Source organism: Coffea eugenioides, chromosome 5, assembly GCF_003713205.1.
Source record: "Coffea eugenioides isolate CCC68of chromosome 5, Ceug_1.0, whole genome shotgun sequence".
Lineage (NCBI taxonomy): Eukaryota > Viridiplantae > Streptophyta > Magnoliopsida > Gentianales > Rubiaceae > Coffea > Coffea eugenioides.
This window is the reverse complement of record NC_040039.1, coordinates 48,685,899-48,755,297: the sequence shown is the minus strand read 5'-3', so window position 1 is coordinate 48,755,297 and position 69,399 is coordinate 48,685,899. Positions and strand designations below refer to the sequence as shown.

At 35.9% G+C, this 69,399-nt stretch overlaps 7 protein-coding genes and 1 pseudogene across 17 annotated transcripts in view; 4 read left to right on the top strand and 4 right to left on the bottom strand.

The window, feature by feature from the left end:
• The window catches only part of LOC113772480 (plant intracellular Ras-group-related LRR protein 6), a 7,379-nt gene extending 6,134 nt beyond the window's left edge, over window positions 1-1,245 (bottom strand). Inside the window, exons 1-5 of one of the 3 annotated variants that reach the window (XR_003468550.1) lie at window positions 1,007-1,245; window positions 647-710; window positions 409-545; window positions 217-303; window positions 1-28 (exon numbers count right to left, since the gene is read on the bottom strand). The exon at window positions 1-28 is cut by the window's left edge and continues 48 nt beyond it. Coding sequence is in view for 2 of the 3 variants with exons in the window: in XM_027317079.1 (XP_027172880.1) it covers window positions 1-28; window positions 217-303; window positions 409-545; window positions 647-710; window positions 1,007-1,071 (381 nt within the window). In the remaining variant the exon portion in view is untranslated. The remainder of the gene's footprint in view (window positions 29-216; window positions 304-408; window positions 546-646; window positions 711-1,006) is intronic. The other 2 variants (XM_027317079.1, XM_027317080.1) reach the window with 2 other exon arrangements.
• Window positions 1,246-2,662: 1,417 nt separating this feature from the next.
• Window positions 2,663-7,557, top strand: LOC113770296 (nuclear/nucleolar GTPase 2). The gene is made up of 11 exons (XM_027314715.1): window positions 2,663-3,073; window positions 3,175-3,308; window positions 3,844-3,973; window positions 4,092-4,249; window positions 4,588-4,689; window positions 4,793-4,897; window positions 5,424-5,552; window positions 5,894-6,034; window positions 6,354-6,454; window positions 6,928-6,985; window positions 7,116-7,557. Exons 1-11 carry the CDS (start codon window positions 2,836-2,838, stop codon window positions 7,413-7,415), a joined length of 1,596 nt encoding a protein of 531 aa, XP_027170516.1. The 5' UTR covers window positions 2,663-2,835; the 3' UTR covers window positions 7,416-7,557.
• A 4,312-nt stretch (window positions 7,558-11,869) lies between these two features.
• LOC113769943 (MLO-like protein 11) lies at window positions 11,870-20,182 on the top strand. 4 transcript variants are annotated; one of them, XR_003468357.1, is made up of 16 exons: window positions 11,870-12,835; window positions 13,311-13,368; window positions 13,482-13,717; window positions 14,063-14,179; window positions 14,519-14,579; window positions 15,061-15,155; window positions 15,540-15,614; window positions 16,503-16,588; window positions 17,101-17,150; window positions 17,375-17,415; window positions 17,754-17,924; window positions 18,084-18,119; window positions 18,767-18,834; window positions 18,936-18,996; window positions 19,397-19,845; window positions 19,957-20,182. XR_003468357.1 is itself a non-coding variant. In XM_027314277.1 (16 exons), the coding sequence occupies exons 2-16, from the start codon at window positions 12,757-12,759 to the stop codon at window positions 19,790-19,792; spliced, it is 1,593 nt and encodes a 530-aa protein (XP_027170078.1). In that variant the 5' UTR covers window positions 11,870-12,544; window positions 12,717-12,756; the 3' UTR covers window positions 19,793-20,182. The 4 variants fall into 4 exon arrangements, 3 of the variants coding, with proteins under 3 accessions (XP_027170078.1, XP_027170076.1, XP_027170077.1); XM_027314277.1 differs by having other exon boundaries at window positions 11,870-12,544; window positions 12,717-12,835; window positions 13,348-13,368; window positions 19,397-20,182; XM_027314275.1 differs by having other exon boundaries at window positions 11,870-12,544; window positions 12,642-12,835; window positions 19,397-20,182.
• Window positions 20,183-24,111: 3,929 nt separating this feature from the next.
• On the top strand, window positions 24,112-30,855 carry LOC113772234 (putative nuclear RNA export factor SDE5). Its single transcript, XM_027316828.1, has 12 exons — window positions 24,112-24,265; window positions 25,403-25,965; window positions 26,462-26,487; window positions 27,407-27,484; window positions 27,779-27,849; window positions 27,964-28,214; window positions 28,330-28,415; window positions 28,554-28,610; window positions 29,359-29,423; window positions 29,502-29,602; window positions 29,703-29,773; window positions 30,338-30,855. The coding sequence occupies exons 2-12, from the start codon at window positions 25,404-25,406 to the stop codon at window positions 30,452-30,454; spliced, it is 1,485 nt and encodes a 494-aa protein (XP_027172629.1). The 5' UTR covers window positions 24,112-24,265; window position 25,403; the 3' UTR covers window positions 30,455-30,855.
• Window positions 30,856-31,207: 352 nt separating this feature from the next.
• Window positions 31,208-37,781, bottom strand: LOC113771112 (choline transporter protein 1). Of its 2 annotated transcripts, none has more exons than XM_027315733.1 (10): window positions 37,352-37,781; window positions 35,654-36,012; window positions 35,326-35,471; window positions 34,864-35,047; window positions 34,204-34,277; window positions 34,019-34,132; window positions 33,167-33,523; window positions 32,418-32,675; window positions 31,799-32,026; window positions 31,208-31,495 (listed from the first exon to the last, which is right to left on the bottom strand). In XM_027315733.1, exons 1-10 carry the CDS (start codon window positions 37,534-37,536, stop codon window positions 31,310-31,312), a joined length of 2,091 nt encoding a protein of 696 aa, XP_027171534.1. In that variant the 5' UTR covers window positions 37,537-37,781; the 3' UTR covers window positions 31,208-31,309. The 2 variants fall into 2 exon arrangements, with proteins under 2 accessions (XP_027171534.1, XP_027171532.1); XM_027315731.1 differs by having other exon boundaries at window positions 32,418-32,678; window positions 37,352-37,780.
• A 6,494-nt stretch (window positions 37,782-44,275) lies between these two features.
• Window positions 44,276-50,779, top strand: LOC113771930 (annotated as a pseudogene).
• Window positions 50,780-62,458: 11,679 nt separating this feature from the next.
• On the bottom strand, window positions 62,459-64,930 carry LOC113770931 (F-box/LRR-repeat protein At3g59190-like). Of its 5 annotated transcripts, none has more exons than XR_003468438.1 (4): window positions 63,676-64,930; window positions 63,401-63,517; window positions 62,891-63,278; window positions 62,459-62,785 (listed from the first exon to the last, which is right to left on the bottom strand). XR_003468438.1 is itself a non-coding variant. In XM_027315558.1 (4 exons), the coding sequence occupies exons 1-3, from the start codon at window positions 64,717-64,719 to the stop codon at window positions 63,003-63,005; spliced, it is 1,437 nt and encodes a 478-aa protein (XP_027171359.1). In that variant the 5' UTR covers window positions 64,720-64,930; the 3' UTR covers window positions 62,459-62,851; window positions 62,955-63,002. The 5 variants fall into 5 exon arrangements, 4 of the variants coding, with proteins under 4 accessions (XP_027171359.1, XP_027171360.1, XP_027171361.1 ...); XM_027315558.1 differs by having other exon boundaries at window positions 62,459-62,851; window positions 62,955-63,278; XM_027315559.1 differs by having other exon boundaries at window positions 62,459-62,824; window positions 62,955-63,278.
• A 594-nt stretch (window positions 64,931-65,524) lies between these two features.
• Window positions 65,525-69,147, bottom strand: LOC113770608 (vicilin-like seed storage protein At2g18540). Its single transcript, XM_027315122.1, has 8 exons — window positions 68,557-69,147; window positions 67,951-67,996; window positions 67,755-67,804; window positions 67,543-67,584; window positions 66,630-66,755; window positions 66,322-66,400; window positions 66,128-66,199; window positions 65,525-66,025 (listed from the first exon to the last, which is right to left on the bottom strand). Exons 1-8 carry the CDS (start codon window positions 69,096-69,098, stop codon window positions 65,978-65,980), a joined length of 1,005 nt encoding a protein of 334 aa, XP_027170923.1. The 5' UTR covers window positions 69,099-69,147; the 3' UTR covers window positions 65,525-65,977.
• Between the last annotated feature and the right edge of the window lie 252 nt (window positions 69,148-69,399).

Below are 69,399 nucleotides of genomic sequence, written 5' to 3'. Positions count from 1 at the left end.
CTTTAGCCGGTTATTCGAACAATCAAACCTGAGCGCAAGATGCAGAATGAGAGCATTTCAAAGCACAAAACTGAAGTTAATATTAGTAGGTTTATTAGGAAAAACAAAAAATTTTCTGGATGCCAACTAAAATGTGGAATTTGCAAGCAGGTTAATTCCCTCATCAACATTCCAAGTGTTCAACGTTAACAATAGGAAAATGCGAAAGAAGCCTACTTGACCAAAGCTGCTGCCGACCCAATTTCTTCTGGAATATTTTCTATCAAATTAAATGATACATCCAAAGATTTCAAAATGTGCAACCTGTTAAATAAAGTAGAGGTAATGAAGCATTGCTCAAACCTTTCATCCATAGCCAAAAAAAGAATACCGAAGAGTCTGACTAGTTCAAGGGATCATATAACATACTCTCCAATAGATGCTGGAAGACTGGTAAGCTTATTGTGGGTGACATTCAGCACAGACAACAAAGGCAAATTTCTAAGTTCTTCTTTCAACAATTCGATTTCATTATGAGCCAAAATCAACTTCTGTAGCTCTACAGCCTAAAAAGGCAATTATCATACAGCAACTTTATGTTTCCAATTAACCATTAATAACTCAAAGAAATGATTCAGAATAGCAACAAAATAGCAATGGACCATACCTCCCACCACTTTTCTCCCTCGCCAATCGCATCCAAGCTTTTGTACACCTCATTGGGCACCTCCCTGCCACAAAATTCAAATTTTTAAGAAAATCAAAGCTCCAAAGCTTTTTCTCTGCACTTTCAGACAACCATGATATGCCACAAGAACCAAAAGCCAACTACAAAGCTTGCAGCTTGATGGACAAAACAAACAAAAAGATTTTTCTCAATGAAAAGCCTCTCAGCCACAAACTATCGAGTTTATTTAGCTGGATAAAAAGGGTATTAAAATGAAAGAAAAAAACAAACTGGACAACAATAATTCTTGGAACAAGAAATGTGAAGAAATATCTCATAAAAATGGCAATGGTAACAGACCTGAGAGAACGGTTGGAAAGGTTGAGAGAACCTGAAATTCTTGCATCTTTAAGAACTCGATCCATGTGTGCAAGGAAGTTTGATGGAGAATCAGATAGAACTTTGATTGTTTGTGCTGTTTTCCCTCAGCTGGGAGATCTCAGTTTGAACTTCCAATGTGAAACACCAACCTGCAGAGGGCCGAGTGACGTTAACGCTCCATCAACTTCCTCCAACTTAGCCCAATTACCTTCTTCCACGTCTCGTGCTTTTTGGAAAGTTTTCTTAAGCTAATCCTCTTTGGCAGATAATATGGTGCTCCGATAATTTCCCACAAAAAGGTTTTGATTTTTAAGAAAGAGTTAAAAATGACCCAAAATGTACTAACATTTTAAGACTCAAAAAGTTGTTTTATCACACCGAGGGAATAACAATAAAGTACCATAAAGGGTAATTACTACACAATCTTCAAAGAACATAATAGTACAATTAATCTAAATGATAAAATTTAAGGAAATAATTTTTTTCTTAACTTCTTGGTGAGAATAGACAGAAAATTACCAACAAAAAGAAAAAAAAAAAAAAAAAAAAAAATTTTTTTCTTAACTTCTTGGTGAGAATAGACAGAAAATTACCCAAAAAAAAAAAAAAAAAAAAAAAAAAGCATCTCCCCTGCTTTTCTCATAGAGGGAAAAAAAAGTTGTTCAATACCTCATTCTTTAAGTTGATAAGAAAGATTAAGGACATTACCCCAAAAAAATGTACGAACAAATCTTTGCAATCTATAACAAGGATTCATAAAACTAAACCAAGAGATAAATGTTCCACTACTATTTTTATTTGGCTTTGCATGAGCCAAGGCTTTAAGCTTAAAGATTAAAGTTACTACTAAGGTAACGAGGAATGGCAATTGACACTACTGGCATCTACCCCGGGGTTACTGGGGTGTGGGATGGCGTGGGACGGGGGATAAAATACTCCCTCGTTAAAAAACGGGACGGAAGATATATATATATATATATATATATATATATTAAATAATATTAAATAAAATAATATATATATTAATTATATACATAACATATTTAATAATATTAGTTATAAATATTAAATTATACATATGTAATATAATTAATTATATATTTATATTAATACAAATTATTAATTAGTTATATTAATATATTTATATTAAATTACTAATTACAATTTTAACTAATATAGGTTCTGTTTGGATTAGTTATTTTTGGGGGTGTTTTTGAAAAATTTTACTGTAACAAGTTTTTAGAATATATTTTGAAATATTTTTAGAAAATATTTTAAAATATTTAAAAGTAGTAGAGTTTTTAAAATATTTTTTAAATATTAAAAAAATTTAGACTACTTTTTTAGAGTATCTTTTATAGTACTTTTATTATATACTTTTTACTAATTATATATTTATATTAAATTACTAATTATATATTTTTATTAATTATAAACCTATAAACCTCCGCCCACCCGGGTACCCTCGGGAATGGGGGGCCGGGAGCGGGGGCACTGTTTAGGCCTAAAAGTAACTGCCTAGTACAATATTCTAGAGGATGAATTGCAAACAGATGAGAGTTCAGGGGTACATATTGCAATTAAAAGTATAAATAACAGGAAATAGTGACCGTTTATCTCTCTTCAAAACCCTAGGTGAGGTCACCTCTGCAAAGACGGTTGTACCTCACCGCCTTCTCTGCCGCTTCTCCGATAGTACCACCACATCTTCTCCGCTTTGCAAATTTTTCTCGAGTTTTACTGGGGTAGAACCTGCACCGGAGCTGAACATCAGAAGTAGTTGAATTCCCATTTGCCAATTTTGTTGGATGGCGAAGAAGAAGGAGAAGTCTGTCAACGTTTCCGGAAAGCCGAAACACTCTCTGGACGTTAACCGAGATGGGAGTAGTAGTAAGACCAAAGGAGGCCGCAGCTCCGCCACTGTTCGGCGGCTCAAGATGTATAATTCGCGGCCGAAGCGCGACAAGAAGGGACAAATTGTAAAGCATGATTTGCAGTCCAAAGAGTTGCCGTCAACTCGAATTCAACCTGATCGCCGATGGTTCGGTAGGTCGCATGGATATAATCATTGGAATAATTTTGATAACTTCCAGCTGGCCTCTGGGCGGAAAAATGTTACTTTGTTTGTCAAATAATTCATTTGACAGGGAATACTAGGGTTGTGAATCAGAAAGAGCTGGAGTTTTTCAGGGAGGAGCTGCAGAGTCGGCTTTCGAGTAATTACAATGTTATTTTGAAGGAGAGAAAGCTGCCTTTGTCGCTTTTAAATGATCATCAGAAGGTAAAAAGTTTCTTTTTCAGTTGATATGGAAATGCAGTGGTACATTTTGATTCTCTAATTTGTTGTCTTTTGTTTATGCTATTCATCTCTTTTATTGCCTAGTCGGTGCCTGTAGTCACTAGTTTTTTAATTTAGCTTTGGAATACTACATCAAGTAAGACTCTTTTGATTCAATTCCTCATGAGGATAGACACCTCCCAGTCTCTCGTTCAGTCATAGTTAAAAAAGGGAATTAGCATCGAAAGTTGGCTGTTGTTTCAAAATAGTAAAAGAGTAGAACTTAGTAGTAAAAGCCAACTCAACTCTGATCTTGGGGTTTGGTTTGCTTCAGCAGTCTCAAATGGAAGATTCTGAATGGAATGCTTATAAGTTTGCTATGAATTTTGCATGTGTTTAGAAGTTATTAACGTTTGAACCTTCAACAGCATTTTGAATGTAATTTTTCCTGGTGTCATGCCTCATTGTTTATGTTCGTTTTGCTGATATTGCCTGCTTCTGTCTGTCTCTCTCTCTCTCTCTCTAATTGCATGTAAAGCAAGCTCGAGTGCATCTTCTAGACACAGAGCCTTTTGCCGATGTGTTTGGACCAAAGGGAAAGAGGAAACGTCCCAAGCTAATGGCAGCAGATTATGAGTCGCTAGTGAAGAAGGCTGATGGTTCTCAAGGTAAACAAAGTTAATTTCTTTTGCTAATTGTCGGACTATTAGGATCTGCGCACTTTGTAGCATTATCTTGTGTTTAATATGTTTATAGTTGTAATGGCTTCATATCTGGATTGCTCAGATGCCTTTGAAGAGAAACATAGTACTAGCACTTGTGTGGAAGAAAATGAAGATGGAGTCAAGGACCTTGTACGGCATACCATGTTTGAGAAAGGTCAAAGTAAGAGAATATGGGGTGAACTCTACAAAGTCATAGACTCTTCAGATGTTGTTGTTCAGGTTGGCATTGCTGTCACTATTTACCTTGTGTTGGGAAAGGGGAACAGACACTGCTTCCTTTTTTTTGGGGCCTTGGTACATGCATGCAATGCTAGTCCATCCTGTTTAATAGATTTTAGCAGTTAATTTTTTGTCAATTAACTAATCAGGGGCAGAAAAAGGAATGCAGTTGATTGGACATAGTATTACTGTTATGTTGGTTGCTTGTTACAAAAAGTTAGATGTCATAATTCTCTGCAGACCCAGTATCTCTTCTTTTTTCCTCCTTCCTTGCTCTCATTTGGAGGGTCCAGTACTTGTTAAAGAGTTTAGGACATGACTAATTTCTTTATTGCCAGGTTTTAGATGCTAGAGATCCACAAGGTACAAGATGTCATCATCTGGAGAAGCACTTGAAAGAACACTGCATGCATAAACATATGGTTCTTTTGCTGAATAAGGTTTTTGATTCCTTTGGATTTTGTAATTCTGCTTTAGATGCATCTTTTGCTTGCTTCTTTAGCTTTTGCACACCAGAGATTAAAATGTGCTCACTTTTTCCAGTGTGATTTAGTTCCTACCTGGGTAACTAAAGGATGGCTTAGAGTATTGTCCAAGGAATATCCATCTTTGGCATTCCATGCGAGCATCAACAAGTCCTTTGGCAAGGTATGCACTGTCCTTTCGAACTTCAACCTTCTGAACACAGAAGACTTGCTTTCCAAGAGGGAAAACTGATGTCCTTTTATGCAAATAGCGTTCATCCTTGATGCCAAGACCATAGAGGAAAAATGTACTTGTTAGAACCCCTAGATGCTATACAAGAGTATTCAGACTTCACTGTTTGGGAAGAGCCGAACCCTGGAACTTCCTAGAGCCAATACAGCAAAGATCTGACATGGATTGGACAATTTTGAGTCATATTGGGAACTTGAAATAAGGGGCTTACCTGGACCTCCTATATTCCATTGTGAATTGTCTGACTTCACTGTTTAGGTTTTTTATGGCATATTATGGCCAAAAAACTGTTACCAACTGCTTGGGGAGAAAGAGGGTATTTTTTTTGGGGGGGGGGGGGGGAGCTATGACAAAGGAAGGCCATTACATTGATTCAACCAGATTGAATATTCTCATACTCATTTATTTATGTTCTTACCACAAGAGTTTAATCACAACTCCTGTTCATTTGGTTTAGGGTTCACTTCTATCAGTATTGAGACAATTTTCTCGACTAAAGAGTGACAAGCAAGCAATATCCGTGGGGTTTGTTGGTTACCCTAATGTTGGAAAGTCATCAGTTATCAATACACTGCGTACCAAGAATGTAAGATCTTTTTCTATTGTTGCATATATTTTCCCAAATAAATGCAAGTTATTACGTTCAGACTGGTTTAAGATGAAATATGGAAGTTAGCTGGTAGCTTGTATGTTCTAGTCCCCACGATATATATCCTTTCTTTAATGGATCTGCTGTCCTGTTAAAAGTTCATGGCTACTCAATTTGTGAGGATTGGTTGAAGCTCTCTCTTGTTGCTAGAAGTTGCATATATTTCCTTTTCCTAGCTAAGAGCATATGATGGATTCCCGCAAAGCATAGAATTGTGTGATTGTATGGTTCAGATATGAAGTGTCTGAATTAGCTGATCTGTTATTTCATTATTATAGGTTTGCAAGGTTGCTCCTATTCCTGGAGAGACCAAAGTCTGGCAATATATTACACTCACAAAGAGGATCTTCTTGATTGACTGCCCTGGAGTTGTCTACCAGAACAATGATTCTGAAACAGATATTGTCTTGAAGGGTGTGGTATGCATCTCATTTCCTTTTCCTGGGAGTAATACTTGGCTGTTTTGTATGTCTGTAGTTTTGAATATGTGATCATGTATTGGCTGGCATGTATATAGCTAAAATATCATTTAAGAATCTCTGATCTTCATTTTTTTCCAAAGAGTTCAGGAACATATGTGTTTTTATATTTCTTCCTTAAACCGCTGTACTTTTTGTCTGTTCCTCCATCCCTTTGTTCGGTTAGCTTCTTGTTTCTTTCAATTTGCTATGACATCAACCTCATCTTTCTACTGTCAATAGCTTTTTAAATTGCTGACATATTAAACCTTTTCTGCAGGTTCGTGTAACAAATTTGGAGGATGCTGCTGAGCACATAGGTGAAGTTCTGAATCGTGTAAAGAAGGTGCACCTTGAGAGAGCATACAAAATAAAAGATTGGTATGTTCTCTGCATGGAGTATTGGACATGTGTCATTCTTCCTCTTCCAACCCCATTTGGTGCTGTAAAAGCAAATGATGAAAACATGGTTACATGCTCTGTCTTTCTATGTTAGTGTTTTTATCTCACTTTACCGGTTTTAGTGTGGCACCGTTCCCATTATGTTTTTGTTCAACTCAAATGGAGCCAATTCTTTGTTCTTTGATTCAATTATGGAACTTTCAAACGAATTCACATAACATCCTTCCCTGTGGGGCTTACTGTGAACTACACTATTGAAGTCCTGAAGTGTCTAGCATTTGCATGTTTCTTCATGCAGACACCTCGTGTGTTTTAAATGACGAGCATGAAAGACTGTTATTAAGTTTTACTTCTCAATTACTTTTTGTGATCAGTGTTGTGTTCTTCTACACTTGGGACACGGTTATACAACTGACTTGAGCCAATCTTGACGAATTGCTTTTGGTGTTCAGGGAAGATGAAAATGACTTCCTTGTTCAACTCTGCAAGGCTAGTGGCAAACTTTTAAGGGTAAGTACGTATTTGGAGTCAGATGGGCAGTATTTCTATTTCGTATAGTGTAATCAGAACGGAACCACAATGCTTGCAATGTAGTGTATCCGCACATGCTGGATTTGAGACTTGATATACCTATCTGCAGGGAGGTGAACCTGACTTGATGACAGCTGCAAAGATGGTACTTCATGATTGGCAGAGAGGTAAAATTCCATTTTTCGTTCCACCCCCAAAGGAAGAGAATGATTCATCTGAAGGACCAAATGAATCTGGTTTGGAGAATGACAAGGCAGTGAATGATGATGAAGTATCAGCTGCCAGGAAGGCTATTGCTGATGTGATTTCGTCCCAGCAGTTGAAAGATGTCCCAGTCCAAGAGGGCCTCTTCACTGAGAATGAGTTGAAGGGTAATGATATTGAGCAGCTTCCAGTCACAGGGTCATGATGTGGTTTTGATCCTACTTACATGTAGCTGAGTACATTTGGCAGATAGTTTTGACTTCTGGTTCTTAGCAACCAATTTCTAGGATTCACCCGTTTTGTTATGTAATGTTGTTCCGCTTAGTTCAATTTATGCTTCTTCGAAATTTTGCGTTTGTCTAGCCCAGGTTGGTTGCTCAGACGAAGCACCTCGGGCTTGAATACAAGAATCCTCAGGAGGCGACCAATTAGTTCGAGTCAAATTAGATATTAAACTCAAATGTTGGTCATTGTTTAATCATGAATAGTGCAAGAATATCATTTCTCAGTACGTACGTACTCTTTGTAGACATGATATGCTATCAGCCTATCATTCGTGATGTTATGGTGTGGTTTCATATGAACTTGTCATTCACAGCGCTAAAAAACTGAAATTTTGAAGAGAGTTTAATGGCGGACAAGCTGCGTTTAAGACATTTAACCAGCCACATGCAAACCATGGAGCCTTGAGTAGAACATTTTCTTCTGTTGTTGGACTGGATGCAGTTAGACGTCTGTGGACAAAGATTCAGGCCTAATGTTAGTGTGTGCCAAACTCCAGTCACTATCAGCAGCTAAGGAAAAGGCTCTCCAGTAGGTCACTGAGAGAGCACTAAAATCTCTGGTGGGTGTTTGCCATTGGAGAATGTAGATAAGGTAATACTAACATTAGCTCCATGTGCATTTATTATATGCTTATTAGCAACCGGACAGGTCTCGTAGCAGAGACAATAGCATCTGATCAATACAACGAACCAAAATCTGTTTGGGATTTAGAATTGTCATTGGGCATTCTAGGCATAAAGGTAGAGCAGATTTGATACTATAACCTCCAAATGACGCCCTCTTATGGGACCTACTGCCCTCATAATAAGATATTAAAGTTAGCTTTCTATAAATACTACTAAGCATCCGTAAAGTACATGTCTTTTAATCCATTGAGGCTTGTAGTTCTTGAAGTATGCAAAGTACATTTGTATAAATCAGCATATATATATATATATATATATATATATGTATACTTGCGACAGATTTCAGTCAGCTTCTTGAATCGGTTCAAACTAAACAAGAACGACTGATTGTTTATCCAATCAGCCTGTGTTAGACATTCTCTGATTACATTTTTTTTTTTTGGGTCCCCTTTTTGAGTTATTAAAAATGGTCTGCAGGTTTAATTAACACAAGTTTCAAAATCACTCGGAAAACAACAAGAATCATCCCAAGAAGGAGAAAAACCGGATGGCCAAGTGGTACGATCGATATTGCATGCTATTTGTTAGTGATTATTTTGCTTTTTGTCGAATCATCAATGGTACGCATGCCATGTATTCTAAGCTCCTGGCTTGCTCTTATTCCTCGTTAGTACAGCTCGAACGACATTTGGCATGATGGAGATTAAAGATTCCTAAGAGGTCACTTTCCTTGATTAATTTTCGGACTCCTGTGGGAAAAAAGAAAAAGAAAATAATAATGCTCCTGTCATTCTCATTGAAGATCTATCTGAAACCCAAAATTGCTGTCCAGGGTAAATATCAGCTGGCTTCGGCAGCTGTCATTGAGGTACTACATTCTTGAAGTCAAAAAGTAGGTTTACCATTGCTACAAAAACTGGCAATTAGAACCGCCAAACTTCTACCTGGTACTCAGCATTTGTCGTCCTTCCTGGAAAAGAGCTTACAGGGTCATTTTCCAACTTCAAGAACAAGACACATGGATCGCTCAGCCTCCCTAGCTGCTGGCTAGCTAATTAAATTTGGGTACTTGATTCAACTTGTCTTTGTCTAGTCTGAGTGGCCTTTTCCTGCATAAGATGAATAGACTCTTTTTTTTTTTTTTTGAGGGCAGCGGGGGAAGGAAGGGGGGGTCGGGTTCAAGAGGAGACCGTCACTCTTGCGTAAAGAAGGGGAAAATGAGAGGGCTCGAATCAAAAACTTTAAAGCCATTTGATTAAAATTCTTAATCACTAACTAAATTGGGTCGTTTCCAGATCAATAGAATGAATTAATATGGTATTCTATTTTGCCAATAGCCAATACTTCAAGAAGATGAGATACCATGATAAAACAGCATGATTATGACTTGATAAATCTTATTAATTAGCGAGATGCATGTTGATTGCCAGCGAGAAACACGGATGATAATGGGAAAAAGGGGGTTTCTAATCTTCCTGGAAACCTTGTACTTGGATCAGTGAGTCTTCTTATCAAGTGGGACGACTTTGCTGGCTTCTATTTGTGTATTCGTATTAGTCGAATTCAGACCAATAAGCTGCCTGACCATTCGCAGATCTGTTGGGAAACACCTCTGATTCTGAACTTGTGTGTTATTATCATACTCCCACTAAATGAAATTTGAATTGGTCTTCTCCTCGTTTATGTGGATTCACGTTCCACCATTCATGCACAGCATCTAGTACGTGGGCATGCAAGTTTTTTTAAGAAATCTATCGTCTCATCAAATTTTATATACGTCTTAAGTAGAATATTTGCCGCACGAATTTGCAAATTTCCCTGACACTCTCACTTTTCTTTTTTTTTTTTCGCCGCTCCAGTTTCTAATATATACCTACTTCTACTCTATACTAGGGGGAGGAGTGGACTCAAATGGGACAAAAAAGAATTCGGAAGGAACTGAACCACTATCGGATCAGACGAGTACTTCTGCACCTGCTAGTGAAACTTCTAATAAATCCTGTAAATAAATGCAAGTCAAGAGATTTGATCCCTTAAAACTCTCCATCAACTACTCCAAAGATAGCTGATTTGGTCAGTATACTACTTGAGGGAACTACATGGGATTCTTCGACAAATATTTGAAAATTTCCCAATCATTAAATGAAAAATAAGATCAATTTCAAATTCTTGGGAATCGTAACCGAATTGAAACTTAGTACGTGTCAAATTAATCCCATTAACTCAATCTTTGATCCAAGATAAATTCCACTACAGTATGTATATAGATTAGTTTGTCCTTCTTTGGTCAAAATAGTAACTAGACTCACCCACATTCAACCTTAGGGTTTCTTGTTCAGGGCTTTCAGGCTATTAGCGTGCCCGCTAAAATCTAGTTTACAAATTTTGGAAACATGATCATTATAAGCTAATGACTGAATGTTGGACAAAAGAGTATTCAACATGTTTTAGAAAAAGCACCTACATTATTTATTTGGTACACTTTAACAAATCTCCACTCTTTTATTGAACTGATTGTCCTGGTGAAGGTCAAGAAACAATTGATGTCGAATAGTTTCAACCAATTATTTAACCTCATGAAGGTTTCAGCTTTCAGTCTTAAACCTCAAATTCAATTAGGCTTCCAATGAATTTAAATATCCTCCCAAAATCTTCTAAGTTGTTTGGATTACTTGGAAAGGTATTTGAGTTTGTAATACACAATTTATTTAGATATATTTGAAATTTTTACAAATCCAAATACCTCCCAGATCATTTGCACAATGTGGAGGAATTTGTAAAAATTTCAAATCCTTTGTTGAATCATTTCATCCAGTAGCAGTCTTAGTTCTGTCAACACTTGGATTTGGTCCAATTACTTTAAGTACATGTATTATTTACAACAACTGCACCAAATATTTTTTAAAAATTTTAACTTGCTACAGTATTATTTTACACATAACTTAATGCTTCTGTGCTTGAGTTAGAAGGTTGATCGGTAGGCTAGGAGTCAAAATATATTAAAGGAAAAAAGTGAGTAATAGTAAAGCCCGATTTGAGTTGCGATGCGTTTACAAAAAAAAAAGAACGTTTTTAAACACTAAAAAGTACTTCTGAAGTATTTTGTAACTAATTTCCCGTAACTTAAACGCATTTTTGTTAAGAACACATGTGTCACAAGTATTTATTTGCAAGTTATCGCAATCTCAAAAAACTACTATAATTTAAGAGAGGTTTTATAGTCCCTTTTGAATATTGTAGCTTCAAATTAAATCCTTCGTTGGATGGTAAAACAAGTATTTTGACAATTTTAAACATTTTGAAATCTACACAAGTACACAATCGTTTATTTTTTAGTATAGAATATTCCTAATTCAAGAATCATGTATTTTTTTAAGCAAAAAATAAGTACTACTTATAAATAATAAGGGTGTTTACATAAAAGATTATATAATTTTTTTTGAAATTTCATTGTAATACTTTTTATTTATAATATGATACACGTGAAATAAAAATTAATTAAAAAATAAAAAAAGAGTGAGAAAAAAAGGGCTACATCCAAGCCAACACAATGCAGGGGTGTCTTCAGTCTTTCCTGGTGGAGGTTCTCACTGATACGCGATTCACGAGCCCACATGTGCTCCCAGAAAAGGACCAAAGAGGGCGAGCCACTTTTGCCTTTTTCCTTTGACCAGTGAACAATTAATAAATGCGGTGGAAACGAGCTTGAAAAAGCCCAGGATATCAGTAGTATCACTCTGCATTTTGCACTCCAGTTTTTAGCTCGTTTCCTTCTACCTGCTTTAAATCACTTCCTCTGTCGACTTCCCCCAGCCGGACCCAGAAAGAGAATCACAGCTGAACACATAAGAACTGGGATTCTGTCCTAATAAAAAGAAAGATATTCCTTTTTTCAGCTTTTGAGTCCTGGAATCTTAAGCGGGGATCAAAGAAGTATGCATTTAGCATCTTCTCACAGCAAAACCCAGAAATTCCTTTTCTTGGTTTATAGTAGTTTCTGAGCTGTTCTCATAGGCCTCATAATAAAGAGCAATTGGAAAAATAGAGAACTCTCTAGAACTTCTTGTTCCTTTTCTGGAGTGGGTTTGAATTTGGGGTTAGGAATTTTCTTCTTTGTACATTCAATTATCATTTTATGCTCAAAAAATCCAACGTTGCGGTTGGAGGTTTTCTTTCCAACGTTTGTGGTTGGATGTTTTCTTTTATAGTCAACAAAGACATTCATATTTAGTCTTTCAAGTCAAAAGGGATGCTTTTGTCTGCAATACTGACTTACGAATTTTCAAAGTCACCGACTCTTAGTCACGGAAAGAAACACGGGGAACAAATTCTTTAATTTCCTCCACTGTCCGCGGAAATCAGAGTCTTTGGTGTGAAAAGGACATAAACAACAGTCAAAGTTCAGGCCTTCCTCTTATATAATGTGAGCTGAGCACTGTTCTTGGAGAAATTTTTTTTTTTTTAATTTTCCTAGAATGGATACTTATTGGTTCTGAGAATACACGGGCATTGGGTTGCAGCAGGTTGAGTTAACGTTGAGGATTTTGATCGAACAACATTTCTGAATCCAAGTCTATTGCAATTTGCAATGGCAGAAAATGCACAGGAATCCAGGTCATTGGCCCTGACTCCGACATGGTCCGTTGCTTCTGTACTGACCATCTTTGTTGCCGTTTCACTGCTTGTGGAGCGATCCATTCACCGGTTATGCAGTGTGAGTCAATCTCCAACCTTGGCCTTTTTCCCATTTAGCTTATTGACTGCTCAGACATTGAGGTTGAGATCCTCTATGGTTCAATTTTTGAGACTTGATGCTATGAGATGCAACAGTGGATTCGTATTTCTTGGCGTTCAGGGGGAGATTTCACCTTTCATATTCACCAACTGTAATGATCTCGACATCATTTAGTTGCCTCAGATGTCATTCTGTCTTGACTCTAACTGCTTAAGAATCTTTTTCATTTTCAAGAACCTAGTTTTGTTCTGCTGTTCGGAAGGTGGTCTTCCTGTTGTTGCTTGAGAAATGTTAGTGTGTTGAAATGCCTAGTAGGGAAGCCTAGTAGAGAATTTCTTGATGAATCTATTGTGTTTGTATATTGTTCCATATTAGTTAGATATGTTGGATGACAGACAGGCAAATTACGGTATATTTTCTTGTTTTCATGAGCTATGTGCTTCCGTCTTTACAGTGGTTGAGGAAAACTAATCGGAAACCTTTGCTTGCAGCTGTTGAAAAAATGAAAGAAGGTACTTTGGATTCAATAACTGAGCTGTCTTTCACTTTTCTATTTTTTGCAACCTTTGCCTGCCATTTTAAGGATTTAATATCCGTCAAATTGTTTGGTCTTTTCCACATGCAGAGTTGATGCTTCTTGGCTTTATATCTCTCCTACTCACAGCCACAGCAAGCACTATATCCAATATTTGCATACCATCAAAGTTCTACGGTAGTATTTTTGCTCCCTGCAGTAGGAATGAAATTGATGAAGAAATGGAGGAGAGCAACTTGAAGCATCGTAAACTTTTGGCAGCTTTTCTACGTCCTCACTCATATAGGAGAGTGTTGAATGGCATGAATCAGAATACCTGCAAAGAGGCATGTTAATCGTTAGATGACAGTTCTAGATATTTAATCAATCACAATAGATAAATAGTTACTGTTGCCCTTTTTTTGAGTAAGCAATTAAGCTTTTTGGCTGAGCATGGACTGAACTTTTTTCTTCTTTTTCTCCTTTTGTTTTGAACTTTCTCCTTCCAATTACTAAAATTCACACCTGATACTCATTGTGAAAGAAGCAAAAAAAAAAAAAAAAAAAAAAGATTTAAATACTTTCATAATGCACCATCACATCTATTTCTCAGAATACAGTTTCATCTATTTTCCATGCTGCTGCTATTGAATGAATTTCTGTATCTCTTGTAATCTGTTTCTTTTACACAGAATCATGAACCGTTTGTCTCGTATGAAGGTCTTGAGCAACTGCATCGCTTCATCTTTGTCATGGCAATCACGCATATATCTTACAGCTGCTTAACAATGTTGCTGGCAATTGTAAAGGTGTTGTTCTTTATTTAAGCTTCAGTAGTGTCTTCCCTGATTTCAAGTGAATTTGGTGCAAGATCATTATTGCCATAGAACCTCACTCTAATGCCTTTGTTTTGTTTTTGTCATTCATTTCTGCTACTTAAATCTTATTACTCCTATTAGATCTCAGTTGACTAGATGTGAAAATGTATTGTTAATTTTGTCCACTTGAGGCAAATTTTAATTGGGTAAAGCTATAGACCCATTATATCATATTTCATCACGCCCTTTTTTTTTTTCTTTTGTTTAGTTTTGCTTTTATGCTTTTTAAGTTAATGCTATCATTGACTGTTTGATGTGTGCTTTGACTAGATCCACACTTGGAGGGAATGGGAGGATGAGGCTCGCAGGGTCCATCATCATACATTAACCGGTGAGTATTAGGTAATTTATGTTTTGTGTACGGTTATCACCATGTTGCTCCATGTAAAACTCCTAAGCATTCAAGTAAACCTACAATGTCTACCTTTGATCTGTTTTTGGCTGTTTTTAGGTATTTAGATGTCAAAGTACCTGTGGTTACAGCAGATTAGGATTTTCTTATTTTGATTCTCTTTGATAGCATAAAAGGTATTTATATCTTTGCCCTTTAGGCAGCAGTGAATACAAAAAATCAAAGAGCCTAGGTAGCAAGAAGTCGAGCAATTAATTCAGTAATTTTTGAAAGATGATTTATCACACCCAATATGAGGCTAAAATTTTCGCAATTCCTTTTCATGTGATTCATATCCCTTTTCTAAATAGTCAGCATAAATACAACCCAAAAGAATTATGAACTGGTGAACTCCTTTAATATTTAATGCAGTATTTTCAAAGGATAAGGAAAATCAAGGTTAAGCTTTTTCCCTTCACAGAGATCACTCGAGCAATGACAATGCGAAGGCAATCAACATTTGTTAGAGCCCATACATCAAATCCCTTGACCAGGAATGGTTTAGTTGTTTGGGTGGTAAGATTACTTCTGTATTTTTTTTCATGTTCCTGTTGCTGATTTATTTCTTATCTGCTGTATATTGGACTTCATAACATATTACTGAACTTAAGGTTGTGCACAAATGCACTGGATTTTTAACTTCTGACCTGAGTAATTGTTGATTAGATTTAAGCTTGAAACATTAACTATGTAGAACTTATACATTACCTCACTTAGCTTAATTGCAATTTGGCCAAAGAGCGAGAGACTCAATCTCATTGTTCATATATTAGCTGTGTGAAGTGTTATCCTGGATTAAGTTTCTTGTCTATTGTATTCTAGATGTGAAATATGACTTTGTTGTGGCATTCATTTTGAAGTTTACCTTGTGCGGAACTGCTGTTCCACCAACTTATGCAGATTTGTTTTTTCCGGCAATTTGGGCGTTCAGTGGTTCGTGCTGATTACCTGACCCTCCGCAAGGGGTTTCTCATGGTACGCAAGCTGCTATATGAAAAGTACCCAACTCCTATTGAAAGTCTTTAACATCTTATTGTTGACCTTAAACTTTCATCCCTAACTCTTCCATGAGAACTACATTCTCAAACTGGTAGCTCCATCTCTCTCAAGTCCGAGACGCTCATACAAGATTTTTGATTCCTCAGAATTCTTAGTTGCTTGTGTAAAGAATTTGTCAAAGCTGTTCATCCTCTACCTTCTGGTGAACAGTATCAATTTTTTGCATCCATGAAGGAAAAGATGAAGTGATTTACTATATTCAAATATATTTCTCTTTGAATAGAGATGTAGCTAAACAAGTTATGTAGTAGTCAGTTTCTCTCTTTCCTTTTTGTGTTCATGATCAGCCAGGATCATTTTACACAATTTTTTAAAACTAAGAATTTGAAGTCCGTGCATTTACGTATCTATGATCATGTTACAAATGGATGCAAATTGTTAATGATGGTAATTTCATATTAATTGACACATCATATAGTCTTTTTTGGGCTTATCTTGAAGCTTTAAGATGGTAGAGAGGAGAGTAATTTCTGTATTTAAGTGCTCTGTCAAAATCCCTTAGGTAAATTGTTTTTGTAGGAAAGTAATTGTCATGCATAATACGAGCCATTGTGGAATTCAATAAATATGCTAGCAGAGTTTTCTGGGTTGAGAGCTATAATATTCTTATATTGCAGAAACTTTAATGTTCCTTTAATTCTTCAAAAGTGTTAAATTGCCCTAAATGCTATTATAATCAGACTTGTAGATGCAGAGTTTTATAGTTCTATTTGCTGTAGCACTGACAAGGATTTACGCACAAATCAAGAGTATCATGCTACAATTGATTGCTGTTACATTTTGTGTTTGTCTTATTCATGGCAGAACCACAACCTTACATCAAACTATGATTTTCACAGCTATATGGTTCGATCCATGGAGGAAGAATTCCAAAGGATAGTTGGTGTGAGGTAAAAAGGCAACTGTTTTAACAATTTTTTAGTAAAATATAGGCCACAAATGTTTACCTTTAGGCTTAGTCCATATTTTCACGTATTTGATCTGTGGATATAAGCCATAATTTGAATGAACTACTTGAGAATCCAGCCACTATTTGGTGCAGAAAGCTATACATAAAGAAATATGTGGGAGAAAATCTTACATAAATTGTTGGGTTTGAACCAATGAGGAAAATTTTCACAGTATTTTGATCCATCTCTTACTGAATGGTATCAGGCTGTTAGCCATTACCATTAGATTCCTTGTGCTATTAATTCTTTCTACTTGCACATGGTATGTTTCATATGGAAAACATTGCACATGATTTCTTTAACCTTAGTTTTCCCTCCTAATTTGTTTTGCTGCTAATCAGACAGCACTGAATTCAGAGAACACTCTAGTAAAGTGGCATCTTTAGAGAAATGATCGAATTGGATCTTCCATAGCAGCTTTTCTAATTTAAATTTGTTTAAATGCCTTGCAGTGGCCCACTCTGGGGGTTTGTTGTGGCTTTCATGTTGTTCAATGTCAAAGGTATTTCCAGTTCACTATAAATGGATTCTTAAATTGCTTCTGTGTTTCCTTGATTAGGCGTGGATAGGAATTGCATATAAGTGTTTCTTTGCCATTTCAAATTTCTATATTGGTTCCAATTCTATGCATTTCATTAGTAGTGGGCAAACTTTATAGGTCCCCATGCTTGCACATAATTCCACTTGCTGACTTGTGAACTTTTTTGCAATCTATCACACTTGCAGGATCGAATCTTTATTTTTGGATTGCATCGATCCCAATTGCTGTAAGTTTTCAAGATTTACTTGAGGTTTAACTGATTTAAATTGTAGTGTAATTATGCCTCTACAGAGGCCAAAGATCAAGTGTTGTAACAATTTCATGGCATGTGGAGAAAAAAAAGAAATAGGTGTTACCATGTTCATGTCTGAGAACATGATGCTATTTCTAAGGAATGTTTACATCAGAAATTCTACTTAGGTTAGATGAGGTTGCTTTAATATGGAAACAAAGATTAGCTAAACCTCTTCAAGTCTTCTTTTGTTGAGAATTCTGCATGAACATTTCAAGAATAAGTTTTTGTTCTCTCTACTTATCATTGCCTTCTGGTACCTTCTTATGCAGCTTGTTTTGCTTGTGGGCACAAAGCTGCAGCATATTATTGCAACATTGGCTTTGGAGAGTGCTGGAATTAGTGTATTTCACCCCCAAGGAAGGTTAAAGCCACGAGATGAACTTTTTTGGTTCAAGAAGCCACAACTATTGTTGTCCTTAATTCATTTTATTCTCTTCCAGGTTAGCAATTTTCACATCTTTGGTTTAATATCCAACTCTCAACAACTCACTGCCAACACCTAACCCCCCCCCTTCCAACCCCCAGTGACCCCAATTTCATAAATAAAGATCTCTCAAAGCTGATGCCTTTCTGATATTGACCCCCCCTCTTTCTTGCAGAATGCGTTTGAGCTGGCGTCCTTTTTCTGGTTCTGGGTATTCCTCTTTCCATGACTGAGTCCTTTGTTTAGTTACTTGATGCTGTCTTTATAACTCAATCCTTGCTTGAGTTAATGTTCATATATTGAGACTAAGTATAATAGTGGTTCTCCCTAGTTTGGGATTTCAGGAAAAAGGGAAGAAGAAACTTTAGCTCTGAGACAAAACAAACAAAAATTTGATAAGTTTCTCTCGTTTTCTTTTAGACTTTTAAAGAAAACCTAAGATGATCGGTTTTGAACTGATTGGCTATTCTTATTGACAAAAGTCTGTATAGAAAATAAATTATGAGGCTTCACTTCCAATCTCCATGTTTGAACAGGAAGCTCTTTTTAACTTTTCATCAGTTCATTTCTCTTCCTTTTTACCTGCTTAAAACTCCCAAACAGGAGAGGAGCATGAAAATGTTGTTTCCTACTAATGGCCTAGAGAATCAAATAACCAGGAATAGGTTGGACTGCACTAGTATTGGTTATCTTATCCCCTGAAGTTTCAATTGTTTCTAACCAAGTTGGATTGGCAAAATTAAAATAGCATGATGTGAAGATTACATGATATTACAGCTTACTCTTGACATCTTTCTGTATATATATGTTTGTGGAAGATGATGTATGATTTTTCACAAAGCTGTGCTTGCATTACAGTGGCAATTTGGATATAATTCATGCTTTATTAAGAACCACATGCTTGTGTATCTACGGCTAATTCTGGGGTATGCAGAATTTCAATTTCTTGCCCTTTTGTTTATACTATGTATTCTGTCATGAGCATTGTGTAGCTTTATAACCATTGACCAATTGTTTCTGTGACCAGGTTTGCAGGACAGTTTCTGTGCAGCTATAGCACCTTGCCGCTCTATGCTCTTGTGACTCAGGTATATTTTGTTCGGAATTGAATTTGAATATAAATGCATTCTGGTGACAAGACGCAAAAGGCGCTCAAGTTATTGTGATTAGGAACTTCAAGGTGACATTTTTCCTGGAAACAAGCTGAGAGGCTCTCTTGATGCATTTCTTTATGATGACTGCCCTCTATCATGTTTGTTTCCAATTGATGGTTTCCAAGATGGACTTCTTAAATCTAATGGGTTGATGTCTGGTAGGAAATATTTTAAAAACATCAGAACTTAATCAATTCTGAACAACTCCTTTTTTACCACCTTAGTGTGTGCAATTTATGATGCAACAACGATCACTGGATTGATGTGAAGCAATTCAGGATTTTTGCATGTTGTTAATGAAGTCATAAACATTTGCAATTGGCTTCCTTTCCAGATGGGTTCAAACTACAAGGCAGCGTTAATTCCCCAGGGAATACGAGAGACGATCCATGGTTGGGGCAAGGAAGCAAGGAGGAAAAGAAGGTTGGGCATTTTCACTGATGATTCGACTATCAGAACAGAGACGAGCACAATAGCATCCCTTGATGAAGATGACCAACAGTTGCTAGACAGCCCTCGACCTGCACCTGTTGCCACTGAAATTGAGTTACAGCCACCCACCATCATAATTACTGATCATTCTCCAACTCCTAATGAAAATTCAAGCAGGATTGGTACGCCTCTCCTTCGACCTTCGGCTACCATATCTTCCACACTTTCTCCTAGACTTATGCCAGAAATGGTTACGAGATCAAATTCAATGCCTACAAGAAAGGATGAAAGAGAGTGACGGTGATGCAGCCATAGCAAAGTCAGAAGACAAGATTGACTGTTATAATGACGGTGAAGTTTCTGTGAATACTTTTGCAGGCTATTAGATCTAACATAGTCATTAATAGATCACAGTGATATAATACATTGGGGTTTACTGTATTGACTCTTGGTGTCTTGCAGCATTAAGATGAAAAATTGCAGACAGAGAATAGGTCATGGTTACAGCCCCTATGATCAAATTTGAGAAGTTTTCGAGGTTTAGTCCCTATGATCGATGAATGATATTAGTTTTATAAAAAATTCATGAAAAGAAGGCAATGTACAACTTAATTGAGTAATAATTAGTTGTAAATTTTGGCTTGCTTGGCTAGAGATGGCACCAGAATCACAAGCTTTTATTTCGGCTTGTTCGCTGTAAAGGTTATTATCACCAGAATTACGAGCTTTTTATTTATGATGTATAAAACTACCACTGCCATGAGCATAATGCTCTCTGCATAACATGATTATTCGGCAATCCCAGCAAAATAAAGCACTGCTAAACATTAGGTGTAGTGTAGAAAATCCATATATAGTGCACCTCTGGGCAATGCATGGAGCTCACAAGATTTGTGAAGTCAGCGATGAAATCATTATATTCTTAATCTTGAATTGCATTGGCCCTCCTAGGCGGTGTGCGTTGATGTTCTTCAATTCCATAGATACCGTCTCTTGGGTTAAAGGTAGAACCTTTTAGAGGGGGGCCTTCTGTCAGCTCAAGCCAGTTGGCCGTCGGTGGTTATGGTGGTTTATATTTGCTCCAGTTCAGTATCCTGTTTTCCATTTTCATCCGACCAGTCCAAGTTCAATGCTTCATATTTCCGGTGATCAATGGGCTGAATGTGCATGAGGGCAAGTGATGATGCCACAGTTCCTTCTCGAGTCTCTAAAAAGAGCCTACGACTGTTATGAGCAGAGCCCACAGACGAGGAACATGAGTAGAATTCCCATAATAATAGCACCACCATCTCTTGAACCCATCGGCACCTCTTGCTGTCAGAACTGAATTCTGTGAATTGAAATGCATCTGTGAAGGTTGCTTAGGCTTTATATATTGGGAAAGTTCACAATAATGTTGTTTAGTGAGTTGCAATGCACATGGGTAGCTGGATCAAAGCTCACACTTGAGGGATTGCACTAGTTTTTAGTGGCATTTAAGGGGGCCATTTACCTTGTGTGAGAAAGTTGGAGAGTAGCCTCTGCATGTACACTCTAAATTGTGCTGGCCTGGCTGCAAGATTTGAGCCTTAATGCAGCCCTTCCAGTGAAACTACTGTGTTCATGTTCACGCAATCCCCTATTCCAACTGGGAAATGTAACCACAGAAGGAACCAAAGTTTTAACTCATATGGGCGACATATTCTGCAGTTGCATCGGCACCCGCAAGCGGTGCAGGTTCATATGCTTCAGCTGCAGATAAACCTTCATTTGGGTTAAAGGTAGGGTGAATGGTGGTGCCTTCTGTCTTCCCAACCCAATGGGAACTTGGAGATGCTGGTGGTCCATAACCATCCTGCTTTTCTCTCTCTTCATTCAGCCCAACAGAATGGGCACTTGGTTGTGCCGTCGGGGTACATTATAACCATCCTGCTTTTCTCTGTCTTCATCCACCCCAACTGAATGGGCACCTAGTGATTTTTCTGGTCCACAACCATCCCGCTTTTCTTTATCACCATCCGTCCCAACCCTATGGCCACTCGGAGAGGATGGTGGTTCCTCTGCTAACTGGAGACGGCCGAAAGTATCAGGAACTGGGCCATTAACGGGCTGAATGTGCTCTAAAGAGAGTATACGAGCGGAGCCTACACAGATAAGAATATGACATGTAGCATCGTTCCCATAATAGCAGCACCACCTTTTCTTGAAGCCATTGCTCTGTGTCTTTGCTGTCAGAACTAAATTGCAATGTATATCTGTGAAGGTAAGGTATCTTAGGCCTTATATAGAGGCAAAATTCACCAAGTGGTATGGTGAGTAGAGAATCTAGAGACGTCCCAGGGGTAAGGTAACTGGATCAAGGGGCCATTTACCTTGTGTGAGTGAAAGACGGAGAGTTGTCTCTGCAAGTAGAATCCAAATATTACTGGCCAGGCCACGACGTTTGAGCCTTGACAAAAAGAACCATTTTCCCGAAATAAAAGTCCAGAATACACAAATTACTTCAGCATTCCTCACTGGCATCTAGAATTGGTTCTTGCAAGTTGTCATATCCCATTTTTCATTTGTAGCAATCATAATATTGAAACTTACTTCAAGAAAGGGACAAAAATAAAGTAGAAAAACATTAAGTAAGAAATTGAGTAATTCCTAGTTCTCTACGAAGATGCTCATGTACAGTCTATCCTATGAACTTACAAAACCCAAAGCTCCATTCATAAATGACAATAATGCTATCAAGTTCAACAAAACAACAGAGCAAAGCCCAGATGAAGAAATTGTTATTAAAATTAGGCTGGTACAATATAGGAAAGAATAAACATAAACCGAAAATGGGTAGAGATTGAAAATAACAATCCTAGGCTTGTGAGCACAATTTTCTTAAAACAGATTCGCCCCTACAGGTAGAGTGCTCGAGGTTAAGTAGGCGTCTGTCTCCCAAGATACAACGGATTAAAGATGAATATGTTAGCACCAAACTTCTTCACCACAGCGAACTCGAACTAGAGCAATATGGAACACTATAAGAGATGCAGATGCAAAAAAAAAAAAAAAATGGAGAGAGAGCTCTATCTTTTTTTTTTTTAAATAAAAAGAGAGTTATTTATAGATGCTGGTCAAAAGTGATTTTAGAAATTGGAAACAAATGTTAAATTCCATTTAATTATCTTCACATTTATCAAAGTACCACATTCACGTACATACATGTATTCTCGATAAGAAAACTCCAAATTCATGTATTAACAATTATGTACATAAATATTTAATTCCTAAGTACATTAATCCTAGGTACATGAATCTTCAGGTACATGAATGATAGATAATTATCCTTGGATTCTATCAAGAGTGCCATTATGAGAACGATTTTCTCATTCACTCTACAATGGATTTTTCCATTTTTCCAACAGAAATGACAAGAAGAATGGGTATTAGTTGATTTCGGATTACAATAAGCAGCTCCTTGATTTCGGATTCTTTTTTTCTTTTGCAAGTAACTATTATTATATGTTTCTTTGACCATAATAATGTTTCTAAAATACTTTTTTCCTTTGACATGCATCTTTCCTTTTCATCTAGGTTATAAAGAATGTCATACGGGTCAAAACATTATTGTTAAGGAAGAAAATACTTTGTCAAAGAAAAAAAAAAAGGAAATGAAGCAAAAATAAAAAGTTCAACGATTGATACGATGTCAATTAGTTTATTCCTTGAGTCCAACAAACCTCTTGGTAATTCCCTTTTGTGTAATGTTGAATCAAGCCAGAAATAAATGAGAAGAAATATGAATAAAATGTGAACATGAAGACTTTTTATGCTTTTGTATCGTGAAAGGATAAATTAAATAGGGAAAAGTAAAATATCCTTTTCTTTCCTGTTACTTTCATGGTTACTCATATATAATCTAAAAGAAAATTTTCATGGCAAGTAGTACCAATCAATCCCATTTTTTCACTACAAATATCTCAATAACTAAGGGATCATTTATTATTATGTGGCATACCACATTTGTGGTATTTCGTGAGTTTTTTCTATTTTCTTTTTTTATCACATTCTTTTTCCTACAATGTGATTTACCACGATGTGGTTCTCAATAATTAATTTGGGAGTATTCTGATTAAATTTTTAGAAAAGCACTCACAATCATCGCTCATGAATACAAAAATATTTCAACTACTATCATAAATATATATGTATTCAACACTCTACTTCTGTACTCTACTCCCCCTGAGAATCATAAAAGCAACAGTCATAGATGTCACGACACTAAAAATATCAGATATTATAATAAATGTTTTTTTTATATTAAAGGATACAAAATAACAATTGAATAAAAATTCATTTAGTGATAGTAATTAGACTTATTTTTACATTTTGATGACACTCGAGACTGGAGAGACAAGAGAAATAGTGAAATACAAATGGGGTTCAGAAATAGAAATTGTGAAATGCAAAAAGATAGCTCAAAATAAATAAATAAATAAAAAGAAATACGAAAGATAATATAGAGAAATGTTAATAAAGAAAAAGCAAATTGAAGAGAAATGTCATGGAAAATACATGCACTTTTCACATGACTGTGGACTGCGGTCCACTTTTTTATTTTCTGTTTCTTTTATTTTCCTTGTTCCTTCCCGGCAGTCCCACCTCTGCTTCCTTCCTCGAGAAGCAGAAGCACCACTATATATAGAGAGAGGAGGAGGTGGGGGAGAGATAAAGGGAGACGAAAGAACAAGGCAGAAAAGAAGGACCCAATCCTCCACTCTTCAGTCTCACTCGCTCTATTCAACCTCCAGTAAGAAAGAGTTTGCTTTTTTTTCTTTTTACTGTTTTTACTATTTCGCCTTTGTTCCTTGCTTGCATTGAGTAACCTACTACATTTTGCAGTAAATCGTGATAATCGACTAATGATTAGAGTTATTTTTATTGAAGAAAATCAAGCCCGATGATCATTGTTATATGCATTTATATACCCCAAAAAAAATCCATTGTCACTTTCCTTATCAGCTCTGGTAACAATGACAATGAGTAATGAATTTGTTGAGAAAAACGTTGAGCTTTAAATTTATTTCCTGTTTTTACGACCAGTAATTAGTGAAAAGAAGGTGACTTTATTTACTACTATGGATGTATGCATATTCCAAGACTTAATTGAGTGAAATCATCGCATTGATAATCAAGGGAAAGCGATTTTGATGAAAATAATTCGTTGTTGATGCATTTTATGTTATGCATTATCACTTGTGGAACTGAATTTCTTGTTGCATTTGTGGGAATAGGTAGTTCTTTTCATGTAAAATCTTCATTTTGCTGATCTGACATTAATGATTGAGTTACCAATGTTCCAGATTGTGCTGTATCTAAATTGCATATTGCTTCAGTCTAAAGGAACAAGCTTGGAATCATCATTTCATAAGATCTTTGTTTCTCATCATACTCCAGTTACAAATTCAAGTTGTTTGGCCAATTTAATGCATCTCCTCTCTTGAAAAGATGATAAATATTCAACAGACTTCTGGTAGTTGGTAGTCACAATTTAGCGAGTATCTACCGCTTTGTCGTTTTATCACAATGTAATGACATTTGTCAAAATGCATCAGTTAGCCCTGTTTGCTTCATATATTTGTATGTGATTTAATTTTTTGTCCTGTTCTTTGTACTTAGAACAAGGTCCTAGATTTTTTATCTGAATCCCATTACTTACTACCTTCTTTATTTCAGGTTGAGGCACTATTCTGTTACTCAAATGAACTTATTAATATGGGGGTGGGGCTAGAAATTTTTTTTTTTTAATAGTGTAAGCGAGGGGGCTCGAAGCCGGAATCTCTCACTTACACTCCCTCCCCCCAAACCATCCAACCCATCCCTCCCCCCGGGGATAGATTCTTTAACCATTTCAATTATTTATTTATTTATTTATTTTTCCCTGAAGGATGGAACCTGAAGAACTCCCTTCAACCTTGTCGTATTATGACAATGACAAGAGGAATCTTGAGCAGTTGCTTGAAACCTTTGGTTCTGTGGTTTCTCTTGATGATATAGCATCTGCTTATTGTCAATCAGGTCGCAATCTATACGCTGCCAGAAATATCCTGTGTAATCTCCAATGTTGCACCTCTAAATCTTCCATATTTACGTCAGAGGAGGAATTGCAGTCTGCAAATGCATCTTCAGTATGTCCATCAGATAATTCTGTGGAAATGGCTCAAGATTCTAAATCAAAGCCTAGAAAATCTCCAGCATGCATGGGAATTGTCTCAAGTGTGATTGGAAAACAGTATGTCATGCCCAAAACTTCAACTAATGGATCTTGCAAACCTAAACCACTTATTTTGAATTCAGATGATATACCTGTATCTGAAGTGTGGGACGAGAAAGATTTTCTGAACTCTACAGAAAGGAGTGGCACCATGAGCCATGATATTGAAGAATTCCTTTTTAAAATGCTTGGAGAAGGCTTCTCTCTCAACAAGAGTGTGATTCAGGATATTGTTGGTAATTACCATATACTTTTTCCCTCTGAATTCAATGCTTTCTCTACCTTAACAATTCTGTTTAGTAACTTTCTAGGCTTGTTATATGTTCCATAAGATTTTTGTTATGTCCAATCATAAGAAATTTCTTAATTGTCCTCTCTTTTTTTCCTTTTTTTTTAAAAAAAAAAACTTGAGTATCAATAGTGGTTCCCCACTTACCCCCTTTGCTGACTCAAATCCATGACCTCTTGGTTACAAGCAAAGGGTTTTACCAACTATGTTACGCTTTGGTGTCTCATAATTGTCTTCTTTGCCATTGTCTGTATAATGAGATTGTTTGACTCGATGTTAGTCTATTATGTGATACGAGAGTGACAAGGCTGCCCATAATTTTGTAAAAGTGCTCATAATTGAGAAAACTTGAGAGCTAAATTCGGTTTTGGAATTGCAAAGTACTTTATTTTGGTTAAGTTAGTCCTTACTTTTATCTAATAAACAGTGTGTTGAAATTGCAGGCCAATGCGGTTATGATGTGACAAAGGTAATTGCTAGTGTTTCAGAATTTCAAGTTTTCTTCACTTAGCCTTTGTCACTTTGCTCAAACAAGTATGTATGGCCTTAACTCTTGCCTCTGATGCTCTCTTACCTCATTCCTCTTCAACACATAGGTGTCTGATCTATGTTAGGACTTTTTTTTTTCCAAGTAAAACTCTGCAAACAAGATGGCATATTACATCTCTAAGTTTTCACAGGGAAATTTGTGGTGTTAAATACTAAATGGAATGGAAGTATTCTTTTTCCAGTCAGAGAATGCCAAACTCATTATTCATGCTCCATAGTGTTTTTCTGATTCCATAATCGTAGTTTCTCCAAACACAGTGTCTAGCTGTTTTCTTTCTTTTTCTTTTTTTTTGGTTCAGAAACTTTACCAAACTGGTTCCTGTATGGCCCTCTTTGAAATGCTGATTCGTTCACAAAATCTAACAATTTATCTTACAGTGGAAGTATACATAGAGTTTTGGAATAGAAGTTACACATGGTTTTCCTCATGTTATCGTTTGATGATAGTTTGGCCCTTTCTGCTATCTGTACGGGCCAATTATTGCTTTTAAGAGAAATGATGGCTTAAAACCTTATTCCAAACCCTTTTCATTTCATGCAGTCATTTGACTGCGAACACACTGCTTTTTTATACTGTTTCCTTCTCCACTGTTGCTATTTGATGATACCCTGGTTCAAGGCCAAATGTTCTTACTTCTGTGAAATTCTATCCTCTTACCATGGGTTTACTGCTGTTGTTTTCTTTTTTCTTTGTTTCCTTCAGTGAGAAGTGAAACACAGTTTTTTCTTTAATGGATTGGCTTCTTCTGCATTTAGAATTTGAGCTAGTTAAGTGCCAAAAGAATTCTATAGAGCTTCCAACTTGTCAACTTGTGCTTTATATTGTTGGAATTCTGCAGAGCATGGATAAACTTCTGGATTTGTCTGCATCAACTCTGGGGAAGAGCGATGATGTTCTAAAAGCATCTTCTGAGAAAGTACGGTAAATCTAAATGAAATTAGTATAGGATAGAGTATTTTTGCCTGTAGCAGTTGTAGGTGTAGATAAAGAGTTTTGCATTCTTTCCTATTTATCATAACTTGGTCCTGATGACAGCCTTTTATTTTTCCTGCTTTAACTAAAATTCAAGTATCCTTCAACTGCAAGAAGTGAAAACAAGAAGCAGAGTTTATCTACCTTTTTATTGAGTACCTGAGACGGTGTGCCTTTTTCAGTATTTACGTTGATTTGATTTTCATGTCACTCCCTGTTTTTTGATGTTTCGCCACAGCCAAAACAAGGATATCACAACATGGTATCTTTGCTACCTGAGGACCAAATCCCATGCACTTCTTTTGAAAGGTATGATATACTGCTGAAAAAGGTGTAGATCTGGTATATAGAGTACCTTCAACCCACATATTCTTTATATCACTTAACTGGGTATTGGTTTTCGTTCATTTCTGCCTAATGCAGTTTGAAGTATACTCCTGACACTGGAAATGTGGAGCACCAGGCTGATAGGAGAAACAGGCATGATCTTGAGAAAGAAGTTTTAGGCACCCTGTTTACTGTTCGTCCAAGACCAGAGCCTGAACCTAAGAAGTATCATCCAATGAAAGAAGTCAGGAGATCATCATTGCACCACTTTATTGTTGAAGAGCCTCTAAAAGAGACAGTAATAGAAGACGAACCTGTCATCAGAACAAAACAAGTTAGTGAAAACAGTACGCTCCTTCACCTCTATGTCATCATTCTGAAAATTATTTGCTTTGGTTAATTTGTATATGTTTTTACCACAGAAGTTTATGATAATCTTATTACTTTTTGGACCAATTCTAGGTAATGAAGAGAATGAGGATGACTATGACGTCTTGCGAAAAGCTGTGATGGAGTACTGGACTACCATGAAAGAGTATTATAAAGCTGTAATTTCATATCTTTTTCTCTTTCTAATCATTTGCACCAACTACATTTTAGTCTTGTCTTCTGTAACTACATAATGAAATTTTGACAAAACTAAGCTTTTTCCAAGTCGGAATAGATGATTCTTGGTTTTTGGGCAGGCTGCTGATGCATTTGCCATAAATGATCATGAAAAAGCTCATAAGCTTATGGAAGAGGTATCTTTCTATCTTCTCAGATTTTATTACTATTTAAATTTTGGAAAACAGTGCCACAATTAAACACTCTTGGAAAATTTTTTAACCAAGTTAAGGAGCAGATGTCAAAATAGTAGCTTTAAATTTTTTATGTCCCAGTTCACTTCATGTCATGCAACATAACCTGCCACATTATTTTGTAAGCCAAATTTTCTCAAATGCTTTATTAAGGTTGGTATTTTCCATTTGCATACTATCATATGGTTCATTTTCATCATTGGGTGCATCACTTCTATATGGTAAACTGAATTGTCTGCATGAGGTGCTTTTTGGGGCAAGCAAACAAACAGTCTGATACATTTAGATGCCTCTACGCTCTAGTCTGTTATTCAAAGTTCCTTTTTTTCATGTTCATCTATTGATCTCCATCATAGGCAAGATAATGATGTTTTTAGATCTAAAACACATGGTGAGCTGGTTTGCCAAATGCTTCCTTGGTTCACTGGTTTGGGTTTGTAGCAGTTTGTTAACTGTAGGAAAATTAAAAAGGTTGAGATAATGCTTCATGAACCATAAATGAAGGAACGTTCCTCAAGAGTCTTTGAAAAAAATCTTGTCCCCAAAACCATGTCTTCAGAATTTTAAAATCCCCTGTTGAAAGTGATTTAGGTCTGACATCATCAACCGGTAATGCATTTGCACTCTCTCTCTCTCTCTCTCATTCTCATTTTGTTTTGTTTGTCCTGTTTTTCCTGTTGGTGGGATTTAGGGTCATTTCTTTATGAAGAAGGCACGAGAAGCTGATGAAAAATCTGCTGAAAAGCTCATTGAAAGGTTAGAGGAGAGTGATATTGTGCTCCTTTATTATGAAATTTTCCATCCATGCTTTTTACAATTTTTCTTCTAATGCAGCAATGATGAGGAAGAAATGTTCGTCGATCTGAATGAATTTGAGCCAAAAGATGCTTTGCGCTTTCTGAAAATTCAGTTGACTTCTCTTTCTGGCATCGCATGTGAGTTATTATTGTCAAACTCTGGAAACTTTTGTGATATCTAATTGAGCAATGTAGAGATGAACTGACTGGTCCTCCTTCTTTTTGTTTTCTTCACTAGCTTATAAATATCTCAAGGTACTTGTGGGCAGCAATGAGCAAAACGCCAAGAGTGGGCCTCGCAAGCGTCTGGTACGGTTAGTTTTTGAAGGAATTTTGTATTGAAAGTTAAAACGTATTTTTCCTTTTTGGTGTTATTCTTTTGACCATTGAACAGCTCGTGTAACACAGACACCTTCTTTTTATTCTGAACATCATTTTGGGAGAAGCTTCATTTTGAATATCTGTGTTATCTATGACGAATTTGGTCTGCAAGTCTTGGTGCTGATGTACTGCGATGTGACATATAGTTGAAACATGCTAGAGTACTCATTCTATTGGGATATGAAGTAAAACTATACAAACCTGTCTCTAACTTTCTTATTCATGACTAGGTCCATCTCAAAGAATGTTATTCAACTGAATATGTTGCATTAGTGAGTCCATAGCTGGGTAACATGATTTTGCAGCTAGTTGGAGAACATCTTCCCTGCTCTTCTGCAGTTAACATCTGCTTAAACTCTGCATTTCAGAAGATAATGCATGCCATTTCTTGTTCTTGTTACTTTGCCTTCCACAGTTTGCTGTACTTGAAACTTTTTTAGCTCGTTAAAGTAGAGAAGGTGAATGTAATAGTTTATGAATTTCCTGCGGCAGATCACCAAATTATTGGAGAGGGAGAGCATAACATGGAGTGAAGAAGGAAATGGCTGGGTAATTGTGATTCAGCTGGACGTGATTGATCCAAAGAAATTGAGTTTTGGCAGGAAATAAGCAGTCATATGTTGACATGCTGTGTAGAAAAAGAGATTTTAGGGTTATATCCAGATGACACGTTTTGTGGTGTTTAGGGGATTTTATATTGTTGGAAGCGTAAAGCAAGGACATATTATCAAGCATTTTGCTTCTCTACACTTTAAGCTGATTGACAATGGAGAAAAGAATTCTCACGCTGCTGCAAACACAGGGAAAGTTTTCAGCTATAAATGGTGTTTTCGACAAAGTTTCTTCCCAAGATGAAAGGTTGTTTTGGCAGGAAATGCATGTTAAAATTTTGTGTTGCTTTGAGATTGTATGTAAACATGATGCAACGTGCTCACTTGATTGATGACTCTACTTCAATGTAGACAAGTATATCTACTAAATGTGGATGTTTTGTTGCATTAGAGCTTTCAGTTCTGTTTTTCTTGCTTTAGAACTCGTGTATTTCTTTTGTTGGTTAGACGGGAAGGTGCTGGAGCCAAAAAAAAAAAAACTCGAAAAACCTTTTACCACCGGACCATACTCCATTTTTGGCGACTCCTGAAACGAAAATAATTCCGGTCATTAATCAGCATTGACTTCAAGAACAATGCATAACCTTCTATGACCATTATTATGTTCATGCACGCTATGTATTGTTGCGGCATAAACTAGCTTAAGGTTGGGCTGCTATTAAATCATGCGACCCAAATTTGATACTAGCGAGGAAAGACACGTAAGCATGACCAGATCATTTTTTTTTTTTTTTTTTTTTTGGAGGAAAAATTAATAAAGGCCCGTAAGCTATATTGAGAATATATTGGGAACTGATTTATCTAATCAAGCTATTACACAAGGCAAAAGACATCTCAAGTGTTTTCGAAATAGTCATTGAGTAAGTCTTTGCATCTCATTTTGATCGCTCAAAGTCTCAATAAGGAGGGGAGGGGCATATTGAGCAGTCCCCTGGTGCTCTTCAGAATCCTGGCAAAAAGAAAGGATGATGGTATCGATTGACATCTCCACAACTGCAAAGAAAAGGGTGGCAACAACATATCCAAGACTCCAGCAAACCTGTGCAAGCAGAGTTTATCATCAGGAGAAAGATAATGATCATACACCACCGAGTGTGTTGTGTGTCTATTATGCGCATGCACGAGTTAGAAGGGAATTTGGGGTAATCATGTAGATGTTATAAAGTTTAAATAGCCCAAGAGGCAATCAAATTTTGTGGTTGGTTTTTTCGACTCCAGAGGAGGAATGCAGACAATCACGTTGCTTTCTCATTTTTATTTTTCCCTCTGTGTTTTGCTTTTGGGAGGGGGAGGATGTAAAGAGAGATAAATGAAAACAAAAAAAAAAGAGAGAGAGTCATACCAGCACAGGAACTATAGGAGATGAAATTTTGTTGTGCGCTGATTTATATTTGTGAGTATCCAGCATGAGAAAGGCGAAAAGTGCACTTGTTAGACTGACACATAGCTTTCCAAGGAACAGGATTACGTCTCCAATAACATTCACCTTCCCTATCCGAAGGATGTTACTGATGATCAACTCTGTTGCGATCTCAGAAGCTTTAAAGAAGCCTTTTCCTGTTATAGCAATCTTCAAAAATTGCAACGAGTGAGAGAGAGAGGGGGCGAAAAAGGGGGGGAGGGGGGAGGGTATTAAGCTAGATGGTTGCTCAATTCATGAATTTGAAAGCCAAATAGAACACAGGATTTTGTTAAAGCGGCACCTAAGATGCATCATCTAAATATACTGCTTAAATAGTCTATAACAAGGCAAAATTCCTGTTGCACGTTTCTTTCTAGGAAAGTAAAAGTCGTTGTGCTGACTAAGGGAGGCAGGCAATTCACCAAAATGAAAAGAGAAATCTAGTCTAGTCTGGTAGAATATGCAACTCCCTAGCGACTTGCAATCACATAATAACTATGCACTTGTCCGCAGAGTAGATCATGCACATACAAGTGTCAGCATGGTATCTTTGACTTACCATTATATAGGCATTATGGTTCACAGATTTGATGGTCCACCCAATACACCTCAAGCAAAACTGAGAAGAGCGAAATAATACCCTTCCAACCCAGCTTTCAGGCATGGAATTAGCAACTTTAAGTTTGCGACGAAGTGCTTCAAGTATAAATCTCGCTGACTCAACAAATGATACAATGAGAGAACCAAGGGCAACAGATCCTAGGCTGTAACGAATTAGCCGCTTCATTGAGGCAAAAACAGGGAGAAATGGAATATCCTGCTGCATATGAGATAACACAATGCTTTAGATATGCCAAAGTATGTTACATGAATAAACCTCATGCATACTATATCTAACCATAAAGGCATGCTAAATGCTTAAATCATCTAGAAGAATGATTTCTAGAATGTACTTGAATAGGAAAAAGGAATATAGAAATCTGAGTAGTGCTTAAGAATGATGTCATGTACAAGGCTATCTAGTATACAGTTGACAACCTCAACCATGGGTAACTGATAAACCTACACTGGCAAATTTCAACTATTCAGAGAAAGTAGTTGATCCAAGTCCAATTTAATCTTCCACTTCTAAACTAACAGACAAAGAAGGATGATTAGTTGGATTTGAGAAAAAAAAGACTATGCATCTTTTAACATAAAGCATGCCAAAAACAGATTTTCCACAGCTTCTTTGCCACCTTACATTTGTCATGTGATCTAGAGTCTACATGCATCAGTTGGATATCAGGTAAATTGATTTGAGCATACCTGTGCTTCACCTCGTGTCCAATAGTACGAAGCAACAGAGCCAGCAATTACAGTTGAAGAGCAGGCAACAAAAAATTGCGTAGCCCAATAGCATCCAAACAAGTGGAATAGGATTGCAGCTGTGAGATGAGGAGTATAATGTATGCTATAGCCACAGCAGTTATCGCAGCTCACTTTTTTTGACTTTAGATCATATGCACAACAATTGGTGCTGCAATTATTTTGGATCACCCTTCCTGAACTAAAGAGATTGAGTGCGGCTGAAAACCAGAACATGTAAAAGATAGCAAGAATGGCATAAGGGATGACTGGAAAGATAATTAGTGCCTGGACCTCCCCAATGACTTTTGCTGCAACCTGTAATTGCATATTTTCATGACCATAGTTAACAACTAGGTTAGAAAGCCAAATCACCGAAAGTTCTCTTTGCAAAGATAGATACATTAGTTGGATATCTGATGTAATAGCACTTTTGGTAGATATTCACACGACAATATGGCTCAAATGGCATACCTCCATATTTTACAGCATTTATTACGAAAAGATAAATTTATTCAGTATAACAAGTAAGAAATAAAGAAGAAGCAACTATATAGTTGACAGACAGACAAAGAGTAATTATATGATTTTACGTTTATCATGGTCTCCAGATGTAATCAACTACAGGACAATCTTATCTAAGCAATTAGAAAGAGGTTTACTAGATGATTATGTTCTACAATAAATTATTTAATTATACTTCTCTGTATATGAGCAAACCATTGACTACCAGAAAGCTATAGAACGCATCTATAAATTAGAAGTCCTAATTATGCATGCACCACCAAACTGCCCTTGGAAGAGTGTACTTGCCTTAAGAACGGATGTTGCCATAAGGATGCGGCGAACTATAGCAATAGATGATAGAACAGCAATAATCATAATTGCAGTCATGAGGACAGCAGCAGCATGGAGATGACTTAGCTCCTGTAAATGTATATTGTCGAATAAGTAGTAGAATGACAGTTGAAAAGGTTTCTACTTGACTTGACACTCACCCTCGCAGAAACCCGATAATATGGATCATGTTCACCAATAATGGGGGAGATGGCATCATTTCCAATCCAGCCAGCTACAACAATGAGGAAGAACAAACAAAGAAAAACTAAGTTGTACTCACTGTATACAAGTAGATTTAATAGGTTAAACTATGACTTTGGGTTCCAAGTCTAGAAGCTCATTACAAGATTTATCCTTAAAAAAAAGGTTTTAGCAGGCACAGAAAGCTAAAAAACAAAGAACAATCAAAACCAAAGACTAGAGATACATTTTCTGCTCATTTCACTATGCTAGGAATGCCCCAAATTAATGTTTTCTACTCTTATAAATCTGTTTTGTTCATAGAAATACTCTTCTGGTTGGGTTATGACCCTCTTAAGCAATAATATTTTGTTACTGCCACATAACCCCTTTGAGGTACTTTTACCAGAGTTTGATCAATAGTTTAACCTGCTAGTGAGATGACTATTTTCTGCTTCCATCTCAAATGCAGAAGCAGGTTATTTTAAGTGTTTAAACCAATTTGCATGAGCCCGAGTAGTCACTGAAATAACATATTTTTAGATTTTAATACAACAAATCTGTTAATTCATGAGTCAAGCACAATAATTCACAAGTGTAAGCCATGAAGAAAAACTTCAAGTTAGTTAAATTCTAACCTTTCAGGTAGTAGAACATTGTTACTGACACAATGAGAATGTTAAAGAGAACAATAGTAACCCATGGCATTCCCACAACAAAGTGACGAATCATCAAAAGCCATATAACTGACAGGAATAATGGCAAAATTCCCCCACACACAAGCAAAACTGGCCAAGCTTTCCCAACATCAGCAACATATCTCTGCAAAAGAAATAAATATAGTGAATTTTTGGACACTTATGCCCTAAAATACAAGTTCTACACATATCCAAATGTGATCCATTAGCATTAAGGGAGTTATCATCAATCACTACCATGAAAGTAGCAGTAAGTGGTAGTTTACATGTACTACAAAACTCTAGCTGAAAACTGTAACAGAATTTATATAGATAACAGGTTAGTGCCTAATGTCCTCGAACATTTATAACTTGACAAAGTATTTTTTCTCATAACCACCAACTTAAGAGATATCTGAACACCTTCAAGACTGCTGAGCGAGAGTTGATTGCCCTGTGAATAGACTTGTCAATTACAATATCCTCCATGATATTCACTCCACCCATCTGTTGCCAATGCCGCAAAGACACGTTTGATGCACGAGCAACTAACTGACAGCTCCAATAAACTGATGCAAGCAATCAAAAACCAGACTTAAATCAATTTTCTAGGACATTCTTTTTTATTCTTTCACAGTAAAGACTAAAATGGTCATAGAACTGATAAGACTTGAGGCAGAATCTATTAAGCAGTCTGTTTTCAGCTGTTACCATTTTTTTGAACTGTCATTCACAAAATTACTTGACTCACCATTGACGCTCGGAAATATGACTGGGTAACAAGGACCTTGAAGTTGAAGAGAACTGTTTCTCAGCTCAGGAGTGAGGTCTGCAAAGTAATCATAATTTCTGTCAATCCAATCATCTGTTGAGAGCTTGACATCACCATCAGGATAGTCACAGACCCAATTGAGTGAATCTTCTGATGGTATAGGGCAATCCAACAAGCATATACTCCGAGCATTTTCAAGCTTGACTTGGCTGTTCTTCAAGCCACTTTGGTATACCTGGTTCGGATTTAACCAATACCTTAGTTCCAATTCGTGAAGGTCTGGATCTGCATGTCTGTCACCGCATACATTCCCCTTATAGTCCAGTCCGTAGACTAACCTGTTAGATTCGAGCACATAAATCAAATAATGTACTTGCAGACAATATTTCTCTGAATTCAAAGACTTCATCTAAAATGACTTGAAAATGAATAATTAGATTATCAACATCAAGAGGCCTAGTGTGCTACTTGAGATGACTAATCAAAGGCAACTCTTGGACAAAAACTAGATCATTTGAAATTATACCCCAAAAGAAATCCAAACTTTTTGCTCATGTCTTTATTAGTGATCGAGGCCCAGTCCAATACCATTGGTAAAACTAACTTGAGCCTGTTGCAGAAGTTACAAGTCCCATTTTGCTAAATGAGAATAGAAGATGGATAGCAGAAAATTAGTCATCATCGTTTACATTTGAAGCCACTAGCACTCTATACTGTAGGAGCTACTTCCTTTGAGGAGCCGAGAATCAGCTAACCTCCTCATCTGCATGATCCCCCTCTATAACATGCCACATTTTGAAAACCCAAGGCCAACTATATGAGTGTCTTTTCTTTCTTTTGGACTCCACAGTTCAATTACTATACCAAGAAGTATGCTATCAGAAATAGAATGCACTGAAGGTAGGTAATGCAGAAATTAAGTCATGTACTTCTTCTTTGATTTTGTTCTTAGCGTGTGAGTTTTCAAAATAATAGATAAAAGGTTCTCCAAAACATTTGTCCAGGATCATTGTCAACTTGTTCTTTGCCTAGATACAGACAAAACATTTGATAGACTGTGAAGAGTAAGCTACAAACATCTTGGCACATAAAATGTAGTTGATGGCACTATTTTTAGACCAACGGAAGATTAAGTACTGGCATCTACAGTAGTCCAACAAATGAGGATTTAGCGATCCCAAAAATGGCATGTCATAGAACCCCCAGCAATAGAAAAGAGAGGGAAAACAAATAAATAAATAAAGGACCAATTCAGCATAAATTTTCAGCTAACATAGCCCTCAATTCAGAAAGTGTTAACTTTCGTTTTATTTTTTACGGAAAGAGCAACATGCCTCAGAAACAGACGATAAATATTGAAGTACTTATCTACCGCAAGCTGGTTCTCATACCGAATCTATACTTGAACAATGTTCACTAATTTTGGTTAAGACTCCAGAATTGGGAAACTGAAGCAAGAGAAAAGGTCCAAAAAAAAAAAAACAAATAGTCACACAGCACTCATTGGACCTATAAAGGCCAATTCAACTTAATAACCTCAAACACCACATTTTTGTAACAAGAATAACTAAGCAAACAGATCAAAACGCAGAAAGCAAAATGTTTAAAAAAATCATTAAAAAGATATATGTATATATATAAATAAAAAAAAAAGCTAGCAACTTTTTCTTTTTTCACCTTAAAGGGTTTCCTTGGTTAAATCCAAAGCTGGAGTTAACAATCATTGCCACCCAGAAGGCAATGAAGATGACTAGAAACACAACGTCTCTACATTTCCTGTTATGCTTTATGATTCCAACCCCCATTTGAGTATTCCCATCACTTGAAGGGTACCTCCCAATCACTGGCCCCAGGGGTCTCATCTGCTTCCCCTCCAATGCCTCAGCTACCAACCTTCAGCAGCTCTACAGACACAAATACAAAAAGGGCTCTCACAAAAATCTGATTTTTCTTTTCTGTTTGAATGGTAGACGGAAGATTTCAGTACAATGGACAGTAGAAACTACAAAGAAGCAAAAAAGGAGTATGAACAAGACAAGAGAAGCACAGGGTTTATGGGAATATTTCTGCTAAATATTTTTTAATGTTTCTATTTTCTTTTTAAAGTAATTTGAAAGCTACTTTAGTGTCAAGACTAAGACAAAGATATCATGGGATATTTTAATTGATTATTATTAATACTATAACGTGGTAACAGAATCCAACAGCCCAGGTGGGGAAAGGGATGGATTGGGTTCAGCTTCAACTTGACTTGATTTACCTTCCACTCCAGTCTTCACTAGTCCACAGCAGCACAACTTTTTACCATAGTGGATTTACTGCGAAATTCGTGCATTGGATTAATTCTTTTTTTTTTTTTCCCTTCCAACTTTGGCCGCCGGATGGGGTATTAAATTTGACTAAAGTTTATATATTAATGCAATTAATACCTGTGGGGCAAAGCAATTAGTGATTGTGGGTCTCTGAATAGGAATTTGGATAGGTAAAGAAAAACTTCAAGCAATGCTTTTCTGAGGGAATAAGAATAACTTCAATGATAAGGATCACGCTTTCTCGCCATTTTTAATTTTTTTGTGTACTACCTCTAAGTAGGGGTGACAATTCGGGTCCAAATCAGGTTGACGGGTCGGGTTCGGGCCAACCTGTCAGAAAATCTGTTGATCCGAACCCGACCCGCCAATCCGTGACGGGTCAGGTATGCTGACCCGAACCCGAAAATTTCAGGTTGACGGGTTGGCGGGTCGACCCGAAATGACCCGAAACTTAATTTTAATTTATTAATTTATCACTGTAATTTCTAATAAAATTAATTTCTCACAAAACTAATTACATAATCAAGTAATAAAAATTTAAATAAATAATTCCAAACCAAATCTAAAATAAATTAAACACCGTAAAAGTGTTTTATCCCAAACAAAATATAAAATAAATTAAAACAGTATAAAAGTAAAAAATAATATAATATATTATTTGTCCAAATATAATAATTTCAACTTCACACAAATTAAATAAATTCATTTAGGATTAAGTAATTAATGCCTTTGAAAAAAAGAATAACTTAGTTTAGTTAGATAAAATTATTTTTATGTTTATTAAATTATTTTTAATTCTTAAACGGGTCATATCGGGTCATATCAGGTCACCACGGGTTGACCCGAAATCGACCTGTTTTCTTTTCGGGTTCATCGGGTCCAACCCGATTCTGACCCGAATTCCCGAAACCTCAACCCAAACCCATTAATTTCGTGTTAGGTTCGTGTCGTGTTTTCAGATCGTGTCGAAAATTGCTACCCCTACCTCTAAGGAGCACAAAATTCTTGTGACTCAACAAATTTTTAGACCTTTTTCTATCCACTGCTCCAAAGGGAGGAGAAAAAAACTCAGCATGCCAAGTACCCCTATTAAAAATAGGAGAGTAACGAGATTGGATTCCAATCTCATTGCAGCTAATATTGCAGGACCTCCCTCCTTCTGAATGAAATAGGGAAATAATAATATATATACTCCATGAAATATTTCTGCCCATAATTCCATGCTTTTAAATATAGGTTGCCAAAAATTTCTAAGTTTCAACCAAATAAATGAATAATGTTGAGTGTGTTTCAATAGAAGATTATTAGAAATTTTTTTAAAAAATATTACTATAACACTGCTCTTTTTTTTTTGACATGATATATGTGATATAAAAAAATAAATAAAAAACTTGTTTATAATGTAAGTAAAATTATTCTTACAAATAATCACGCATCACTTAAAGCCGATAGAGCACGGAAGTGAAAATTGAAGGATTTTAGTGGATTATAAGCTCAAAAAAATTTACCATCTGTTAAATAAAAGATTGTAAGACCAAATGGTTTTTACTCCTTTATTCTACTCTCTATTTCTCAGGAAAAAAAAAAATCCCACAAAAGTTTACAATTGGGAACCCAATTGTTTTTTCCGGTTTTAAAATTTTTATGGTGCAGAAAAAGAAAATGGAATAGGCCCACAGAAAAGTAGTGAAAGTGCGAAACAGCTGCTCGTGCTGGATTCGCGCCATTAGGAGAAAGCATGGCGACTGGCCATTCTAGCGGTAAAAAAATCGTTTACAGCCTCAATTTCTCACTTCCGATTTTCATCCCGCGGAAACGGCGGCTCGAAAATGACACTAGTGCTCCTCAGTCCTCAGCATCGAAAGAAAACCACGCCTCAGAACATCGTTGGTCCAATCGGACCTCACAAACGTCGTTTTTTGGAATGTGGGCTTTTGTCCCCATTTTGTGGACTCAAGGGAGAATCCATCCGCGCCCAATCAATAATTGTTCTCCTATCAGGAGTGGTGAAAGGCCCAGACCATTGAACTCTTTGACTCTCATCCGACCTGAATTTTCTAGAAATGGAAAACTTCTATTTGTCCATTTATTTTGTTCCTTTTTCCCATTACAGTACAAATAAGAAAAGTGTGCCAAAAAGGATAAAAGAAAAAAAAGAAGAATAAGTAGATGCGAATTCTTATTCATGGCACGTCCTTATAAAATCTATTTGAAGTCGTAATTTTATAAAGTTTTCTTGAATTCTCAGAATCAAACTAACAGTTTTTAGAAGTTTATTTTACATTACGAACTATTTCGTTAGTTAATACTATCATAAGAATTTTATACTTTTGTGTCCACAACATTTTTTGTTGGGAATTTTATAGCTAGTAGTGTTCTAAACCAATGAAAGATAAATATCTTGTAGGGCAGAGCATAAAAAATACGAAGTCATAGTAATTCAAATATAGGATGGAATTACGAAACAATGACTGTGAGACATTTTTAGAAATAATACTAATAATAAGGAAGTTACAACTTACAAGTCAAGTATATGGTTTTTCAACTTGACTCGTTTCTTTAACAAGTTAGGTTCGAACTTGACTCATCTAAATTCATATTATAACTTAACTCGTTAATAAAAAAAACCAAGTTCAAACTAAAATGAAAAAAATCTTGAATGAGCCTGAAATTGTTATATGAAATTGCAACTCAACAAGAAAATCCAAACTATAAGAAAGTGCTCAATTGCTTTTTACAAAACAAATTATAGTTAATTAAGCAAAGCTAAGTGTGTCTAATTAGCCAAACTTCATGTATATTAACAATGAAAAACATTTATCTTATCCATATTATTTTGAACGTAACTTATTTGATCAACATCTTCATTTTTTTTTTTTTTTTTGCTGCATATCAAGATTTGTAGAATAACCTTTTTAAAATGTTTTTTTTTTAAGTGTAAGCAAAAGGGTTCGAACTCGAGACCTCACGCTTGCACTCCCTCCCCCATACCACCCAACACATCCCTCCCCCCATTTGTAGAATAACCTCAATGCAAATGAAATTGAGGATTAAACATGCTTGTTCTAGCACATAAATGAATCTAAATAAGCTTAAATGAGTTATTTATAACTCGCACTTTGCTCAGTTCATTTAATAAACAAGCCTAATTATGTGTTTGATCTCCACATATTTAGTTAAAAATTTTTCTTATCGGTGTTCATTAACACATTTAAATTTTATCTAATTTACCATGTATATATGCGTACTAATAATTATTATTCTCTTTCATATTTATATGTTTTTCCTATTTAATCTTATCTATTTTTTATTTTATTTATTTATTTTTTCTTAATTAATCTTACATTTACAAAATTACGACACTTGAAATATATTTTAAATCATATTTAATGGACACGCCAACAATTCAGCTGGTTCTATAGCACTGGCTGTGAAGCTAGAGTTTACATTCTTAATTGTGCATTTTATAAGGGATAATTTCAGAAACCTCCCCTGAGGTTTCTGACACTTTCACTGACATCCCCTGAGGTTCTCAAAATTTCACTTACCTCCCTTGATAAAAAATTGGGCCCCTTTTCTGACGTCATCAGGGCCAAAATTACAGATATATCCCAAGTAGTTGGGGTTAATTACTACCGTTTATGTTTAAGTTACATAATGAATTTTCTTATTCTTTACGTACCTATTCTTGTCATGCAAGATTACACGCCTGACTTCAAATTACGTACTTTGCAAGAAAATGTCTGTGGAGTCATTTGTTACAAGACAAGAAGTTCAATCAAATAAGAACAATTTATGTACACAGGTGGGATTGGGAATTCAAGCTTGTCCTTTTTGGTATTTAGGATAATGTTTTTATATGAACTCAAGGAAGATGGATAGCCTATTTTGCAAGGTTATTAGGTAATTTACCTTTGTGGAATTCTTGATATCAAGCCATTTGATTGCTAATGTGGACAGGTGGCTTAAGCGCGTAATAAGTGCCATGGATTCGAAGTTCGGCTGAAATATCACATATCGAACGAAGTCTTTATTAGAAACCTAATTAGAAACCTATTAGAGTTCAGTGAGCTCTCGTACTAAGCTCCACCGCCAACCCTCCATTTCGAAAAAAAAAAGACAAAAGCAAAACAAAAGCAAACACACGAAGCGCAGAATAACGTTGAAACCCGCAAGCGGGATTATGTGTTTTTTCTATTTCAAGGTTAGCTCGCATGCGGGTTAATGTTATATTTGAGCGCGAGAAGAAAAAATTGGTAATTAGGCTCTTTGGGCATTATAAGTAAATATTTAAATTAATGGCAGTTTTATTACACCAATATTATTGTATTATCATTATTATGATTATTGTATTATTTCTTATGCAAATATAACATTTAATTATTTAAATTTGATTTTATTTTTACAATTTATAAAATTTTTATCACTTATATAATATTTTTAAAACCCTAATACATCTAAATTTGATTTTATTTTTCAAATTTATAAGATTTTTATTTAAAAAAATGGGATACGGATAAGATATCCGGTTGGTTCGATTTGCATAGGTGCATATGAGAATATCCGAATACTCCTGAAACCCGCAAGCGGGATTCTGTGTTTTTTCTATTTCAAGGTTAGCTCGCATGCGGGTTAATGTTATATTTGAGCGCGAGAAGAAAAAATTGGTAATTAGGCTCTTTGGGCATTATAAGTAAATATTTAAATTAATGGCAGTTTTATTACACCAATATTATTGTATTATCATTATTATGATTATTGTATTATTTCTTATGCAAATATAACATTTAATTATCCAAGCAGTTTGATTTTATTTTTACAATTTATAAAATTTTTATCACTTATATAATATTTTTAAAACCCTAATACATCTAAATTTGAATCTAATTTTCTACAAGTCATACTTATAAATGCGAAATCTAACAAAAAAGTTAAATACAATTTTTGCAGGTCAAATTTAACAAATGCGAGCTATTTGCAAAATTTTAAATATTTGCAACATTTTTTAAAACAAAAATTAGAAGCTTTCTGCAAATAATTCCCTACCTCTCAAAAAATACCAAAATAAAAAAGATAAGAGCTCGCATTTGCTTCCTAGAAATAATTCCCTAGCTCTTAAAAAAGGAAAAAAAAAAATTGAGAAGAGCTCGCATTCGTGGAATGCGAGCTCAATAACCAGAGCTCGCATTCCACGAATGCGAGCTCTTGTAAGCTCGCATTTGTGAAATTCACAAATGCGAAGACCCCCCTGACGGAAATTAAACCCAAAATCACCCCTTTTGTAGAATTTTTTTAAAATTCATCACAAAGTTGGAAATTTCTCAATAGAAATACAACTTGTCTGGATTCCTTTCACTCTCTGATATCATTACGGTTGCTTTGCGATTACAGCGGCAAAACCTGTTTTTAATGGAGAAAGATGTAGGTGAATTCCATGATTCTCCCCTATGGCTTGAAGAGGCCATGGTTGCAGCTAAAACTTTTTACTCAGAGCTCTAATTGTAGCACAGCAAATGCACTTGTTATCACTCCAAATTAGTAGCAAAGAATGTTAATAGCTTGAAACCTCAGAGGTAGTTAAGTTGCTTTGCTTTATATGCTATTGCTACTGAAACAGCAAACCTTCTGGCCGTTGCAATTTGCAGCTAGCCGTTGCAAAATCTGCCAAATAACTGTTGCATGGCACATCTGGTGCATGCAATTTTTTGTATTGCACTTACCCCCCCTCAACTTTACTAATTAGTCCAAATCATTTATTCTTCTTTGAATCTTCTACTAATACAACTTCTGCAAAGGGTAGCTATGGAATAAAAATACCTTCTCACACATGAAAATAATATTTTAATCTGATTTGGACTGGATTGTTACCACAAAATCAAAAGCAAGGGAGGTAAGTGAAATTTTGAGAACCTCAGGGGATGTCAGTGAAAGTGTCAGAAACCTCAGGGGAGGTTTCTGAAATTATCCCATTTTATAAAGGTATAAAGTACAAACATTTAAGCCATTAGAACCAATGAGTAGTCTACCAGTTTTAGGCCAACAAAGAAAACTCTGTCCCTCCTCCCCAGTAGTACAAACTCTCTACACCAACTCCACCTGCTCGATCACTCAAGCTTTCAAAGCTGTCAAAATCTAAATGCATATAACATATAGTGTTTTTGCCTGATTAATAATTCTAGCTCGCTAGCAATTTCCATAAAGCCGCGTTTGGTTGCCAATTGCTTGGAATTTCACTTTATTGTCTCCCCAGCCCACGCAATTTTCCCTGTCATCGCCGATCCTGCCGCATATGGGTACTCTTATTCGGTTAATCTACGGAATTCGGTTAATGATTTGAACTTAGTTATGCTGCTTTAGCGTTTTTCTAATTGTTTTTCCTTTTCGGTACTTGTTCAATTGCGGAAGTTTAATAGTTCTGGATATTGCATGGCTTCAGTATTTTCTGAGTTCTTAGCATAATTTGTTATCCTTAATTACGCCTTGTTTTGCTGCAAAAATTTTGTGCTTATGTGTTTTTACTTTGCTACATCTATGTTTACGAACTTATTCAGTTCGAATTCTACATTTTGGACACAATTTTAGTCTTTCTGTTCAACATCCTTCTTTGTTTCTACCTTGCTTTGATACATGATGATCTTATGTTGAAATTGAAAATGGAGATGAGACACTATTTCCTTTTTCTTCAGTACTAGTTTTCTGTTCTTAAAGTGGTTTACTTCTCTACCAGGTGTAGCACATGCAATACGCTCATGCTTGGATACTTTGCCGGATTTCCCTAAGACACAAATTGGTTTTATGGCCTTTGACTGTAGAATACACTTTTACAATATGAAGGTAAGACTCCCCCCCCCCCCCTCCTCCTCCTCCTCCTCCTCCTCTTCTATGGCTGAACATAAAACAAAATTTCTCCTTTGACAGTTCAATATCTATACTTCTCAATAACTTTTGTGATTTTCTGCTTCAGTCATCCTTGATGCAACGTCAAATGTTGGTGGTCTCAGACTTAGATGACATGTTTGTTCTATTACCGTATGATCTCCTTGTCAACTTGTTTGAATCAAGAACTATGGTGGATGCTTTCTTAGATGGCTTGCCCTCAATGTTTGAGAATACTTCACACGTGGAATATGCCTTTTCTCCAGCGGTCAAGGTAGCCACTATGGTCACGGTGTATCAGTAGACAAGAAAACTTTTTGTACTCTTAATTTTGTCATCCTTGAATAATAATCTAGTATCTATCACTTTTCAATTATTATTGGCTTATCTCTTGCTAAATTATTTCTTTGTAGATAAGTTGTAAGATGCCTTGTTTGTTGTTTTGTAGAGTCAAATAAATGAAAAATTGTTGATTTTTCATAATACAACACCATCACTGGGCGTTTGCTAGGATGAAGTTGTGACATGATGATCATCATGTGTATGGGACAGGTAAATAGCATTTATTAAGACTTCCAGAAGATCCATTCTATGGAGAGATGGTTGCTGAATTGACGGATTGACGGAAAAATAGATAGCTGTTGATGTTTATGCTTTCAGCGACAAATATGCTGACATAGCCTCTCTAGGTTTGCGCTAATGATAATTAACCATTGGCTCTCAATGACAAATTCATTTCTTTATTATATATTGTGGGTTTTTTCATTTTTCCCTTGTCATGTTTTGGATTGTGATTCTTAAAGTTTCAAACCCCAAGCATATTTATAAGAGCTTAGTCAGGATATGAACTACCCATAGACTGTCTCAGCTGTCCAATTATTTTTTGAAAAAATGAAATATTGTGACTTTTAATAAATTAATCATGGATTAAAAGCAGTCCTTCAACTAATGAGGAGGTCAAATGAATTTTTGTATTGCCTAATAGCTGTCTTTCTAGTTGACGTCTAAGAAGCATGTAATAGTTATTCTGATATCCCTCTTACGGTGTTTGTTGACTGCTATGCTGGAATTTACCAAATGCATATAGCCTAAAATTTTCTGTGCAGTGCTTGGTATCAAGTTTAAATAAATGATGTTTTTCCTATTACGCTTCTGTTAAAAGAGTGTGTCTATCTACCATTATGTTGAATGTATAGGATACTTTGAGTCACAATAATATTGAGCTTTTACAATAAACGTAGGTACTCTATCAAAATAAACTGGTGGACAGGTATATTATTGCCCAAATTTCCAGTCTGCTTGTCAGAGAGAGAAATTGAGGGATTAACTAAGAAGAGATCTTTCAAGAGAAACTGGTGGGGAAGCACTGATGCGTCTTAGATGCGGAAGAGGCAAGTAATTGTGGGTTTATGTTATATCCCCATTATCTGTGAATACATTTATTTCTAATCGAATTCTTTGAGTTTTCATTGTCTGCTTTCTGGACTCTGAGACTAAGTTTTCTCCTGGCACTAAAATGTACATGTATCTCAACTTTTCATGAGAACTTTTTGAGGTCGGCAAGTTTGTTATCCCTTCCAACTTTAGACTCTGATTAAAACTTTCACAGCTCGGCTTTGTCTTGAGGGACCATTACTAACTTCACACGGTGTATATTTCCAAGTATCCTTTTTGTATCCTTCAATGTCTTAAGAGCAGCTGTACTAGACCTATGTAAGCATTTTCTCTTTTGTTTTCGAACTGGAGTTTTACTTGTTTAATCCTTGTGATCTTTCCCAGTTTTGTTCTTAGATAGGTTAGAATCTAATATAACCTTCTTTCTTTTATTATACCCGTAGATGTTATAGACAACATAAAATTCTATGAAAGATAGATCCTACAAGTAGTTTAAGCTCTCACTTCAGTCCTAAATGCCACATGTTGCATAACTTCACATTTTTGTTCTTATTTGATCATATATAAGAAAGTTGCCATTGGTTTACTCTAACTATATAGCTGTTGCTTTTAATGGTAAAATTATAATGGGCAGTTGTGATTAAGGAAACAGTGTTAAGAAAAATAAACTCTCAAGACAAAGCAGGTTTAAGAAGATAATATAATTTAATTTTCTACAACTAGTACGTCTTTTTTAAAATCAATCAACTTATTCTTTGATGAATCTTATGCTTTTTAATTGCCAAAAAAAAGTGAAACTTGAGAGTTAAGATAATCCCTTCAACCTGGTTTCCGCCTTGAGTTTTGATAAACAACTAAACCTAAATCTAACACTGTGGTTATTGCATAACTAGAACCCTGTAACAACTATATCACATAATTTTTTGGTTCCTAAGAGATATGTCAGACAGATTATCGTGCCATGATGGAGTATTAGAGTTGCAACTGTTCTTTTGGAATACACAACGTGCAAATGGTAGATTTCTTTTGTTCTGGATAGCTGAAGAGAATGAGTTCTGCATTCTGGATCATCAAATGGTTCATAGAAATCGTGAAGCACAATGAGAAATTCTCACTTTCATGCAAACTGTTCGTATGACCTGTTCTTCCTTTTAACTTTGACAATTGAGGTTATTACAATTTATTAATTTCTGAAAGTATGGGGAAATATAGAAAAGATTGTAAAGGATTAAGTCCTGGTTGACTTTATGTTAGCATATTAGAGTCAATTGCTCCCATCTCTTTTAGGTAGGTAGTTTCAAGTATGCAAAAACTAAGTTTTATCTTTGCTCCACTTGTATCCAGCATGTCTTCTATATTTAGGTTATCCAAGCATGGAAATCATGTTAATTCTCCTCTCTGTTAGTTAAAGTTGTACTCTTCTTTATATTAGAAAATTCTTCTATATGTTAATTAGTTCTCATTGCATTTCTATGGGCACACATGTACTGATTGCAAGATGTATGGGTTGGGTTAGTTCTTTTTTGTTCTTGAAAACTAATCCTCCAGCCTGGTGACCATACTACCCTTGGATGTAGGACAGTACATACAGAGCCAGTTGACGTTTTTGTTTTACTAAAACTACTATTTCATGTTTGAACTGTTCTTTATGTTCTATGCTGATCTTTGATCCACCCTTATGTGTTTAGGATGCTTTATTTAACCAATCATTAGTCAATCAAGTTTTTAGGTTTATGAAAAGAACGCTAATTTCCTCGAAGTTTTCAGCAAATATTCCTTTACGTCTTACATGATTCCTTAATGACATAGTTTCTAATGCAAAAAGTGCTGCTTTTGCTTTCCTAGTAACCTTTATGTTGATTTTTTGTCATGCATCTAGAGTTTCATAGGAATATAAGTTTGCAGCAGCTATATTGTAAGTTGTGCTCATGTTGTTGGTGACACTTGTTCAAATGTTCTTGTTTCATCTGTGTGGTTTCCAAATGCAAATGGTCTTCATATCAGACAAATTCTTTTTACGCATTTGGAAAATACGGGCATAAGCATTATGGTTTATATCTTGTAAGTGGCTGTATCCATTCTTATCTGTTTTAAGTCCCAGTGAGAACAGCTTCCATGTGGACATGACTGAGAAGAGGATTACCTCACCCAAACTTGAGCTATATAGATTCCCCTAGTATTAAATGCTATAGGAGTAGGATAAATGATCAATAAGAATAAAGTGAATTAAGACCACAAATAATTGAAGATCCTTGATTATTGAAAGATACACTTCATCTTCTGGAGAAAGGCATATCAGAGTTCACACAGCAGCTGTGCCAGTGGTTGCAGATTTGGGAGATACATATAAATGTACTGATACTGGTGCTGCCATTTCATTGTTTTGTAGGTTGGGTAAACACTTCGCACACCCTTCACCTTCATCACTATTTCAGTAAAGCATAACTATAACAATACACTAGTCACTATAATTGATTTATGTATTATTATGAGCTGAAACTTTTGCAGCTATTGAGTAAACTCTGTCCAACAAATTGGAAGAAGCTCAAAGTTTTATCCTGCTACAGATTGTGAAGACTCTTCGAGAATCTCAAAATTTTATTTATGTGCAACATCGCTTGGGAGGCAGGATGTTTTATCCCAGAGTGCTGAAATATTTGCCTTTGTATGGGTTATGACTTTGTAAGTCAACATTTCCGCATGGGGGATATAATGACGATAAGATTGAGGAATGTTGTGCAGAATGTGACGATGGCTTTATCTATTAAGAGATTGTTAAAGCTCCTCTACGCTAACATTTATCAGATTGATGAGTATCTTTTAAGTGTACTGCTTTCCTTACAAGTTTTTTTTCCATTTAATTTAATTAAGTATGGGGTTTATTAGGCAATACTCATGGTGCATTTATATATGATATCTACAGGCATCACCTACGATACAGGAGTTCCCTGGATCTTACCACAGATTGCCTCTTTCTGCATGGAACTTAGATACCAGAGGAATCTACATTTATGATGATGGTTTCAAATTTGTTGTACTTTTTGGAATGATTCTATTGCCTGAACTTGCTGTTACTTTGCTTGAGAAAGGATTTACAACTGGTTTTTCAAAGGTTTGCTTTTCTGTATGTTTTAGAAATGCATTGCATCCATGCGTGGTAGTCTTAGAATTTAATCGAAGCATGCAAGTTAAGGTTGTAATTTCTAATTTTCGCATATTTGCAGTCAAAAGAAATATATTATATGCTCCTGGAGAGTACTATTGCAATAGCTTAGTCCCTTCATAGATATCTCTGCATAGATAGGGTAACATGTGGTGCAAAACCAAGTTTTCTATTGGGCAGATTTTTTTTATGGTTATTCGTTGCTGCAATTTGATTTGTCTGGTTCACTTCGCCTGTAAACATCTCCTGTAATATGATATCAGGTTAGCTTCTCTGAACAAGTCAATCAAACCGCAAGAAACCTGATGTCAATCCTTGAGAAACTTAGGGAGGACAATGGCTCATGTTATCAGCTGCCTTGTATTGTCAAACAAGAAGGTGAATTTATTTTGACAAATCTCAATAAGGATCCTGTTGATGGTTTGAATGGATATGTGGACTGGATTCTGAAAATATATGGGCAAGTTCAACTAAACTTTTGAGATGCCGGTAATATTAACACGTCTTTGGCTATTTTTACTGGAATTGGACTACAACTGTTGGTGCTAAAATCATCATCTGTATCTAATATACAAGTCCTTTAGCACGAATCTTGTTCTATACTTCCAATTGATTTGATCTTTGAAACTTTTTGTATTAGCATTAAAGCCAGATCTGCTTTTTTGTTCCTTCCCTTGTTGGTCTCTCTCTCTCAGGTTCAATCGATCTTTTTCCTTCAAAAGTATTTCTTTCCTAAAGCTAGCAAATTTTTGCTCCAGCTCTATCGAAAATTTTTTCTCTAAAGTTTACATATATGGTTGGTCAAATCTCTTGTTTGATGTTATGCCCGTGTTTCTATAGGTAAAGTTTTCTTCATAGTTTAACAGAAAAAGCATTTGAATTCAATATTTGTAGAGTACAAGATAGTTAAATCTATAATTGTTTAAGTCAAAAAAAATAACAAAGGTTTTTATTTAACCCTACCATGAGGCAATCCACTACCATGAGCAGATATATTTATTTTTTGGTGAGACGAAGATAATTTTATACAAGTTTCTTTCCGCTTTGATATGCTTGAAATCTTTCATTCGAGCAGGTTTGCAATTGCCTCAGGTCATCGGTTTGAGATGTAGCTCGTTGAAGTCCAGCTATGATCTCATTGTGTATAACGGAGCATTGAAGTGGATCAATGCAGTCACATAATATTCTTAAAGCAAGCAATTTCTTGACAGTATTATGCTTGATGTCTCTTCAAAAACGAATTTGTTATGTACTACAAGAAAGCGTATGTCAAATATGCAATACTATAACCTACATGAGAGGAATATGGCACACTTCAAATTAAACGAAAGTAGCAATTAGTCATCTGTTCTATCGCCATCTCATATCTCCCTACTTAGTCATCTGTTCTATCATTTTTAACCGCTAGCAAACGAAGAGAAGAGCACAATCTTCTTCAAATAGTTTGCTATTACATAACTCTCGCATGCTGCTGCAGTTATGAATATGGTTATTTGATTGATGTTCTTTCTTCTCTAGCGAATTATTTTATGAATATGGTTATGGATACCCACTCAACTGTTTGATGTCTCGTAACTGTCAGCTTTTATATTCTCTTGATAAACATGCATTTATCAAACCTAAATGAACCCAAAAAAAATGGCATGTATTCATGAATTTTGCAATTACTATGTACGTACCGCGCCCTCCCATTCCCAATAATCGGAAGATCATATACCATTTCAATTATAATGCAAATTGCCATTAGGGGCAGAATTTGTATAAGTAAAATTTTGTTTCCCTTTAGCCTTATCAACTAAATTTGTGTCAATTATGTTCATGTCATCCTCTATTGATAAGATGATAGACTTGTTTCTGCTCAAAAAATTTTGTTTGATAGATCATTTCAGGAAAAGTAGCAAGCAGTTCCCACGTAAAAAATGAGACTTGAAAACATTATTTGGATGGTATCAAGACATAAGAACAAAGGGGTCAAAAAAAAAACAAAAAAGAGAGACGGAAAGGAAAGATTCTGAATCCATTAATTTGATATCAGGAAAAAGCCAGACATCATAGCAAGGCCATATGAATCATATGAAAACTCTCACGCTTTTCATCATCTCATACTAAGAGGAAGAAAATGAGCTCAATATAGCTAAACCTCAGGTTGTGATGTAGGTACATTGCAGCCATATGTATCATATGAAAATTCTCATGCTAAGAGGAAGAAAATGAGCTCTATACACCTAAAGCCTCAGGGTTGTGTATATATGTACATTGCAGCAGATATCGTCAAATCATATTTGACATAGTGCAACGTAAGCTTCCCACTATCTTATCCAGTATAATAATAAGAACCTGCGTACATGACCTCGCCTATTTAGCTCGACCAATATCCTTCAATTCTATAAGTATTGAGCCCTATACAGTATAGGCTGTAGTCAACAATCTCTCCAAGGCAACCATCAAGAAGAACGAACCTAGACTTGTGGCCGATCATATTTATTCATCTGATATAGAAATCTGATGAGGTACGCAATGAGATGTGGAGTGAACGTCAGTGAGTGCATGATCCTATATAAGCTTCTTACAAAGTTAGAAAAAGCTTCTGACAAGTGTTCAACAGCTCACAGAAACTTCCAAAATAGTCTTGAAGTTGAGGACTCACCGAAGTCATGAACTGTCACTTGCAAAGCCTTTTAGCCGACAGATTTAAGTATAGATGAGGATAGTACCAAAACCAATCATTTGTTTCTTGCGGTTTCTTTCATGAACTGTCACTTGCAAACCTCTTTAGCCGATAGATTTAAGAGTAAAGTGAGGATAGTAGCAAAACCAGTTATTTCTTTCTTGCGGCTTCTTTCTTTACTCGGTGCATTCTCTCTGAGGTCCAGTGTTTGAAGATCGACCTTTGAAGGTACTAATCTTGCTTCCTTATATATTCTGACTGTATTTTGAGAGAATTATGTCAGTTTTGCGGTCAATCCTTCATTTGCATAGATTATTTACCATTCTTTTTTTATGCTGATTCTATAATTGCTCATGAGCTATGAATTCGAATGATCTATAAATTATTACCTCCTGAATGCAAATAAGATTGTTTGCCATATATGGCTGTGGATTTCTTGAAAGAATTTGGAAAAATGTTCATTATTGAAATTAATGCACGTTTAATAATTGCATTTTTCTTGCCAAATTTCATTTAAATGATCTCTGATTTACATCTTTCTGAATTTGATTAGAATTGTCAGCTATGCATGCCATCCAGTTCAATTCTTTCATGGGAGAAATAAATATTATCAAAATTAATGAAACTGCAATTTATTTCACTGCGTTTTTTCTTGCCAGATTTCACTTGAATAATCTCTAATTACTCTTTTCTGAATTCAGTTAGGACTTTCTGCCATACATGCTAGTAAATTTCTTCAAAGAATTTTGAAAATGTACATTATTGAAATTAACGCAAGTCCAATATATTTTATTGCATGTTCCTTGCTAGAATTATTCACTCACAACTCGATGTCTTTAAACCTCTTCCACATGAACTAAGTTTTTTCTATGCAAGTATGCATTAGTTAAAAGAAATGGTGTTTAAATGATAATTAATTAATGTTTTCATATTTTTTTCAGGTCAAATCTAAGCAATGGATGCAACTGATCAGGTTTTGAACCAGTCTGATCGCGAAGATTTTCAAGATAGGATCAGTGACCTCCCCAGAAGTGTTCTTACTCACATTTTATCTCGCCTTACGACTAAGGATGCAGTGGCTACGAGTGCTCTGTCTAAGACGTGGAAGATGAAGTGGACGTGCATTTTTAATTTGGACTTCAACGATACATCCCTCTATTCTTACAGGGTAATAAATAGGGAAAGATTTGTTTCATTTGTCGAAAAGGTACTTCACCACTGCGGGAATTTGAGAATTCATAGCTTTCATCTTGTATGTTCCAAGAGCTACAATGCATGCCAAGTTACTAGATGGATTTTTACTGCACTGATGCGAGGTGTCAAGAATTTTTCCCTTGATTATCCAAGTGGAAACTTCTTATTTCCAAGCTGTTTTCTAGGCTCGGAGTCATTAGAGGAAGCGACGATTTCAATTCCTTGGACCGTTGAAATTTATCCAATTACTTCATTCAGAAACCTGAGAATCTTACGTCTCACCAGAATGAAGTTCGAGAACATGGATTATCCTCACTCGACCGAACTATTCTTCAGCTTCCCAGCCCTACATACATTTTGCATCCGCCGCTGCACCTGGATGGGGATAAATGTCATTAAGATCGAAGCTCCTTCTCTTTCAATCTTTGAGGTATCTCGGTGCAGGTATGGGAAAGGAGACGAAAGCTGTGAAATCCAGATTTTAGAAGGAGCCCCCAATCTTTCATATGTGAAATGGGCTAGTAAAGATTTTCTTGAAAACTTCGTTCTGCCAACCCCTTCATCAGTTTCTAAAGCGGTACTCGACCATTTTAATGTACTCGAAGATCTCTGGGTAGCTGGCATTGGAGCTGTGAAGCTTTTGTTACTAGTATCTAATATTACCCGTCTTGAGCTTTCCATTGATATGGTTGAGGTAATTTCTCATCTTCACTTGGATCAATCAGGCTTTAGATTTCTTTAAATAAGACAGTATCCGAGCATTAATGCATTTTTAAGTTTCAAAAATTTGAAGGCAAAAAACTTGGGAATTTTACTTAACTCATTTAGACCATGCAGTAACATTAATAACAAGTTAATTAACAGCGGAAAAAAAAGAAAATAAATATATTCGTCGCATAATTTCGATTTTATAGAGATACAAATTATACTAATTACATCTCCTGTCCATAATGCTTATTCAATTAATATGTGTTCAATTTATAACACTTCTCTTCTCTTGAATAATGTAGCTGCTATTTTGGAACATCTATACATAATAACGCCTGTGCCTCATTTAATTTTATCAAGGCACTGGACCGATCTGGAACAATACGTTACATCCCCATGCTTGATCAGGTTATCTATCTAAAATTGGATTCACGTTATTCGGGTAGTACCAGAGCTCTGATGAGTTTGCTAAGGAAGACACCAAATCTGCTGTTTCTGGACATACAAGTAATCAGACTCCAGATCCCTCCTCTACTTTCCTTATATTATTTCATTAACTAGGAAAATTTTCCTCAGTATCTAATACACATTGCTCTTACTACCAATTAATCTACTTGTCTTCCTTCCTATTCATGTTACACGATTTTTTCTTTTTTATCAGTCAAATATTGCTTGGAAGAACGACGATTATGAACTAATAGGGACATTGCCTCCGTGTGTCATGTGTCGCCTTAAAAAAATTGATCTCACCTATGGTTTTGGGGCCGCAATAGGGTTTTATTTGATGAGACTTCTACTGCAAAATGGGCATGTTCTTCAGCTGTTGAGTGTCCATCTTCCTAAACTTTCCAGATGTGCTAAGAATCAGATCATGTTGAAGTTGATCATGGCACCCCGAGCATCTCCATATGTATTCATACAAGTCTGATAGATGATGATGTTATCATTCATGAGCTTTGTAATTGACAGCAGTACTACCCACCTGACTCCTTTTTTCGGTGTTTTATCTTCTTTTGAACTACTGTATTCTTCTCATATATATATATATATATATATATATATATATATATTTCTCTTATTTGTGTGAGGATTTGAATGCAAGCTTCAACATTGGGTATTGTTAGTTAATGTAGTATTATTGTTTGCAAGAATGAATATATTGACGAGTCGATTATCAGTATATTCTATACAAAAATAGGTGGTGACTTGAGCTACTCAACAGGTAAAAATTCTAATGAAATATTTCATTTTGTACATAATTTATGCATCCAGCAAAAAGTAAGGATAACAAAGGAAATTAACTTTTTGTGGCTGAAGACTAGCTTATTTAATCTTCCAAATTGACTATCATATTCTTCTCTTGATTAATATCATAATTATGTGCTTAGTTTTATTATTATTTTTTTTGTAGCATGGATTATCCTTCTTGCTAACTAAATAAACCCAAGTAGTAATTTTTTACCCGGATTTTGCAAGTCTTTTACTCATAAAAACCTTTCATATATTGACACTCTAAGGCTTTCAAAATCATGTTTTTTCCTTATTATTCTTGTTTTCAGAGTTTCTCGTTAACAAATTTCAAGATGAATTCATTGCTTTGCGCTACGTACAATCGGAACCAAATGTGGAACTAAGGATTCTAACAATCCTTACAAATCAAAAGTTAAAAACCAAATGTGGAACTAAGCCAGGACAGGGACACACATCTAATTCCACCTTATCGAATACAATTTTTGAATGTGATTAGATTGAAGTAGTACCAAAAAAAAAAAAAAATACAAGACTGCAAAATCACCGGCCAATTAGTAACAGAAACGGAGAATAACAAAATACTCCAACCATAGTAGTAGTATTTCCAGTTAACTTATCACTTGGAAGAGTGAAATCTAAAGCACCCTAAAGGAACAACTAGGTTGTCACACACAGTCACTCAACTATTCATGGCAAAATGACTCTCCTTACACTGCCAGAAAATTCAATCTGACATGATCGTCCTGTAGTTTTTCTCCAAATCATCAGCATTATTACGACTACGTACCTCCATTGATTCCGGGATTCTGCCATTGCTCAAGAAAACAACAATGTGAGCTTAGCAACATCACCTGCCATCTAGCAGACGAAATTAAATGATAGCCAAGCACTTTAAGAATTAGATTTTAACTTTAGGACATCATAAAAGAGTGAAATTTGAAGCATCTCACAGAAAATAGCCAAGTTGTCATGGGTATTTTAGTCGATGAACATTGCCAAAATCACTTTCTCCATCCATGTCATCCAATTCTCAAGAACATTTTTAATTTGACATGCTTGACGTGTATCTTCATTAATATTCCCCACCTAACTCCCTTCTTTGGTGTTTTATCTTTAATGTAGTACTACTGTTTGTGAACGATTGATTGACGAATCGTTCATTAGCATGCAGGCAGGTGAGTTTTAGCTACACAAAAGGTAGTTATTTAAGGATCATGGGAGTTTTTGGTTGAAGTTATGGTACTTTCAACAAAATTTACACGTCCAGTGAAAAACTGAGGAGAAAGGAAAATTTATGTGGCTGGATTAGTGCCTTATGTCAATCTTCAAAAATGATTATCTTATTTTTCTTTTGGGTAATGTCATAATAAAAATTGTCTACCGTAACGACCATTCTTCTTGTTAACAAAACAAATCCAAGGAATTTGTTGGCTTGGATTTTGCAAATCTTTTACTTACAAAAATCTTCCATATTTTAAAATGCTTCTAACTTTTTTTGTTGAGTGGCTTACTTTAGAATGTGTAAAAGTTGAGCATTAGTAAAATAGTTACATGTAATAGGTAGTTACTATGTTTTGGGCTTTTCTAAGGAGTTTTTGGCCAAAGTAATCTACTTCTTAGAAAATAATTCCAAAATAATACTCTTCCACTTTTTATTCCCTTGTTAATCCATTTATTGCCATGTGGGCTCCCCATCAAAAGAAAAGAATCACTTATAATTATATGTTATATGTTTTTTTCTATTTGATGCTTTATAGGAACGCTATAGCCAAACCAAGAAAGGAAAATAAATCCATATTAATTAATGCTTTAAAATTATCAATTATCGCTTGAATTGCAATAATTTTGTAGAAAAATTTACCCTTTCATGAAAACAATAATACCATATCCACTATTGTGTACTCTTATGAAACCAAATAGCAAAATCATGTTGCACATATATCCTATCTTCTAACAATTTGCTTTTGTTTTTTGGCTGCCACTGTTCCTTCCTAACAATATTCTTGATTGTTATATCACAAGTTTCTTTCTTTATTTGTTGTTATATGCAATAACATAAATGATGAACAATTTATTTTTTTTTTGTCAAAAAGATGATGAACTATTGACTTTATACACTTCAAGAAGTTTGGGTGACACAGTAGTAAGTATTTCAAGATAATGACCATAATTTAATGTGAACTACAAAATTCCATTTTAAAGGAAAAGAAAAATGACAAGAAAATTTTTCTTGTCATTGTTTGACCTATTATAGAGAATCTAAGTCATAATTAGTACCAGATTTAACACCAAGATAAGTTAATAGTTGACATTTGGAAGAGTTATCAAACATCATGAATTAGTAAAATAGATCTCCAAAGATTTCAGTTTATCTATATGGCAAGAATTTTTTTAGTTATTATGACTATTTAAGAAATTTTCAAATATATTAAGAATTTTCACGAAGTGGACAATCTATAATAAATAGAGAAGAGTTTTTATTTACTTTGCAGATTGTAGACAATTACTAAGATTTGAACTAGTAAAAATAATTGCGGATTCATCTAATGTGAATTAGCAAGAGTAGTTATTAACATTTTTAATAGGGATTGTATCTCCCAAAAAAAAGAAAGAAGATAAGAGAAAAAGCTTAAGCATGATTAGATTTCCATATTTGAAATCCACATGGCAACGAATAAATTAACTAGGAAATAAATTTTGGAACTATATTAGTTTGAAAATATTTTTTTTTTAAAAAAAGATTATTGTGGCAATAAGCTCCTTTTCTAGGTTCCAACTTGGTACTAGATCTATAAACGGGTACGCCAAGGTGATTTTGAACCAAGAACATAGAAGTAAAAGATCTTTTGAACTTTATTTCTAAAATAGAAAGGCCTTTATTCTTGATACAAATTTTAGTATCACTTCTTCAATATAAAAAAATCACTTTTGTATCTAATCTTTTTCTCCCAATTTCCCTTGTGACATTTAAACTAATAAAACTTACAAAGAAGCTTCTAAAGTGAGGGGAAAAGAAAGGCATTCTAATTTGCTATTCCTTGACCATGCTGGTTAGCAATCGCATAAATTAAATCATTACGATGACCGTATAACTATTCTACACTTGCATTATTACAACTTTGTAGGAAAACCAAAAATGCATGTAATCATAATAATTTTGAGCAAATCCTTACAACTAGGATTATCATCATTGTGAGCAACTGGTATTCATCATGAAGATGGGAATTGAGCAACTGGTGTTCATCAAGAAGATGGGAATTGCTTTGGACTAATGCCCTTTGAGTTGCATGAGCGAAAGTGAAGGTACCCAAAAACAGATGAATTTGTTTACAGGGTTTTGCTGCAGAATAATTCAAGATGCATTCATAAGTTCAGTCTACAATGTGGGTCAAACACTAGATCATCTAATGTTGAATCATGGGTTCTGATGGCAAATGCCCGCAATGTTTAACAAATTTATCTGGGCTCTACCCTCGGTCCAAGAATTGATATGCCACGGTGTGTTTTTAATTGCAAAACACTTGTGTCTCTATAAGTTGTCCAGCAGTATCATGATAAATGTTCCTATGTGCTCCTTGGTTTGTTTTCCTAGTCTAAAAACTCTACATCTTGATCGTGTTAGAAGTCTAAATGACGTATCTGTTAGGAAACTAATTTCTAGCTGTTTGGTGCTTGAAAATTTGTTAGTCATGAGGGATGAGACGGATAAGGTGACAACGTTTGGTATAACGGCACCTAAACTAAAACGTCTGAAAATATATTATCTTGATCATAATTACGCGATTGCTCCTGAGAGAGTGCTTGATATTGATGCCCCTACACTTTGAGTACCAGGATGTAAAGGATCATGTGTCTGAGTGTCTCTTGGTAACAGACATTGGATCCTTGGTTGAAGCAAAAATTGATCTTGGTGTCTCTGTTGGTTTGAGACGTTGGAACAATGTATTCCGTTATCCTAAGGTAGTGGTTAAGAGTTTTGAAGCGTTCTGCAATGTGAAATTTCTCTCTTTATCAGGTCATACATCATCGGTAAGTTGGCCATTTCCTGTACTTGATTAAAGCAGTCTAAATTTAAATACATATTACAACAGTAGTTCACCTTTATCTCATCCAAGAATTGTCATTACTGGCGTCTAGTCTGGAAGAACAACTTTCAGCAACAAAGTCAGTTAAGTCTCGGCACTTGCTGTTCTTTATGGCATCATCTGCTGCCATATTTCCTTGTGAGTTCAAATCACTTAGAGGTTCTGAAATTTGTAAAGGTCAGTTTGGTGCCTCCTTCACAACCTAGACTTCATGCAATTGGTTGATCATCCGTACACATAATGGAAAATAGGAATGAACAGATTGACAATATTTACATTACAGATAAACATATACACGTAACAAGTGATCTTTTAAGATAACAATTTATTCTTGGAATTTTGAAAGCAAGATTACAAGTTTGATGTAAAATATTCTTATGCTTTCTACTGGTATTGAATTAGTTCTCTCTTTCACTGTTGTGTGTTTTCTGGTTGTTGGGGTATGCCAATAGGATTCTGAGTCCTATATTGAGCTTGTTGACACTTCATGGAAATGTTGACCCGAAGGTTGTTCCAAGATGTTTGCTGTCATCCCTCATAGCAATTTCAATTGATAGTTTCTTGGGGACAGATGATGAGCTTGCTATGCTAGAGTACCTTCTAAAGAGTGGTAGAGTCCTAGAAGCATTAGAATTGCATCATACTGCTCATGTCATGTGGGAACAAAAGAAACTGACTTTGAAGCAAAATTTTGTATACTGCAGAAGATATCTAAACTCTCCAGAGGATCTGAGATGTGTGAAATCGCATTTTCTTGAGATCTTCATGAGCTGCACCTTATATCTGTCCATATAAAAAATGGGGGTTTCTATTGTGCTGCCTCTTGGTTTGTATCAGTTTCAACTATCCTGCACAGTCGTATTTCCTATTGATGACCATTGTGCATGTTCCATCTTCTTGTTGCAATTTGCAGAGAAGGTGTTGGTACAGCATTTTCGGTTAGCTGGTTCTACAAGTCAGGGAAATTGCAGATCTCACGACGTATTAAAACTTTCTGCAGCGAGATTAGCTCACTGGGCTCTTGAGTCTCAGAAATTGGGTTTTCGGTTACATGGAAGGTTAAAAATGAGGGAAAAAAATTTGGTCCAATAGGAGGAGGCTTCAAACTTCCAACACTCTTGTATATGGACAGAGATGCTAGAAAACAAGTAGGAACTGGAATTTATCAGTTATCACTGTGTATTATTCTTGGAACTTTAATTTCAAGACTGACAGATGTTGAAGATAAAAATTGCAAAAGCTGGATTGTCATCTTTTAAAGAAGACACCAAGTGCAGTAGGACTATAATGGTAGACTCCTACTGAGTTCCTTCCAATAATAGTTTCGAACATTTGGTATTATTGCAGTTGCAGCACAACTTGGAAACATCTAAATCAGGCAATTCGGATTCGGTTCTTACGGAAGAATCAGGCCCAAGACGTCAGAAGGTCTCCAACAAGGGGAAGTTTACCATGGGTTTGATACGATAAGCAACTTGGCCGTCATATTCTTTATTTTCTACCAACAAAATATGCTGTTTTGTCAAAAAGATTAAAATTCTTTTATACCTTTGTGCTGATGTACCTAATCTTGGCTTGTGTCAAATTGTTTGGGAGTTTAAAAAAAAAATGGAATGATTTTAGATGAATTGAATATGAATTAACTTTTTATGCACTGACGGTCGAAAGTATAGTGATCTTTTTACGTTAGTAGTTATGGATGTATACTAAATGCATATGATTTAAATTTCAAATTTAATTTCATGTTATGTTATATAGCACGATTTAAATCTGATGGTGTAAAAAATTTATACATAGTATATATATATATATATATATATATATAACTTGCTCATTGGATATTAGTATTTTGTTCGTTCATATTTTTTGGACAGGTTTGACATTTTCAAAAAGTTTAGAAGCTTAGCCTCATGTTTCCTTCCATTTCTCTCCATGTTTCGGCAGAATCTCTTCTTTAACAGTTCGTCCCTCCACGTTTTCCGTTTCTTTACTTTTCCTTCCACTTTAACACTCCCAAACAGGGGAATTCTTAACTTTTCCATTCCTTTCTCTTCTTTTGTTTTCAAACCCTTCCATCCAAACTAAGGCCTGTTTGATAATTCAATTTAATGGATTCATATCTTAACATGTTCATACACGTTTAATAACAAAAAATACAACATTTGAATTAATTAAGTGGTACTGAATTTTTTAGGTAAAACTTATTCCAAAAAAATAAATAGTAAGTTCGTCACTTATTATTTAATATGATATACACTCAAATATATCAGATTTAATACTTAATAATTCAGTAACTTAACGGCTTCAGATTTCATATTTCAAATTTCAGTTTTCATACTTTAATTTTATCAAATGCACCCTAAATCTAAAAAAGTCCCAAAACCTAGTTTAACTAGTTAGAAATCAATCAAGTGACCATGAATTCTCTCTATATCGATTATCAAGCTCTCTTCTTCATCACATCCCCTTGTAAATTGGGATCTCAATATTTTTGTTCATTTGAGGCAAATGCTTCAATGTCCATAGAATCTCCTATCTTGCATTGTTGGTTAGAAATTTTAGTTTTCATACTTTAATTTTATCAAACGCACCGTTAAGTCTAAAAGGGTTCCAAAACCTAGTTTAGCTAGAGAGAAATCAATCAAGTGATCGTGAACTCGCTCTATGTCGATTATCAATCTTTCTTCTTTATCAGATCCCCTTGTAAATTGGGATCTCAATATTTTCGTTCATTCGAGGCAAATCCTTCAATGTCCATAGAATCTCCTATCTTGCATTGTCCCCCGCACAGAATGTGGTCAAAGTTGCTTTCCTTTATAACAGATGTAAGACTAAAGTAACAGCATATTAATTTCCCTCTTTTACCAAAAACGAAAAAAAATTACTACCATCCGAGCTTCCCTGCAATTGGAACCAAGTACGGAACTAGGTAGTCTAACAAATTCAAGGTTTAAACCAAGAACTATGCCAGGCCAGGGACACGCATCTAGTTCCACATTTCCAGTGTTGACCATTATCCATAACTTTATGGGCATATCATATGCATTTTGGATATTATAAGATTGTATTAGTAATAAACAACAGCATGCAAACAACAGGACTTAGCAAAATCCGTTAAAAAAAAAAAAAGTCTTAGCAAAATCACTTGCCATCGAGCAATAGAAATGAAGAATAACAAAATAGTCCATCCATAGTATTTCCAGATAAGTTAACACTTGAAGAGTAGAATTTGAAGCACCCCACAGAAACAACTAGGTTGTCATAGAGATTTTGCTCATCCATGGCATAATAAATCTCTCCTTGCATTCTATCCCAATTGGCAAAATCTCAAGAAAATTGAAATTCACATGCCTGAGATGTTCCCGGAAACCTCAGTATCTTTTGAACTGTCCTGTAGTATTTCTCTAAATCACTAGCATCACGACTACGCATCTCCATTGAGATCCCAAGACTCTGGCACTGCTCAAGAAAACAACACTCAGAACTTAGCAACATCACCTGCCATCCGGCAGACAAAATTATTGACTGCCAAGCAATTAAAAAGTTAGATTTTAACTTCAGTACATCATAAAAGAGTGAAATTTGAAGCATCTCACAGAAAATAGCCAAGTTGTCATGGACATCTTACTCGATGAACATTCCCAAAATGACTTTCTCCATCCATGTCATCCAATTCTCAAGACAATTTAATTTGACATGCCTGAGATGCTCTCTGGAACCTCAGTATCTTCTGAAGTGTATTTTCTTTCTTCAACTCATCCACATTATAAGTAAGTATCTCCATTGATTTCAAGACTTTGGCATTGTTTAAGAAATATTTCACCATTGTCCTTTCATATTTCACACATCCAAAGCTGCCAAGAAAAATTCTTGTGAGGGTTGATGACACACATTTAGGCACCTGTTCAGGTTCCCTCCAGTGGATGAAACGAGCGTTCACATGAAAAGTCTCCTGGTTTTCACAAAGACAGATATTTAAGTACAATTTATACACACCCTTCCCCACTTTCCACTAAAGGGTGAGAATTAGTTCGAAACAAATCTTCTGCAAAGTAGTATTACCAAGGCACATACCAAATTTTCCGCTTGTTGAAGCAAATCTTCTAGTGCAATCCAGTCGCAGTAACGACTTTGCAAAACCAATCGTATTAAATTCTGAAACCTTGTAGATATCCAGTAATAACTAAGAACCTGGAGACGAAAAAGTAAAAATCACTTTTTTTTTCATAAAGTAACTTGGCCATCAACTAAAAACAACAGAGGGGGATAGTCAATGCATGGACTTCTACTATCAAGGGTCAACCGATTCATTTGCTACTCCATATTGGATCAGCATAGGAGCAACTGACCTCAACTGAATGATACCGCAGGCAAAGAATTTTTGCATTATGCAGTGACATGAGAAATCCAACCACAGAATCCCTGTAACCCTCATTGTACATCAGCATTTTCTTATTGAAAACATCGACCTTTGCTTCAACTAAGGAGGTTAAGTCTTCTACCATGAAGTTTATAGATAGATCATCAAACAAATTGAGACACTGAAGAGCAGGGGCATTTATCTTGAGTGCGCGGTCAGAATCATCAGAACAGGATCGAAAGTCTATGGTAAGATGCTTCAGTGTGGGTGCAGATATAGTAAAAGTGACCACATTATCCTCTCTGTCTCTTACAACAGTCAACTGTTCAAGCACCAAACAGCTAGATATGAACTTACGGACAGAATCATCACTTTGATACTTAACGGAAGTGAGGTAAAGAATTTTGAGGTTTGGAAAACTACCGGAGCTAGTTTCATTGATCATGACATCACCAGAGAGGTTGAGAGCCACTAGAGTCTTGCAAATGAAAAGACTACTGCCAGGCAGCCGATAATCTAGACCATGGCCATAAGTGGTCAAATCAAGCTCTTCAACGCCGCGGCCAATTGCAGTCCTGATCCAATTGTTAATATGATTTTGACCACAACGTTTACCGCACTTGAGACTGAGTTTCTTCATGAATGTAGCCGCAGTAACTAGGAAAACCCTGTCAACAAAATTGACAAAAATTTCTCTTTTTCCAGCATCAAGTCGACGATTCCGACGCCCAGAAGGGCCAGAACCACCCGCTGGAAATAACCCGTCATCAAAATTGAAAATAGTCATCTTAGTCCACAGAAACCGCCATTTTGTTGATAAAATGCTGGTTGCAACAGCGTCATTTGTGGGAAGGAAAGATAGGATGTGAAACAGTACCAATTCTGGCAAATCGCTGATCATATCAATTGCGGGCTCTGTTGTTGATTCATTTGACAGCTTTTGGCGTTTCGGCTCTGAATTTTCGGCAGCAGAGGGACTCACGAAGCCCGACTTGATTTGCCAAAAAGGCAGCCGCAAGATGTTTTTAACCATAAATTGGTAATTGAGCAGTTTGTAAACAGGAGAATTTAAGGGAGTTGACTAATTTCTCTCTTTCCGGATTACCATTTCACTAGGCTGCCTGGCTCCTAAATTGTGGGCGAAGGAAGAAAGGGGGTTTTGGAAATGGAGAAAGAGGAGGCCGCACGACTTTTCTGTCATTCATTCTATGGGCTCTGCTATATTCGCCTTGTATTTCTATTGCTTTGTGGAGTATAATTTTACTCTTCTTCGACGTCTAACATTAAATGAATTGATTCTTTAAGGTCTGGATATCTCGTCAGTACAATGGAGCACCAAAAATCCGGGCGAAAGGCTTTCGCAATCGCAGGTACGCTGGCTGTGATTGGGAGGTGCCCGCCCCACCAAGATACATGCCTGGTTGGACTGGACCGTGGTGATTATGAGATGGAATCGGATGTTCGGTACATGAATGATGGATCTTTCTCCTCTGTCAAAAGGTGATTGGGCTGGCTTCCCTCCGATTTTTGACGACAAGGAATTGTACCTCAGGACTTTGCTTCTCCCCCAAAATTTCAGTTAACACGTACTACAGTATTTAAAAGCAAAAGAAGTATCCTTTATTTAAAAGGTGCGTATCGACCCGAAGCGTGTTATCACATCTTCTATTTGCAATTTTCAGCTCAATCAATGAAACAGGCCTCCGGAGTTTTGCGGGCAAATGGTGATAAAACATGGGGAGATGCGACTTTCGACTTTGGGTGGACTTATTTTGCCTTCGTCCGTTCTTCAATTCTTCAGTCCTACCAAAATTGTAAGCTTATAACAATAATAATAATAATAATAATGTTGCGTGACTAGCGCGATAACTAACGCAATAAAATTGCTTCTCAACCAATCTGGACACAGAGGGAGGTGTGTCGTCATCAGTCCTAACTATTCTGAACATCAAATTATTGCCACAATCTGCTGTCACAGCAGTAAGTGCGTGCCTTCGCAGAAGACAGAATAGAGTAATAGTACATCACCCTTCTTGCTCTTCCTCTGATCACAGATGACAGATAAAATAAATTTGCTGTGGCTCTCTCTCTCACTTTTATAATTCTACAGGATGGATCCGCATATCAGGTTGCACTTGGGAAAAGTTCAGATCATTAGCATTTCTCCATCTCCCGCTCTGCCAAGAAGATAGATACGGGGACTTTCTGAAAGCTCTCAGCATCCCAAATTCCGTCACGTAAACTTCGCAACTGGCAAATTTAAGTCAATTGACAAACTTTCAAAGGCCTAATTACATTGCAACATCTGGGTCAAGCCTTCTTTGGATCGCAGCTGCAGCCTAAATTACAAGAGTAGATAAGCGGAGTTATTAATGCCAAAGCGGAAAAAGAGTCAACTTTCTAGTCAATTGACAGTCGCATATAAACATAATTATCTTCACCTCAAAGTTGCCAATCTTGTATTGGTATGCCATCTCTTCCTTGAGTTGAGCCTGCTCTTTCATCGCTTGTGCCTAGGCATCAGCATGAAAGAATGTTAACAAAGTGCCCAAAATTGACAGAAGAATATCAACATACCGCACACAATTGAAATATAATAGCAGGACGATATTCTTGATTTATCAAACGAACATACCATTCCACTTTGCATCGAGCGCTTCAACGCTTCAACCTGTTCTTCCTTCTGTCTTTCACGTTCTTGCAGCATTTCTAACCTGTAATTTATGATACGCTTGTAAAATACTTTACATTAGACCTGAAGAGGTGGTCCAGTTGGAAACAAACTCTGCTGATCACGCTTAGTGAATCTCATTATTTAATTGATTGCACCTAATGAATCTAATCATCAAATTGCAGAAATTTGACAACCAAAATTCTAACTAAATTGATGACTACAGGAATACCAATTAACAGTCAGAACAAACTCATCAATAGAAACTATACCTGCGCTGTTCTTCATCATTAAATACAGTACGTTCTGTCACCCGGACTTTCTTGGAACCTCTCTTTAAACCTCTCTTTATTTCCTTTTCCATCTGGCGTCTGTGATAAGCATCGAGATTGTAATACCTGCATCAATAAGTAATGTTAAAAGAAAAAGTTATCAACAGAGAGATCACATACTTAATGGCTGCTAAATTATCAAACATTAAACTTTTAAGGTAGTACAGAAATAAAAAGGAAAAATGTTCAGAAGGAAATGAAAGCAGCAGCCCATTTATAAGTGAAATCAGGCCTGCAACTGCAGAACAAAGTTTTCATTTGCACACAAACATATTAGAAATGTACAACAGTGCATTGCGAATCAAGATATGGGTAGGGACCGTAAAGACTAAACTTCTTCCCTTTTTGTATAAATCGAAAATAAGTGACAAACTAACATAAAAAAGTTAAACGAGCAAAAATAATGTGTCTAGTCGAGGAACTCAAACAGGGAAATTGCACAAGTAAACTCCAGTTCTCAACAATTCTATGCACTGGGCTACCTGTACATTTTTATCTAAGCTGTCACCTTCTAAGACACAGATCAATAGTCTCGAAACTAAATTGCTCAAGCATTGCCCTCAATAATTATTTATCAATCTATTTATGAATTAGAAATTCAAGTTCATTGGTATCCAACTTTGGCTTGTAAGGGAAAAGCTGTCAAAGGAAACTCTACTTTGCCTGCAACCAAAGTTTCATGGTTATCTAACTAGAGAATGTCCTGTACTAAGAAGTATCAAAATCCATCAATGCACCCTAGAACAAGCACATCTAAAGCAATCTAATCCCTGACCCATATCTCAAAAAGCACAATGTAACCCTATATCACTAGAAACGAAAAAAGATAATTGAGAATGCTGTAGACCCTTACTTTTTAGAAGGGAATGTAGCAGTATTGTGATCTTCCATGAATCTGCAGACACAATTTGTTAGAATCTTCACGAAGATTACATTGGTAACTTGCTTGGTAGGAAAATAGATGAAAAGATAAACAATTTACATAAGAATACAGCTATACCCTATGATGCATATAGTGAACAAACTTGTATACATTAACTGTTTGAGAACATATTGGGCACTCACTCTTTAAACATTTGCTTCTCCTCCCAATTTGGAAGACTTTCCAGATTCACCTATAAAACCAAAGGAATATCAGCATAATCACTCGGAACTGACAATTGAAAATTGTTTAACTATAGTTGAATGTCCTAAATCACAACTCAACCATGTACATAAGGCACATTTTTTATTCAAAATAAAATCAAGATAAAAGGAAAACCTTCTTCACTTCTGCTAACCATGCAGTGAACTCGGGTCGCTTATTCCTGCAAGAAAAAGGCATCCAAATAACTGATAAATTAGCAAGCAACACCTGTGTTAACAGGCACAAAGTGGAAGGAAAATGAACACAATTGTTCTCTGAGAATGACTAAAAGCATATTCCCCTAAGAGAGGTCATCATTATCCAGCAACACAAGCAAGTCACCAGGTAATGTCTCAATCAAGAATCAAGATTGATCAACCACCTAGCATATCGGAGACTGTTCAGACTACAGCAGTGATGCATACATGGTATCTTCAGAATCCAAACAACCTAATATGCCACAGTCGTTCCCTAGCCAAAATGCCATTCTCTAAACTATTATACCAAGCAGTGCTCCATCATTCTAATAAAATGCTAGTCAAGCTCAAGAACATATATGAATCCACAATTAAATAGCAAAATAAAAAGCTCTCTGCCATTGTAAGTCAAGCTACTCAAAAACCAATAAAAGAACGAATTTTACTGCAAGCATTAAGCTCCAACATTTACGCGATAAATGCTAACCCTAATTCTTCAGCAATAATAACACAAAATAGAGAAATGGAAGTTGAATGAGCCTACCACATATCAGTTTCTCTGATAATCCCATATTTGCCCCATAAATTTGTGACGGCTCCTGTTTTGCCTTTATCGCTCTTCTTCTTCTTCTTCTTCTTCTCCTCTTTCTTCTTTCTTCTTCTTTTCTCTTCTTTCTCTTCCCTCTCTTTTCTTCTCCTCTTCTTCTCCTTCTCCTTCCTCCGCCTCCGCTCCTTCTCCTCCCTCTTCTTCCTCTCTCTCCTTTTCCTTCGCCTCCTCTCGTCCTCCGACTCCGAATAGTCCTCGGAGCTTCCCGACTCCGTATCAGAATACGAATCCGAGTCAGACTCCGACTCAGATGGTGACGTGTAGCTATCGTCTTCATCATCTCCCGCTTTTCTACTTGAGCTTCGGCTTCTCTTCCTGTTGCTTCGGTCTCTCTTGCTATGTCTGCTTCTTTCGGACTTTTTGGACCCTTCATCGGACTCGGACCTAGACTCCGGTCCGGATTCGGACGTATAGTCGCGGCCTTTGTTAACCGGTGCTCCGTTTTCGTCTTCCGGAGCTTTGCTTCGGTCTTTCCCCATCTTCTCAGTTCGGGTCTACAACCGCCAAAGAACGGAGACTATCGGGTGCTTTCTGGAATTTGGCGGAGCGTCACTTATATAGCTCTCTGCTTATTCATTTTTCTTTTCTTTTTCTCTTTTTCCTTATTATTATTATTATCATTATAGGTCTTTTTTTTTTTTTGGGGGTTCTGTTTGGCAATTTTTTCAAATGATATATTACTGCCACGCAATATGCCAAAGCATCTCAATAAATATTTCTTGCATGCCCCTTTTAAAATTGCAGAATTTTAAGGTTAAAATCAGGATCAATTTAGTATAT

Coding starts and splice junctions, on each gene's coding strand:
- LOC113770296 (XM_027314715.1), top strand. CDS start 2,836: ATGGCGAAGAAGAAGGAGAAGTCTGTCAACGTTTCCGGAAAGCCGAAA. Junction 4,898..5,423: donor TCAACAAGTCCTTTGGCAAG/GTATGCACTGTC, acceptor CATTTGGTTTAG/GGTTCACTTCTATCAGTATT. Junction 6,455..6,927: donor GCATACAAAATAAAAGATTG/GTATGTTCTCTG, acceptor TTTGGTGTTCAG/GGAAGATGAAAATGACTTCC.
- LOC113769943 (XM_027314275.1), top strand. CDS start 12,710: ATGGCAGAAAATGCACAGGAATCCAGGTCATTGGCCCTGACTCCGACA. Junction 14,180..14,518: donor TGTTGCTGGCAATTGTAAAG/GTGTTGTTCTTT, acceptor TGCTTTGACTAG/ATCCACACTTGGAGGGAATG. Junction 17,416..17,753: donor TTGCATCGATCCCAATTGCT/GTAAGTTTTCAA, acceptor CTTCTTATGCAG/CTTGTTTTGCTTGTGGGCAC.
- LOC113772234 (XM_027316828.1), top strand. CDS start 25,404: ATGGAACCTGAAGAACTCCCTTCAACCTTGTCGTATTATGACAATGAC. Junction 25,966..26,461: donor TGTGATTCAGGATATTGTTG/GTAATTACCATA, acceptor TTGAAATTGCAG/GCCAATGCGGTTATGATGTG. Junction 29,424..29,501: donor GCTGAAAAGCTCATTGAAAG/GTTAGAGGAGAG, acceptor CTTCTAATGCAG/CAATGATGAGGAAGAAATGT.
- LOC113771112 (XM_027315731.1), bottom strand. CDS start 37,536: ATGAGACCCCTGGGGCCAGTGATTGGGAGGTACCCTTCAAGTGATGGG. Junction 36,013..37,351: donor AACCAAGGAAACCCTTTAAG/GTGAAAAAAGAA, acceptor CGAATCTAACAG/GTTAGTCTACGGACTGGACT. Junction 35,048..35,325: donor CTCGCTCAGCAGTCTTGAAG/GTGTTCAGATAT, acceptor TTTCTTTTGCAG/AGATATGTTGCTGATGTTGG.
- LOC113770931 (XM_027315557.1), bottom strand. CDS start 64,719: ATGGTTAAAAACATCTTGCGGCTGCCTTTTTGGCAAATCAAGTCGGGC. Junction 63,518..63,675: donor TGCGGTATCATTCAGTTGAG/GTCAGTTGCTCC, acceptor TTTCGTCTCCAG/GTTCTTAGTTATTACTGGAT. Junction 63,279..63,400: donor TTCAACAAGCGGAAAATTTG/GTATGTGCCTTG, acceptor TGTGAAAACCAG/GAGACTTTTCATGTGAACGC.
- LOC113770608 (XM_027315122.1), bottom strand. CDS start 69,098: ATGGGGAAAGACCGAAGCAAAGCTCCGGAAGACGAAAACGGAGCACCG. Junction 67,805..67,950: donor GGTTAGCAGAAGTGAAGAAG/GTTTTCCTTTTA, acceptor TTGGTTTTATAG/GTGAATCTGGAAAGTCTTCC. Junction 67,585..67,754: donor GAGAAGCAAATGTTTAAAGA/GTGAGTGCCCAA, acceptor TTGTGTCTGCAG/ATTCATGGAAGATCACAATA.